Genomic DNA, 72,089 nt, shown 5'->3' with positions numbered 1-72,089 from the left:
TGAACATTTATATCCATACTTGTCTTTTAGAATTTCCATCTCACATTAGGAAATCAACAGAGATAAACCCAAAACGAAATAAAAATCAAAAACGACAAAAAGTAAGAAATAGGTTATCTTGCACATATAGTGCGCCGCACTTCAACAGTTTACGACTCTCGGATTGACAATTAATATAGCAATTTAGGACACTCTAAATTGACCAAACACTATTGATCCAGGATTGGATTGTGGTAAATCCTGAGAGACAAGGAGACAAAAAAATCCTCAAGGATAGTTATGGATTCCAGATGACATACCAAGTTTGGTTCGGTTATGATTGGAGCACCAATTTTGGTGTGATCACGGTTTGGTGACAGTGGAGGTGGTTTAACCTCTGGATTCCCTTGGTGTCCTTGGATTGGCAGTTCGATGAGATCCCACATTCATGCTTGGAATATGGCACGGGGGTGACTCGCTAAAAGAGGGATTTGGTTCAGCCATGTCTATGGTCGGGTGGTACGTGGAAGTCCCGAACTGATCGGATTTTCCTATGACTAATAAAAGATAATTTCTCTTCCTTTTGGACTTGTTTGTACGTGGAATTAATGGCTATCACGTCTCTGATATTTATATGGTTTAATGCTAGTTATAAGCATGGTTATGTACTGGCTCATGTCATATTTATTTCATGTATTTACTTGTAATTGTTAAATGGATGGATGAAGGACCTAATTGATGATATAATAGTCCAATGGAGAAGGAGGTGATCCTTCTAGTTATGTTTTATAAGTTATTTTAGTCATTTATGCTCTGTATTGTATCATAGACCTGAAGGTTGCATTGATGCCAAGTGTTTGACAGAATGTTAGACCCGATTAGGGATGCTCAGGCCTAGTCTTGAGGTTAATTTTTTATTTATTAGCATTTGTATCACGTCTTTTATGGATTCTGAAGGTTATAGAAAAATCTAGGCAAAGACCAGGATTCTGGGCTAGAAAAGTGGCTCAAATCTTGGGGTCGCTGGCATAGGTCTGTTGAAAAAAGTCCACAGTCGATAGTACAGAGGCCTATGACAGGTACTTTAGGTTGTTGGTCACTCCCTTGCCCATAGCATGAGAGTGACTATGGCCTAAGAGATCCAGAACACCAATAGGACTGAGGGACAGGATGTTTGAGTGGCTGACTTATATCCTTAGGGTTTTGTTGATGATGTTGGATGAATATGTGTGATGTTCTGTCGATTCCATTTCCTTAAGGTCACCAAGGAGATTTAATCTCTTATAGTAACCTCTCTCATCACATGCTTTCCCAGTTGGTTGGCTTCTTGAGTGGACCTGGGAGGAGGGGGTGTTATAGATTGGTATTAGAGCATGGTTCACCCGTTGGACTAGATGAAGGGTGTGTGTTGGTCATTCATGCATGTCAGTTTCATGTGTGTCTCGTACGCTTGTGTTCCATGTACTTGTTGCATTGCATCATGTTGATCATGGTTGTAATAAGGTTATCATGAGGAACTTGATGTGATTTTGTGGAATGTAACGTCAGAAGTATATGACTGGTTTCTTGATTATACGCAGCTTGATTACATACTTCTATGTTGGGTTGCACTCTTGAATGTTTTGATTACATGTATCAGTCTTGTAGGTTTATTACAAAAGTTGACCACTTATGCCCAACTACATGTGTTCATACGTATGTGTAGTTGATTATGCACTGCTTACGCATATTGATAGTTTCATGTGGCAATGTCTGCAATGGAGTAATGGTTGTTGTTAGGCATGAGGTCACAACATGCATTGTTGACATGGCCTTGCATTGATGACTGGACCCTAGTTAGAATGGTGTTTATGCGTTGATACACTTATTTGATATATGTCTATATGCTGTTATGATTATGTTATATATGTAACACGTTGATTTGATGATCTTGCAGACAAGATATCCTCCCCAAATTATGCTAAGGTACATTGGTTTATTGTGATTTGATTTAGCTGACATAGTATGCCTTTTAGGAAAAATATCATATGGCTAGCAAGGTGGTAGACTACATAGAATATCCCCATGCATTAGATGGGTAGCATGGTGTGGGGTGCTCTTCTGACCTGGCAGACACATTGAGAATCCTGAACAAAAAAATAAGGAGTTGCAAAGTAGACAATGAAAAAATCATGGGGGCACAAGAGAAACAAACAGAGGTGAATGCGATACTACTTCATAGTTTGTCAGATTTGCAACGATAGGGACCACTTCGGATCAACCATGGAAATGAGGAAAGAACTAATGGTGCATATGGAAGTATGTCTCCTATTAGACATCGGTCGGATAGATCTGATATGATCAGAGATGGTAGGTTTTTGGACACTTGAGATAGGAGAGGTGATAGACACATGTGACACATGTATTATTCCAGTTCTAGTTCTTACAGGCATCATGATCATCATTATTTTCACCCTTATAGTACGAGTGATAGAGGATACTTTCCAGATGAGTTCAAAAAAGAAAAGACACCTAACTTTGATGGAGAGATGAAGAAATCACAAGATGTAGAGGCATGGTTGCTTGCTATGAAGAGATTCTTTTGATTGCATGATTATTCAAAAAACATGAAAGCAAAGATAACCAATTTTAGTCTTAAAGGTAGAGCAGATATTTGGTGGGAATATGTGAAGAATTTCAAAGGTATACATGATGAGGAATTGACTCAGAATTCATTTAAAAGGCTCTTCAATAAGAAGTACTTGTCAGAGAGGTACTATGATGACAAAGCTAAGGAGTTTTATGAGTTTTGGATGGGTTCTATGACAAATGATGAGTATACTAGTAGATTTTTAGAGTTGTTGAGATATGTGCCTTACCTCAGGGAGGAGAAGGCCAAGGTTCAGAGATTCATCAATGGATTTCCAGTTGCATACAGAGACCAGATTGAGTTCGATGAGCCTAGATTGTTGGAGGAGGCAATCCGAAATTTGAAGCATTGTTATCAGTAGTCGAAATGAAAAGTTGAGCCCAAGCATGCCTTGAAAAGAAATGGGAAAGCTAAAGGAAAATGACCACCAAAGAGAGGAAGAACTCAAGATGCAAGTGAGAAAGAAAATGCAGTTCCTTACAAGAGATTCAATACAACTGAGAAGGGACATGGAGAGCAGCAAGCTAGAGGTGGTGGTAGGGAACCATTGCAGTGTTGGATATGTGGTGAGGATCATCGTAAGAGGGATGTCCATAGTATAAGAGTGGTGGTAGACCCCAGATATACAGTGCTTAGAAGGTGCATACAGTTGGTGATGTTGGTCATAACATTCCTCGGATCTATGCATTTGTGGACAATTGGCAGGCAGATCACCAAGCATCCATTATTGATCTGGATGATAAGATTTGTGATCGAGTTGTTTCTATTTTGATTGATCTTGGATATAACTATAGTTGTATAAATCCCAATCTGGTGGATAAGTGTGGTTTGAGAAAAGAAGTTCATGCAAAATCTTGGTTGATACTATTATCCTCCACAATGTCCCAAGGCTGAGAAAGGAGATCGACGAATGTAACCTCAAACCACTTAGGGTTTAGCAGCTAGCCCTGCCAGACCAGAGAGGGATCTCTCTATAACGCTCACAGCCAAATATGACTAGAGTGTGAAAAATTTATTAGGCTAGGTATGTTCAGCTTTAGGGTTTAAATATTTTAGGGTTTTGCTGGATCAGGAGTCAAAGTCAAGGGACTAGGTCAGATCTCAAGGGTTCAATTGCAAGAGATATAAAGGAGCGGGGTAGGTATGCCTTTGTGATAATTTTAGGCTTTGTCGAGGTAGTGTAAGGTGGAAAAGAAAATATCCAAAATGAGCATGGAAAGAATGAATTCATTTATCGGAAGATAGATAACATAAGCATGAAATTCCTAACAAAACATAACTTAAATTTAAGAATTTTGTTTAAAACCTCTTAGGAAAATCATTGAAGAGCATATATATGGAAAGGAGATGAAATTATCATTCATATAAGCTACTAACAAAAGAAGAAAATTTATCACAAACTCATACCACAATAATTCCTAAATAATAGTTGTGTTAGAAAATCAGCGGACAAAAAGATAGAAAAGATAGATCAACGCCTTGGAATTCAGCCTCTTCGAGGGGGCAACCTCCTTTACATTACACAAGTGAACAATTCTTGGATGATATAAATGACTAAACATCCCTTCTATATATAGGAGTCTAAAGGGTCACAATATAATCAAGTCGACCTAACAGTAATAACATAAGGGCACAACAATAACAATATGGGGACAATAGGGGCACAATACTAATAATAAGGGATACAAACATTTCTTTACTATCTCAGCTTTCCTATCAGATTGAGGATGATAAGATGAGCTATGAGCTAACTGAGTACCAAGACAAGAAAATAATTATGTCCAAAAATTTCTAGTGAAAATGGGATCTATGTCGCTTACAATAATCTTTGGTTTCCATGTATCTTTTGAATTGTTTCCATAAATGTAGTGGAAACGGTACTGGCTTTAAATGGATGCGATAATGCACAAAAGTGTGCATACTTGGTAAGTCTGTCAACTACCACCATGATGACACTCTTTCCTTCAGACTTGGGTAAACCTGTGATAAAATCCATTGAAACCTCCTCCCAATGTTGGCTTGGAATGGATAAAGGTTGTAATAGACCTGGGGTCTTAATTGTTTCAACTTTATTTTGTTGGCAAACCAAACATTTCACCACAAAATTTTGAATATCCGATTTAAGGCCATCCCAAAAAAATTCCTTCTTAACCCTGTGGTAAGTTTTTAAAAATCCTGAGTGCCCTCCTAAGGGAGAAGTGTGCAATTCCATAAGAATATTTTGTTTGAGTTGGGAATTCTTACATAGGTATAAGCGATCTTTGTACCATAACGAATCATTTTTCCAACTAAATGTATCAGATGTACTCGGATCTTATTATAAATTTTGAATGAGTGCCCACACTTCTTCGTCATTCTTCCATTCATCCCTTGCTTCGTTTATCCAATCTGGTTGGATAATAGAAATGGCACACAACAATGCTTCCAAATCCTCATCCTTTCTTGAGAGTGCATCTGCCAGAACATTTTTCTTCCCTTTTTTGTAGATGATTTCAAAGTCATAACCCAACATCTTTGTGACCCATTTTTGTTTCTCTCAAGAGGATAATATTTGTTCTAAAAAGTATTTAAGACTATCATGATCCGTTTTTACCTTGAAGTGTCTTGCCATTAGGTAGGGTCGCCATTTCTTAAGTTCATGTAGTATTGCCAACATTTCATTCTCATAAATAGCTTTGCGTAAATACTTTCCTTTGATTGGATGACTTTCGAAAGCAATGGGTCTTTCATCTTGCATTAAAACAGTACCAATTCCATTTCCTGAAACATCACATTCCACAATAAATATTTTTGTGAAGTCTGGCATAGCTAAGACTGGTGTTTGGCACATTGCCTCTTTAAGATGTTCAAAGGCCTTTGTTGCTTCTGGAGTCCATGAATATGCATCTTTTTTCAATAATGTTGTTAGAGGTGCTGCTATTCTCCCATAATTCTTAACAAACTTGCGATAATACCCTGTCAACTCGATAAATTCTCGTAGATGCTTTATGGATGTGGGGATTTTCCATTCCTTAATGGCTTTAATTTTGCTAGTGTCTACCTTAACACCTTCATGAGAGACAATATGATCCAAATATTCCACCTCTTGTACTCCAAAGAAACATTTGGAGCTTTTTTCATATAATTGTTTCTCCTTCAATAGTTTGAGCACCCTGTCAACATGTTCAACATGATCCTTCCAAGACTTGTTGTAGATTAGTATATCATCAAAAAATACTAACACAATTTTTCTAAGGAAGGGTTTGAAAATGGAATTCATCAAACCTTGAAACGTAGAAGGTGCATTGGTAAATCCAAAAGGAATGACCAAAAATTCATAATTACCCTCATGAGTTCTAAATGCTATTTTCAGAATGTCTTCAGTCTTCATTATGATTTGATGATATCCTGAATGAAGATCCAATTTGGTGAAGTAAATTGATCCATGCAATTCATCCAATAATTCATCAATGACAGGAATTGGAAATTTATCTTTAATAGTGAGCTTGTTGAGCTCCCTATAATCCAGACACATGTGCTATGATCCATCCTTCTTGTGCACCAATACTATTGAAGAAGAGAAAGAAATTTGACTAGGTTGAATTATAGCAGCCTCTAGCATTTCTACAACCATACGTTCAATTTCACTCTTTTCGGCATAGGGATATCTGTACGGCCTAATGTTTTGAGGAACACTTCTTGGAATCAAATGAATAGCATGATCATGATCACGAATAGGTGGGATGCCTTAGGGAGTATCAAATACCTTGGAATGATTGTCCATGACTTTTTGGAGATTTGGAGAGAGATTATTTTGATGTGGGAACCTCTAGTGAACATAATTGTGAAATTACGCATCGTTGTTCCTTCTTTAGAAGCTTTGTCATGCCGCTAGAGCTAATTATCTTTCTTGGTTTCCCTGCAATACCCCTTAATTCAACTTTCTTTCCTTCCACACAAAATTTCATGAAACGTTCTTGAAAATTAAAAGCTATTGTACCCAAGGATTGTAGCCATTGGACTCCTAGTACAACATCAGCACCACCCATTGGAATGGAAAGCATTGGGCTATTTAATACATATTCTCCCATGGATAATTTGATATTATGGCACTTTCCAGAGCAATTTATGGTTCCTCCAATTGCAACCATCACTTGACACTCTGGTGTTGGATATAGGAAGTCATTTAATTCCTTGGCTATCTTACAATGAATGAAATTATGGGTACTTCCCAAATCAATCAACACGATTACCTTTTTCTTATTGATATGTCCTTCTATCTTGATAGTTTGAGGAGTGATAATTCTAGCCAATGCATTACAAGATATGGTCAGATTCATTTCTTATTTATCTAGGGTATGTTCCTGGAGTATATCCTCTTCTTTTGACATTTCTTGTTCATTTTCTTCCTCCTCTTCACAATCTATGTAGAATAATTTCTTCTCAGCACACCTATGACTTTAGTGTATTTTCTATCACAACTGTAGCAAATCCCTTTTGCTCTTTTTTCTTCCAATTGTTGTGGTGTCAACCTTGTAGGTTGTGGAAGGCTAGGGGCAACAACACCTCCATCTTTATAGTTGTGAGTGGTAGGCTTCCTGGTTGCGATAATTTTGCTTTCCATTTTTCTTGCTAACCTGAATGCCTTCTCCAATGAATCAGGTTCCCAAAGGCGAACCTCATGTTGGATATTATCCTTTAAAGTCCCTATGAACACATAAATCCTATGTTCCTCTGGAATATCTTTTACCCTTATGTTCAATTTTTGGAAGTCCTCAATGTGCTCCATCATTGAACCCTTTTGTTTGAGATTTATTAATTGGATAAAAAAGGTGTTGCTTTTTGTATCCTCATAATGTGCTTTCATTTCTTCTATAAAAATTTCCCAAGTGACAATTTGTTTACGAGAGCAAAGCCATTGATACCATACAAACTGATTTGGTTCCAAATATAAAGTTGCAATGCGTACCTTTTGTCTGCTTTGCACATTATGGAGATCGAAAAATTGCTCCATTTGTAGTATCCATGTTCTGGGATCCTTGCCATCAAACTTCCTCATATCGATTTTTGGAACATGGTGGGTCTTCAATCCAACATTAGAGTCTATGAAATCATGATTAACATTTCTTTTGTTCTCATCATGAGTTTCCTTTACTACCCTTTCATCATTAGTAACCATTTCTTATAGCAACTTATTCAAATTTTTCTTCACTTCTTCCATATTAGCATCCATGCCATTCATCTTAGCATCCATTCCATCCATATTAACTTGCATGCAATTCATATTAGCTTCCACAACATTCATCTTGGCTTTAGTTACCTTTTATGGGAGTGAAATTTATTGTACCTGGTAATATAATTTTGATATATCATGTTGCATTTCTTCCTCTTCTTCGCGAGTCATGTTAGAGCTTTCAGGTTTCTTACTAGGTGTTTCCATTTTTCTTTCTTTGGGCCATCAATTAATGCTAATAATTCTTCACTATTCCCTTTGAATTCCTTCAAACTAATTTTTCAAACCAATCTTATGCAAAATTAAAAAAAAAAAACTACACACCTTTTTTTCACTTTGTAAGAGCTCGATATTGAATCTGTTGTATCTCGTAACTACGGATCTCGAATATCTGAAATTGCGTCCTATAGCAGCACTTTGAGTCTAATTTCTAACCCCTCAAGTCTGATCAAGATTGGATTCTCCAAGGAAGAGATATGCCAAATCTCCCACAGTGACCTGATTATAGACCAGTTCAGTAGAGTGAACTTGTATGAAGTGCCATGTGTCATTGTTTCGACCTTAGTATCTGAAATAGATATACGGAAAACTACAGGTCGTCCACTTTTTGAAACTTCTTATGAAATTGATGCTCAAAACAGAAGTTATGATAAATTTCCCCAAGTCACTTGTTTGGAATGTAATTTGGGAGTCTACAAAAACCCTAAATTCCTCTGATAATATCTCTGAAAATATAGTGATACAAGCTCTGAAATTACGACCCGAAGTTCAGAATGATTTTGGCTCAAATGGGTTTTGTTTTTAGCTTCTGAAACATCGCAGAAAAAATGCTATAGCGAAAATTCCACGATGACCTGTTTGGAGCAGCGAAACCCTAGAATCCAAAGCTCTAATACGAAATGTTAGGAAACCAGCTCACAAAAGGATAGAAAATATAGATCAACACCTTATAATTCAGCCTCTTCGAGGGCGAAACCTCCTTTACATTACACAAATGAACAATTCTTGGATGATACAAATGACTAAAAATTTGTTCTATATATAAGAGTCGAAGGGGTCACAATATAATCAAGCTTACCTAACAGTAATAACATAAGGGCACAACAATAAAAATAGTGGGCTTCTATGGGGCACACTAATAACAATACGGGGATAATAGGGGCACAATAATAACAATAAGGGATACAATGACAATAGTAATGGGGGAATCACTAGTATTATAGGGACCTAACAAGCTGCAATTGCCCTTTGATTTCTTGTAAAATGATGATGAATACAAGCTCCAAGCCTTTCACTCACTGATGTCCAACCTCACAATACTTCGAAATCTGAAGTATTTATACAATTATTTATAGAAAAATATCTTGAAATAAAATTCAATATTTGTTACAAAAATTAATAAAAATAGATCAAAAATAATAAAAATATCATTTAGCTGAGCTTTGGTGTTGTTCTCGACATTGTGGTGTAACTAAGGCCTCGAATAGACATTTTTGTTTTGATGACTATAGCTGCTGAAAACGTGATGTTGTTCTTTGTTCTTTCGCTGCTGCTTTTTTTTATATTAAAAGCAAACCAGGGGGATCAATTCTTCCTCTACCGTTGATCTGAGTTATCTGATTCAGGCTGATCAAATCTGGGTCGTTGATCCAAGTCATTGTATATTGCAATTGAAACAAAGAGAGTGGCCTTTTACAATGTTTCATAGTTTTTTTCCGACGGACTAGACCCGATAGCCCATTAAGTCACAATATATAAAATATCACATTTGGTGGGACTGTTATCGCAATTGGGCACTAGGAGCCGGGACTTATTGCAGTCGGGAGCTAGGGGATGATACTTATCAGTTGCGGGACTGTTATCGCAACCAAGGGTCGAGAGTTATCGTAGTCAGGAGCCGGGGACCGAGACTTATTGACAGAGGAAAGAATGTTGCGATATCAGTGATATCGCAATCTCAAAAGAAAGAGGGAGACAGACGGTAGTTTTATGTTTCATATGATATGTGTCAATAGCGATAATATGATGCGAGTCTCTGCGTATTGCATCAACACGTGGCTGGTGGGTCACGGTCGATTCTATCAAAACAAAGCGATGCGATATAATAAAAAGGGACTTTAACATGATTTATGAATGTTTTGAAATATTTTAAAGGAAAATGGAACAACGGCTAGAGTTTGGACTATTATTAAAGAATGGACTTTGGCTAGAGTTTCAATGTATAAACAAATGAAAATGCGGCTAAAGGGATATACAAAGGGACTTTGGGATAAGGCTAGAGTTTTGGGAATTTGAATATAGAGTATGAGTTTTTCCAAGGAAAAATGGGTTTTGACTTAAGATTTAAGGATTTTCTCAAGGAAAAATGGGTTTAAGATGGAATGAGGGGATTTATGAGGGAAGGTTGAGGGAGTTATATGAAATATGAATGAAGATGTTGAAACAAGCTGAAATCTCCTTGAGCATCATTTTTCCCTATTACTACTCCCATGATGATGACATAAGGTGATGACATGACCCCTATATGACTCATTGATGATATGACCAAGACACTCTTTATTGACAAGGAGTGATGACAAGACCAAGATGGCATTGATTGACCTTGAGAATGGAGAGAGTAGTAATGACCTAGAACTGACCAATAATCAAATTTTATTTGAAAATATAACAATTTGACCTAATAACCCTATCAACAACTTTGAAAGAGTACATTTGATCACTGGTGACTAGTAGGACTGACAGACACTACCAGGTACAGTTGGATATAGGTACGAAGACGAGAGTTCACCATTGGGTGAGAGCTTGTGTATTTGAGTTAAATGGTATGCCTACAGTAGCACATTTGAATGTATTACTATTGGGTTCGTATAGTATGCTTTTGGGTATGGATTGGCAATACCTTCATAGAACGAATGTGGATTTCTTCAACAAGGCCATTGAGTGTGTGGATGATAGTGAGGAAAAGAGGACTTTGCAAGGGAAGAAGAGGCCCACATCAGTGAGGATGGTTACCGCTATGTAGGCTAAACGTAGTTGTAGAAAAGGTTGTGTGATGTTTGCAGTACACATTTCTAGTGACAATGGTAAGGAGGTTGACGATGTAGATGTGTTAAGAAGATACCCAGTTTTAGAGCAGTTTCAAGATGTATTTCCTGAGGAAATTATAGAGTTTCCACCTCACGGGGAGGTATACTTTTCTATTGAGTTGGTGCTAGGGGCAGCTCCAACATCAAAAATCACCTTATAGGATGATCACACCTGAGTTGGCTAAGTTGAATTTGTCACTGAAGGAAATGTTGGAAAAGAGGTACATTAGGCCGAGTGTATCGCCTTGGGGTGCACCAGTGTTGTTTGTGAAGAAGAAAGATGGTACTATTGGATTTTGAATTGACTACAGGTAGCTAAATAAAGTAACAATCAAGAACAAGTACCCTTTGCCAAGGATTGATGATTTGTTTGATTAGTTGAAGGGAGCAACAATGTTATCTAAGATCGACTTGAGATCAGAATACCATCAACTACGTATCAAGGAAGAGGATATCTTCAAGATTGCATTCAGGACCAAGTATGTGCATTATGATTTTGTTGTTGTTCCATTTAGTTTGGCTAATGCTCCAACTACATTTATGTGTTTGATGAATAGTGTGTTGCGTCCTTATCTAGACAAGTATTTTATTGTATTCATTGATGACATACTAGTATAATCTAATAATGAGGAAGAACATGCCAAGAATTTCGCAGTGGTGTTGAAATTTCTAAGAGAGCATCAGTAGTATGCTAATCTTAAAAAGTGCAGCTTCTTTCAGACAAAGGTGCATTATTTGGGGCATGTTGTCTCCATAGATGGCATAGCAGTGGATCCAAAAAGATAAGGGCTATCATGGAGTGGGAAACTCCTAAGAATGTGGATGAGGTGAGATCATTTATGGGATTGGTAGGTTACTATAGGAGGTTTGTCAGGAACCTTTTATGCATTGGATATCCTATCACATCATTACAGCGGAAAGGTAAGAATTTCGAATGGACAGAGGAATGTGAGGCTAGTTTTGAGCAGCGTAAACAATTGTTGACACATGCACTAGTGCTGAAGATTGAAAATTCATACAAGGAGTTTGTAGTGTGTATAGATGCTTGCAAGAGAGGACTTGATGGATTTCTCATGCAAGAAGAGAAGGTAGTGTGCTATGAGTTACGAAATTTGAATGAACATGACCAGAACTATCCAACGCATGATCTTGAGCTAACAACGATTATACATGCATTAAAGATGTGGAGGCACTATCTTCTTGGTGGGAGGCTTACATTGATGAGAGATCACAGTCGGTTGAGATATTTGTTTGATCAGTCGAATCTAAATGCCAGACAAGCTAGATGGTTGGATACCCTTAGTGAGTTCAACTTCGAGATGAGATACATCAAAGGGCAGGAGAACGGGGTTGTGGATGCTCTTAGCAGGAAGGTATAGGTAAATCATATAGAAGCTATGAGGTCTTATGGGACAGAGTTATAGGATAGGATCTTTCAGGAAAGACAACGGGATGAAAAATACATGGAGATTATGCATAGGTTACAGCAGAGCACAGGTACAGGTACAAGTACAGATGTAGGTACAAGTACAGGTGATCGAGATGCAGACTATCATCTCATGACAGATGGTTTGGTGAGATTCAGAGACATGATCTATGTGCCGAATTGCAGTGAGCTCGAGAAGCTTATCTTGAGGGAGTTTCATGCTAAGCCATACTCAGGTCATCTTGGATATCAGAAGACGTTGAATGTAGTAAAGAAGTTCTACTATTGGCCGAATCTAAAGAAGGAAGTGGCAGATTTTGTGGCTAGAAGTTTAGATTATTAGTAGGTAAAGACGAAATCAAGCATCCAAGTGGTTTACTACAACCTATTTTGATTTTGGAATGGAAATGGGAGGTAATTTCCATGGATTTCATTACAAGTCTTTCAAGGACATTGAAGCAACATGATTCTATTATGGTCATGGTTGACAGGTTGAGAAAGGTAGCTCACTCCATTCCAGTGAAGACTACATATTCAACGAGTGAGGTAGCATGGGTTTTCACCAAAGAGATAGTGAGAATGCATGGTGTTCCAAAGAAGATTGTGTTAGACAGGGATGCAAAGTTCAATTCCAAGTTTTGGAAGGAGCTATTTGTAGGCTTGGGTACAAATTTGGCCTTCATTACAACTTATCATCCGCAGATAGATGGAAAAACAGAGAGGATCAATAGGATTTGGAGGATATGTTGAGGATATGTTGAGGGTGTACATGATGCACCATTAGAAGAAATGGGAGGAGTACCTTCCATTGGTTGAGTTTGCATACAACAATGGTTATCAGGAGTCATTCAGAATGAGTCCTTTTGAGGCATTGTATGGGTAGAGTTGTAACACTGCCATCAGTTGAAGTGATCCAATGAACATGGTACTTATTGGACCAGACATGTTGGAAGACATGGAGCAAGAAATGTAGGTTATAAAGAAGAATCTAAAGGTAGCACATGATAGATAGAAGAGTTATGCATATCAGCATAGGGTGTTCAAGGAGTTTTAGGTTGGGGAGGATGTGTATTTGTGCATCAATCCCAAGAAAATCTCTTTGAATATTGGTTCATGTGCCAAGTTAGCACCATAGTATTGCGGGCCTTTTGAGATCCTTGAGAGGATTTGACCATTGGCATCTCAACTTGAACTACCTCCAATAGTGAAATTCCATGATGTTTTCCATGTTTCATTGCTTAAGAAGTATATAAAGGGTGTTGATCATGTTATTGATTGGTATGTATTGTAGGTGGAGAAATAAGGAGAGTTCTAGCCCAAAACTCACTGCATATTGCAGTGAAAGCATCTCATGCTCAGGAAGAGAGCCCTAGATTAAGTTAAAGTGAAATGGAAGTGCTTTGGGCCTGAAGAAGCTACATGGGAGATGGTGGATCAGATGCAAGCCCTATATCCTTCATCGTTTTCTACTTGAGGCAAAGAAGTTTTGGTTTGATGTTGGTATATGTTTGGCATATGTTTTGCTAATGTTTTGTTATATGTATGTAAATACCACCATGAGCTAAGTTATGAAGCTCCAATAAGCGGTATGGCTGTCATATTATTATGGTTGTTATATTGTCATGTTGTCATGATGTTTTTCTTTTGAGCATGTATTCCATTGTAAAAACTGCAACGAGCTAAGTTATCAAGCTCCATGGGAAGTATGTTTTCTTTTCAGCAGTTTTGTTGAGGTCATGGTCTGGTTTAAAATTGAGGATAGTGTTCCCCAAGGGGGAGGTTTCTGTAACAACCCTGGTGAAAATTTCATGTAATAAAAGTTAATAAAGGAAAAATAAGACCATGGTTAAGGGACACTTATTCCAAGATGAATGTTGGGCAAAGATATCCTAGTGGGCATCACAAGATGTGTGTTTTGGCTAAGGAAATTTGGCAAAGGCTAAGGCAAAGGCATTAAAAGGAAAAAAAGCATTTTTGACACATTTATTAATGAAAATAAAGGAAAGTAGGAGAAAAGGAAGGTAAAAGGTCACAGGTTGCATGTGGGGAGGAAATTGAAGGAAAATAATGGAAAATGAAGAAATTAGAGTCCTCATTCATAAAAAGGCTTCTAAGGACTAGTTCATGGCTTTCGTCAATTCAACCTTTTGTGAGTTCAAGTTTGGAGCTCTCCCATTATTCTCTCTCTCTCTCACTCTTGATCACATAGATTTTTCTTGGAGAACTCTAGCTTTGGAACAAGGAAGGAAAAGAAAGCAAAGGGAAAGGAAGGAAAACAAGGATCAAGAAAGAAAAGCAGGATCAAGCATATTTAGCAGGAATACTTGTAGGTAACCTTTTGCATGTGTGATTTCCTAGATGGTTTGGACATGCATGGCTTTCCATGTTGGTGTATGGTACCCTTGCTATCAGTGGCATGGTTTTTTCAGGTTATGACAGTGGTTTTCATCCTAGCCTTGCCTTATTTTGGATGCCATGTTGTTGGGATGTTTATTTCGGTTTTGAGCTTTGGTTTACTGGATGCATTTTGGAATTTGGGAAGGAGGTGGTCTCAAGTTTCATTCCCAAAGGCCTAGGAATCCCTTGACCGGTTTTGGCAAGATACAGAGTAAAGCCCAAGGGAGAAGTCTCGGTTTAGGGCCTAGTGATATGGGTTTGGATTGTGGTAAAGCTTGAGAGACTGGTCTCGGTTTAGGGCCTAGTGATCCTAGATTGGATTGTGGTAAATCCAAAGAGACAAGGAGATGGAAAATTCCTCAAGGACATTGATGGATTCGAGATGCCATTTGAAGTTCAGTTCGGTTGTGATCAGAGCATCGGTTTTGGTGTGATCACGATTTGGTGAGGGTAGAGTTGGTTTAACATATGGATTCCCTTGGTTGTTCTTGTATTGGTTGTTCTATGAGATCCCACATTCATGCTTGGAATATGGAACAGGGTGACTGGCTGAAAGAGAGATTTGGTTCAGCCATGTCTATGGTCGGGTGGTACGTGGAAGTCCCGAACCTAGTCGGATTTTCCTATGATTAATAAAAGCTAAGTTCTCTTAATTTTTTACTTGTTTATAGGTGGATTTAATGGCTTCCATCTCTCTGATATTTATATGGTTTAATGCTGGTTATAAGTTTTGTGACTAGTTCATGTCATGGTTATTTCATGTATTTACTTGTAATTGTTAAATGGATGGATGCAAGACCTAATTGATGATATAACAGTCCAATGGAGAAGGAGGTGATCCTTCTAGTTATGTTTCATATGTTCTTTCATTCATTTATGCGTTGTCTTGAAAACCTAGACCTATGGTTGCATTGATGCCAAGTGTTTGACAGAATGTCAATCCCGGTTGGGGATGCTCAGGCCTAGTCTCGAGTTTGATTTTTGATTTATTAGCATTGTTATCATGTATTTGATGGATTTTGAAGGTTGTAACAAGTTCTGGGCAGAGGCCGAATTCTAGGCTAGAAAAGTGGCTCAAATCTCGAGGTCGTTGGCATAGGTCTGCTAAGGAAAGTCCACATTCGTTTGCATAGAGGCCTATGAGAGTGACTTTAGGTTGCTAGTTGTTCGCTTGCCCATAACATGAGAGTGACTATGGCCTAAGAGATCTAGAACAATATTGGGACCCAGGGACAAGTTGTCTGAGTGGCTGACTTGTCTCCTCAGGGTTCTGTTGATGATGTTGGATGAATGTGTGTGATTTTCCATCGATTTCATTTCCTTAAGGTCACCAAGGAGATTGTATCCATTATAGTAACCTCTCTCATCACATGTTCTCCCAGCTAGTTGGCTTCTTAGGTGGACTTGGGAGGAGGGGGTGTTACAGTTGGATTGGTTCCTGAGGATTCTGAAGCTAATGTTGGGTGTTTGTGTGTTACGTTTCCTTCTACTCCACTTCTTTAAGATCACATAGGAGGTCGAATATAATCATAGTAGCCTCTCATCGCATGTTTACCCTAGTTAGCATTGTTGCTTGGGTAGATGTGGGAGGGGGTTTTTACAAAGTGGTATCAGAGCATGGTTCACCCCTCAGACTAGATGGGTGGTGCGTGTTGGTCATGCATGCATGTCAATTGTATGTGTATCTCTTACAATTGCATTCCATGTGCTTGTTTCATTTCACAATGTTGATCATGGTTGTAGTAAGGTTGTCGTGAGGAACTTGATGTTGATTTTGGTGGAATGCATCGTCATGAGTATATGACTAGTTACATATTGTTATATGATGCTTACATGTTGTTATATGTCACTTGATTACATCCTTGTATGTTAGGTTGCATTCTTGTATGTTTAATTACATGTATCAGTGTTTTAGGTAGGTTAAAAAAATTGATCGCTTATGCTCGACTACATGCATTCATGTTTATTTATAGTTGATTAGGGATTTCTTATGCATGTTGATGGTTGCATGTGGAAATATGTACAATGGAGTAATGGTTGTTTTCATGCATGAGGTCATGGTTTGTGTAGTTGATATGTTCATGAATTGATTACTGAACTCTAGCTAGAATGAAGTGTATATGGTTTGGTACTCGTGTCTTATATGTCTATATGCAGTTGTCATGCAATGTATGGTATTGGTTATAGTTATGCATGAATAGTAGGTCAAACATGCCTTGTGAATTCATGGTATGCAATTTAGGTCATCAAGGTGATATTGGTATGTTAGGATGCTAATGTGTTGGTTGAGATAGAGCAGGAGATGCAGATCATCATAATGAGGTTGCAGTATTGGACTTTGAGGCAAGAGCAAATCGTCATACAGGTATTGTATGTTTGGCATGCATGTATGTAAGTTAAGGATTGTTATATACATTAGGTTTATATACATTAGTACATGTCTTTTGATGTTATGGTTACATTCATGATGGATGTTATTTGATTAGTGTAGTTATATGCACATGTGTTGGATAGTCAAGAATGATAGTAACCTGTAGTTGTATGCATTTCTATTGTTGTTTTATATTAGAAAACCTGATGATCATGTTATATGTTATTGATGAAGTATCCTTTAGGCTAACTTGTTGTTGTTAAATGATAGTTAGCTTGATTATTAGGGTTATAGTATTTATACCTTGATGTTATATGTATCACATCAAGTTTGATTGGCCTATGCAGATGGTTAGGGTTACAACATTCCGGTATGAGCCAACTTATTGTGTTGTACTAATCTAGACCGATCGTACATATGTGATTTCTATGCATAAATTATAATTGTGTATGAGTTATGATGTAAGCATGTTAGCTAGTCACACTATTATCAATATCATGATTTTATTTATGTTTGAGTTGATATGTTGTGAAGTTATATCTTGCTAACTAGATAGATTGTGCAGACAAGATTGCCTCCCCTGAGATACATTAAGGTATGAACTTGTTTATGTCATCTACCTTGTGCTTGACTGTTTGATTATGACATCTATTTGGTGTTTGAGTGTTTGGTGTCTAGTTGTTTTATTTAACATGGTATGTTTGAAAGTTGGTTGAATGTTTGATGAATTTCAGAGTACGTACGAAATAAAGACAAAGGTAGAAGCTAAGGATTGATTAAAGGATAAGTATCAATATTTTATTCCAGTTTTATTATGCATGTGATTTATGATTATGGTCTATGATGATTACATGTGACCTATGATTCTGGTTTATGATGGTTACTTGTGATTTATGATGTTGATATATGACAGTTGCGTTTTAAGCTAACATGATGTGATATGTTTATACATGATGATTTGTTCAAAGATTCTAGTTTGACTTGTTGTGACAGGAAGTAAAAAGAACTACAAGTATACCTTATTGATGCGCCACCAATGAGATATGATTTGAAGTTATTTCAATTTATTTTGAAAGTAATGGAAATTATTTGCTTGGAACAAGAATGCATGAACATGCCCAGTTGCATGGTCAAAATCGAATGCAAGAATTAGTAGCAACAATGAAATAAATTGGAACATCTAGCAGTATGATGGTAGATCACTTCAAGAGCAAGGTCATTGTGGGACACTGGTACCCAATAGTGTTCATTGATTTCCATGAGCATGCCATGACCAGTATGATGGTTTTAAGGAAGGGATATGCCTTGGTTGTTTGATCTTCTGATGTGAGGAAGCATTTCCTAGGGATGGATCGCCCAAGATAGGGGATGTCGGGGAACTTGGAAGGTGAGTGACTACATGGAAGAGGGTGACCATATTTCCCAAGGGACTATGTAGCAGAGAAGGGAAGGTCGCGGATATATTGGTTTTGATCATTAGCATTTCTAGACGGAATCAGATGCACATTGGGAGTGCGCCTTGGAACAATAAGTTGGTAACTGTTCAGTGAGGGGACAAGGGGCACATGATTATAGCACTGGATATTGGATGTAGCTTTGATTGTGGTAGTGGATTTTGGACTTCTTGGGAAGGGGGTGAATCCTAGATTTACTTTGAGGGTGGATGTGTGAGCCTCTATATTCCCTTGTTGATTGACACATACATCGTATCCTTTATTTTGGTTTAAAAAATGTGCATATGTGTATATGTGGTTACTGTAAATACCGTAATGAGATATGCTATAAAGCTCCAATGCGCAGTATGGTTGTTATGTTGTCATGTTGGGTTTATTTTCAGTAGAGTGATCATTGTAAATACTGCATTGAGCTGTGTTATAAAGATCCATGAGCAATATGTTTTATTGTTAGTAGTTTGGTGAGGTATATGTGTGATTGAACACCAAGGATGGTGCCCACCAAGGGGGAGGGTTATGTAACAACCCTGGTGAAAATTCCATGTAATAGAAATAAATAAAGGAAAAAATAATAACCACAATTGATGGGACACTTATTCCAAGCTGAATTTTGGGAAAGACATCCCAGGGGGTGTTCATTTGGTTTATTATGGCTAAGGAAATTGGAAAAGGCAATGGCTAAGGCTTTGGAAAGGAAAAATGGCATTTTTGGCACATTTATTTATGAAAATAAAGGAAATTACGAGAAAAAGAAGGTGAAAGGTCACAGGTTGCATGCGAGGAGGAAAATGAAGGAAAATAATGGAAATGAAGAAAATAGAAGCCCCATTAATAAAAAGGCTTTTGGGGATCAATTGGTGATCCCTTGGCTCAGGCTTGGTCAGTGTAACCTTTTGTCAGTTTAGTTTTGGAGCTCTCTCATTATTCTCTCTCTCTCTCTCTCTTTCACTCACTCTTAGACACTTATAGTTTTCTTGGAGCAATCTGTGGCATTGGATCAAGAAAGGAAAAATAAGGCAAGATGAAGCATAGATCAAGTAGGGAAAGGTAGGATCATGCAGCTACAACAATATTCATTGTAGGTATTGATTTTCATGTGTATTTTCCTTGCTATATTTGGCATGCATAGTATTGCATGTGGTTATTTTGTTGTTGTGGCATGGGTTTCTCGAGGTTTAACAATGTTTTCAGCCTAGCCTTGTCATTTCTAGATAACCATGTTGTGATGGTGTTCCCATGTTTTATTTGAGCTGGATTTCCGTATGGATTCAAGTGAGGTGGATCTCCAAAATAATAGAACACATGTCCTAGTAACCCCTGAACCGTACTGTGGGTTGCGATAAAGCCAATTTTTTTGTTCCCTCGGATGGCCTAGGAATCCTTGCTGGTGAATGGAAGGATATATGGTAAATCCAAGAGGTGTTTTTCTCTCCATCAGGCCAAATAATCCCAGGTTTGGGATATGCGGTAAATCTTGGAGGGTGGGTCTTGGTTTATGGCCTATTGATCCAGGTTTGGATTGCGATAAATCCTGAGAGACCAGGAGGCAGGAAAATTCCTCACGGTGTAGGTGGAGAAATATAGTGGCACTCATGCTTGTTTGGCCTGGTGATCAAGTGAAGATGATGGTAAATCCTATTATGATGTTTTCATTGTGTTGGCCTAGTGATCCGGGATGGATTACGATAAAGCCTAGTTTCTATTGATCAGGGTGAGGTGGTTTAGCCTTGATATGCCCTGGTTGGTTCTTTTGGATTGAGTCCCATATTCATGCTTGGAATATGGCACGGGGGTCAATGGTTGAAGAGAGATTTGGCTCAACCATTATATGGTTGAGTGGAATGTGGAAGTCCCATCCCAAGCTTGGTTTTTGCATCATTAATGAAAGGTTATTTATCCTTGTATTTCTATGATCATTTTTATGGATTATATGTGGTCTATATGGTTATACTTTCATGAGTATTTATTTTGTTATTATGTTGGTTATATGTGTGTTTTATGAAAACATCTATGTATGGCTCTCAGTGTGTTTTTACTTGTAAATGATTGGATAATGTATCTATGGTCTAATAGATGGTAATGAAGCAAACAACATGAGGGAACACTGGTTCTTAGCGATTCTTAGATAAGTACAATATCCCTATGTTTAATTATGTTGGTTACACTTGTAGATTACATGTTTGCAACATATTTGACGAAATGTCTATCATGGCTAATAGGGGTATGTTTAAGGTCTTGTTTAACTTATTGCTTTTGCATCATTGTTTCCTTATTCTTCTATTTCTCCTAAGTTATCATTCCATTCTGGGCAGTGACCTGGGATCTGGGCCTGAAAAATTGGCTCAAATCCTGGGGATGATGACACAGAAATGGAAAAATGAGTCTTTGGACACTAGCAGGAAAGCCTGTGAGAGTGACTCTAGGTTTTTGGATGCTATCATGCTTATAGCATGAGAGCGACTAAGTCTTAAGTCGGTCAAAACTTCAGTAGGACCTAAGGGAACGCTATATGAAGTATTGGATTGGTTCCTGAGGGTCCTAAAGCTGATGTTGAATGTTTGTGTGTTATGTTTCCATCGATTCCACTTCCTTAAGGTCACATAGGAGTTCGGATACAATCATCATAGCCTATTATCACATGTTTACCCTTGTTTGCATGGTTACTTGGGTAGATGTGGTAGGAGGGTGTTACATACATTTCTCCTCAGCCATTTTTTACCTATTGAATGACACATATTTATTTTTTTTAAATATGTCGAAACACCTCTCTTTTCTTAATGTTGGGGGTGGGGATTGGGAACCTAAAACTTGGAGGCATGTGCATAACTAAAGAAAGTTCTTTCATACCATTTGTTTTTCCTTAACAATTAAATTTTAAACACAAATAAGAAATATAGAGAATATAATTTCAATAACCAAATACAAGACAAAATGGGATGGAAGATGTAAAAGATAACCATGCATTGATATAATATGAAGGAAATAATGCTTACTTTCCTCTTAAGGAAGGGAAAGGTTTCATGTAGTAGAGTTCCAAAACTACAACAAAGCACAAATATTCCATTGCCTCCTATCTCTTTAAATAACTTTTCAATAGAAAAAACCATAACTACTTGTGGTCACATCATTAATGGGTACCAACTACCTAGTGGGCCTTGTAAAGTGGGCCCTTTTACATTAAATAATTATCCACTATTATCTAATTTATCTCATTCAAGGATCAACTACACTAAGAGTTGCCAATTAAAGGCGATAAGGAAACCATGAACAGAGCTTCAGAAACCCTAGCGGCCGTCGGTGCAGAGGATTTTTCAGGGTTGCACATACACGATACCAAGAATGCGGCCCATGTGAAGAGCCTGCCCTGGTCTGACAAATTCAACACACGGATTTACAAACCCTGCGTTCGAGCCACCGCCTCGACGGATTCCTCCATCTTCGCGAGCTTCGAAAATGGGCAGAGGACAGTTAACACAACCCTGGTTGCCGACAAGGAAAAAACACTCGAGGTTTCTCGAGAGGTCGGCCGACAAAACGGCGTACATGGTGGCGCCTTCGGATTCAGCGGTTACATTCATCTGTTCGATGCAAGGGCCGACAAGACTGTGTGGGATTGGACTGAGCCGAATGCTAACGCGGATCCGAGGATGATAGAACGAGACAGCTTCGCAGATGTGCTGGTGAGTGAGGATCTTGGCAGTCTCGTCAAGGTGAACGATATAAGGGGCAATCTTGCAATGGCCGACCTCAGGCGATTGTCAGACTCGAGGAACCCGCGGATTCCTCTTACAGAGACGAACCCTGCCTTGGCTGTTCAAGGGGGTACGCCTGTTGCCAAGATCTTGAGCAGGGGAGAGGATCTGGAGGTCTGGTCATCTCAAGCCCTGCAAAGCCCTTGCCCCCTCTCGTCTCAGATCTGCAAAGGAAGGAGAAACCCTGAACTTCCTGCCTTGTTTCAGATCCAAATCAAGATCATCTCTGGCAAAACTCTGCTACAATGGGTGAGCTCTTCAGATCTAGTGCAGGACCTCAAGCATGCTCTGGAACTCAAGCTGGGGATACCCTCTGCAGCTCAACGACTTCTCAACGAAGGTAAACAACTTGAGGATCTCTACCCTCTTTCTTTTTACAGCATTAAGAGAAATGCCTCTATTATTTTAGCCCTTCGTTTGAGAGGGGGAGCTGTAGGACAAACTTCCTCAAACAAGGCATTTTCATACAAAGATGTTGTCCATGCACAGAAGCAGGAGAAGACAGCTCCACCAGTACAGGCTCCCAAACCTTTTCTGGTGGACAAACTAGAGGAAACCCCCTCCATTGAAATAGAGCACCCATCGCTGGATGAGCAAACCCAAAAGTTTGCGGAGCATGGAATTATTTGCAGATTCAATGGACTATGGCCACGCACAGCAGACCTCTACCAGTGGATTCACTCTAACTGGACCAACAATTGTAAGGTTTTGTTATGCTCAAAGGGCTTTTTCATTACAGTGTTTGCTTTTGAGGAGGACTACCAAAGAGCCTTAAAAGCAGGGCCATGGTTTTGGGGGTCAGCAGGTCTCTTCCTCACCCCCTGGTTCCCAGACTTCGATCCTTCAACAGCAATCATCACCAAGCTCCCAATCTGGGTCAGACTTCCTAATCTCCCGGCGCATCTATGGCACTTTGCTGTATTCCAAGGGATCGGCAATACTCTAGGCCGCCTTCTAGACACAGACACTTCTAGAGGGGAAAAGGGCCTCTACACCTTTGCCAGAATTTGTGCAGAAATAGACATGAGCAAAGGTCTCCCTGACAAGATCAATCTCAAAATTGGAGACTTCCATTGGACTCAGAACTTGGATTACGAGAACACAGCCTTCCGCTGCCGCAACTGCCATCACACAGGGCACCTTCAGAGCTCTTGTCCCTCGATGCCAGCCCAAAAGAAGAGAGCCAATCCTAAGCAGAAATCCAAAAGCTGGAAGCCTCACGACCCTCCCCCCATGGACGATTTCAGTTCGGATGAAGAGGAGGAGAGTGAGGAAGACGTGGAAGCAAAGATGGCACAGGATCCACCCTTGGCTGAGCCTGAGGATCTGTCTGTCCAGCCAAACTCTCAGAAAAGGAATCATGAATCCTCCACCTCGGATTCAGATAAGGAAACCTCACAGCCAGCCCAGCTCAGTTTGCAACTCATGCCAGCTCAGCAGGGCCCACCTGAATGGGTCAAAGTTAGTAAAAAGAAAGGGAAAAAATGCCGAATAGTTGATTCCTCCCATGTTGGGTAGAATCCTATGCGGTTTTTGCTCCCCGGTTCTTCTAGTCACTTCCTGCACTCTTTTGTTCTCTTCTCATTTCTTCTAGGAGTCGAGGTGGATAGCCTATCCTTTCCGGCTGCCTATGTTCTTGCTTCTCATGGTTGTAACTTCACTCTGTACTATATGTTCTCTTAATAGATTTAGTTTTTACCGAAAAAAAAAAAAATTATCTCATTCAAGGAGGATAACAAAAATTGGCTAATTCCATGTAGCCTAAAATAGGAGGGACATTAGCTAATATAAATCCAACTTCATGAGGGTGGTAGGTGGGCAAGGGGGGGGGGGTTGGCCCTAAATGACAAATAGAGCTAAAATGCCCATGGAGCGTAGGCATAGCCCCCAACCAGGCTGAAATATATACCCTCTTCCAAGACATCATCTTGGCTCAATATCTACCAATTAGATCTCTAATTATAATATATGAATCTAATAACTCCATCCATCATCTTTCATTAGGAATATTTCCTTTAGAATCCATGCTTCATCATATTTACATAAGAATTTTGAAATTACTCACTCAGATTCCTTGAATTCAAGTCAGATATGTTTTAAGAGACGTAGACAGGGAAACAAAAAAGTTAGCAAATTAATCCTCATCATTCCCTCCTAGAACTTTGAGGGTCAACGAAACCCATTTTTCCTAGTTAAGTAACGATCTTAATTGGGTAGCTATTGAAGAGAATTTGATCATTATAGATGACTAAGATTAATTCCTTGTTATATTTTGATGCCAACTAAAAGTTACTATATTAATGGCTTTTTTTATGGATTGTATTTGTATAGCTTCTCCTAAAAAATAGTATTAGGATTAAGGCACAACAAGTATGGCCATACTAGTGTGGACCTAAAGCCCTTTGTAATATTTTCTCTTAGGAACTTATGGATGTATATCATATGTCCTTCAGTGCATTCTTTGCTAATATAATCTACCATGTTATTGTTTTATTTAAAAATAAAAGAAAAAAAGTTCCAATTTCATGAATTTAATATGATAAATATGTTTTTTTTTATAATATACTCTAACTTCAATTGAAAATTAAAAATTCATGGATTTTAGGTTTAATGAGGGTCATGGTTTGTGATCCAAAAGAAATAATATCCTTTAATATAACACAAATTTTCAAACTATACACACACACACGCACGCACACACACACCCATCATATATATCAAATTTTATGAGAATATTATATACTAGTGTAGCCATATAAGTTAATCCCTATGTAAGTTAAACAGTTGATTAATGTAGATATTCCCAATATCACCGAAGTTAAATTTTATCTTCTTATAATCAAGTGAACTTTATTTAATCCTACTTTTTTATAACAATGATTCCTTCCCACTTTAATCCTACTTTTTTATCTTGAATTCATCCTTATTTTTTTATAGCAATGGTTATGAATCAAGTATGTGTTTTGTTGAAATAAATTAATAAAGGAAAATTTGATTAACTACTAAGATTAAGTTTTGAGTTTTATGTGCCTTTATATGTGAAGACGATGAAGAATATACTCTCTTTATTAAATCTCACCCATCCACGTAATTTTTTTATTATTCAAAACACTAAAATTTTGGAATCCCTATTTTGAGATAGATGCACCTATCCACATAATAGTACTTAATTATATCTTACAATTTTATTTAATTATCAAAAAATTATATCCTTCAAGGAGGATGCATAGGAGCAGGAGTTACCCCCTGCATTGATATGATGTTGCCTTATGCAAAATGGAGTTGTGGCTCCCACTATACTTGGTGCATTGCATGCACTCTAGTCACTTCAATGATCATGGCACAAAGTCGGCACAAGGCTAAATGTCACTTGAATGTTGTAGGTGACATAGGTAGGTATAGGATGAGTTGGTTGGAATTAATGGTGGCTTCTTACCAAGCTTGACCCATAATTAACATGGAAGTGTCTCTGGATTTGTGTAATCATTTTGCACTCAAGATGTCAACCAAGATAATTGTCACTACATTATTATATGGAATTCAGAATTTCAGCAAAATCCAATCCATTTGGAATAATTAGCTCCATTTTATATCTTGGTGTCTTTCCTACAAACATAGTTACTTCTCTTGGTCTCCAAATCCTCATCCTAGCAATACTCAAATCCTTGGCCTCAACAATACTTTGTAATCCAAAGCATATGCTGCGCCCAAGGTTGATCATGGCAAGAATTATTGAAATTGGGATTTTATAAACCAATTGTTCCTCACTAGTCTCCATCAGATCTTTTGGTCTCAAACTATTTATGGATGTCGCACTACAACTAGTAGAAACTCTCTTAGTTTAACTCTATTATCTATCTATCTATTTTCACTCAGGTTTTCTCCATTATGGATTTATTTGTTTCTGGGCTCAAATTTCCTTCTTGAGAATTTTAGTAAAGATCCATCTTTAGCGCCCCACCTTTCCCTTTTCCAGGTCATCCTCTCACCTTGTGTTCCATGTTCTCATCTTAGTTTAATTTTTCTCTCCCACGCCACCTCAAATCACCTTTCCATTTCGGATATCTCTTCTCCCATTTTCACTATGCCATCTCACTCCCTTATTAATTTCTTGTCCACCTTTATCATATTGTCCATGTAGGTCCTCTACCCCTCTCTCTTGGCCATCCCTCTATGTCAACCCTGATTCTTGTGCTCCTATGTACTATCCCCATGCATTCTCTTGGTATTTTTTTCAATTATGCCGTGTGGTAGACTTGTCACTAGATGCAGATGTAGTAAGGTGGGTGCTCCTATATTTCTACCCAAATGGACTGCCATACTGCATCTACTTCCTAGCTCCTTGCTCAAACCCAAGCTTATGATTCCATCACTCGATATCTAGGAATCATTCTCGAACTGGTTTGAAAATTCATTCCTGACCCCCATATTGCTGTTGCTACTTGTGATACCCTGATATATGAACTTCCACTCCATCATTTTTTCCCTAGTACATGCAAGAAAGTGATGTTTATTGGCACACTAAAATTATCATGGGATGAGTCCTCACCAACAATGAAAACCCTCAGCAAGAGAATTATATTAGATTGGTAGAGATGGAGGATAAAATTGATAGTATAGATCGCAAGTTGATCATTCTACCCAGGAAATCGGCCAATATCTCCTTCTCCAATATCAATAGTCTTTTTTGTCTATTTATGTCAATGTATGTCCAAGTCTGGCCCAACCAACATGTTTATACAAGCTTTTATTTACGAGATGTAATAGTTAAATAAGGTCTTATCAACCTCAAAACTATGAACTTATGTTATTGATATGGTTTCCTTTGGACAAACTAATAGCAAAAAAATAATTTATGTAATCATCATTTAACAACATACATAATGCCTAACTTCAATTTTCTTTTAATAAAAATATATATATTTAAACATGTCATTAAAAATTCTTAAAAATAATTATATATCTGAAATATCATTTATATACAACCTAATTAAAAATATATATAACTAAAACATTTATAAAAAATAATTAAGAGTAAATAGAAAAATATCTTGTTAGGTCCCTATACTACTAGTGTAACCCCTTATTGTTATTATTACAACCCCCTTATTATATTGTTGTGCTCATGTAGTCCCCATATTGTTATTATTGTGCCCTTACATTATTATTGTTATGTCGACTCTGATTATGTTATGACCTCTTAGACTCCTGTATATAGAAAGGAGGCCTTGTCATTTGTATCATCCAAGAATTGTTCATTTGTGTAATGTAAAGGAGGTTTCCCCCTCGAAGAGGCTTATTTCTAAGGCGTTGATCTATCTTTTCTATCTTTTTGTGAGCTAGTTTCATAACATTTGGTATCAGAGCTTTGGATTCTAGGGTTTCACTACTCCAAACAAGTCATCGTGGAATTTTCGCTATAAATTTTTCGCTACGAAGTTTCAGAAGCTAAACAAAAAACCCATTTGAGAAGGAATCAGTCTGAACCTCTGGTCCAAATTTCAGTTCTTGTCTCGCTATATTTTCGGAGATATGATCTGAGGACGTTAGGGTTTTTGCAAGATCTAGAATTTCATCTCAAATAGGTCATCATGGAATTTTCGCCATAATATTTTTTCTACGAAGGTTCAAATTCTAAAATTAAAGCTCATTTGAGCTGAAATCATGGTGAAGCTCAGGTCCAAATCTCAGATCTTGTATCGCTATATGTTCGGCTTTATAATCTAAGGAAGTTAGGGTTTGCAGACTCTCGAATTACATTCTAAACAGGTGACCTTGGGAAACTCGTCATAACTTTATATCTGAGCAACAAATTGAAATTTCGTAAAAAGTTACAGAAAGAGGACTGTCACATGGAAAGAGTCGTTAGTGCGGACACAACCGACCTCCCTAGAAGGCTAAGACTTTCTAGTGACAAACAAGACAAATAAGAGCAATCCTTCTCTAAATATGCTTTTATAATATGAGAAATCAAGTGTTTAGATCCTACCTGTAACCCAACGTTGTAGTAGTAGTCCAGCTTCGTTGATCTGAATGAGCTCCTCCTTCCCTTCGAAACCTGCATTCACTAACAATCAAACGATTAAATAGCACCTGAATATCACATAAAATAAAACATATTTAACATATAGACCAAGGAGTATATGAAACAACTCATAAATAACAAATTGTTGAGAAGAATGGACTAATTTGTATTAAAAGGTAACAAAAGGAACCATTACAACCTGAGCCTTGGCGTTGTGCAAGTCCCTCCCAGGGTCCACAAGAGTTCTCCTTTACTTTGATCAGCTCACCCACTTCCAAATAGAACAAGCAAAGATGGTAATCTCTCCTCACAAGCTTCTACAAGGAAGTCCTAATTCCAGCAGCATCTACCCTTAGGAATGTTCAGCTTTCAACCTCCCCTCCCTTTGGCCCAATGCCTGTATTTATAGTGCTCTAGAGGAAGTTATTCAGGTCCACCATCAATGGGATAACCCCCTCTTTGGATGGGATAGCTCCCCTCTTGATGGGATAAGTTCCTCTTTGGTAGGGATACATGAACCATCTGGAGGCGCTCCATACACGTCAAACAAGCTTCTAGAAGACTCTAGAAATGACCACAAGTAACTTTTTTAAGATGAAACTCGCGCCTTTTGACCTTTACAGGGGTACACACCCACCCCTTTACATACAGAGCGTACAAATACGCAGGTATTGTGAACTTGGGTTGCGTACACGCAGGTAAGGCTAAGAGAAACTGCGTACCAGAGATAATTGACTTTAAATGACTTTTCTCTCTTTCTTGAAGTTTGACATGAAGAGCAGAGGCATGAGACTTGCCAAGGAGGATAGTATGACAGTGGATGGAGCCATACTAACTGCAAATAGTCATGGTGACATTTTTTAGTGTAACAGATTGCCCCCTAAAGTGCGAAGCCTGTAGTAGATTAGGGTTTTATATGATCTAGGAAGGGTGAAGTACTTTATCATTTCAAGGAGTATCTTGCGGAGAGCCCGGTCAGAACCTGCAAATATTCAACACAAAATACATATATAAGATGATATCATCGCTTTGGTAGGCATTCCGATACTCAGATTGAAAACTTTAACTAACAATCTAACTACTGCTCTGATACAAGAATGATTTTGCAGTACATCACAATCGTAGACTTTTGTAGACACAGTATGGACGCAGCCATCTGTTTATGGTTAGTCTACTATATAATGAATACAAAACTCCTCGCAGCCTGGATGGTGGAAACTAGATCCAGGGTCTTCATTTCTACTTCCTGAATTGGTACGATTCTATCCATGTGAATAAATGAGTTGATGTCGAACATGGTAGAAACAACTTGATTACCAGTCGATGATGTAAACTGTTAACAAGTGTGAGAGATACCACCAATGATGTCAATGGTTCTGAAAGTACCCAGTACAATCCATGAAATGTGAATGAATGGGTTGATGTCGAACACGTCACGGAATCCTTTGATCGAAAGTCAATGATGTAAACTATCGTCAAAGGCGAGAAACCTGCCATTGATGCATGCAGACTTCAAGGTACTGACGATTTCTAAGTCATCTTTCTAGATAATGTGCTGATGTCGATAGAAAGCGACCCGTTGCAGGCAAGCCCACAACACGAAATCATTGTTCAAGTTGAAGAAATGTTGCTGTAAGGACTGACTCAGGGATGGTCAAATGGATGACAAGTATTTTGCATATGAATGGTTTATTTGCAGAGACCTCTTGAACACATAACGACACGACAGATGGCTTGGTGACGATTGACCCAAAGTTAATACCTAGAAACGATTGAAGACTTTCAAAGTGGTTTTATCAGCTTTAAGGCAAAGGATTTTCCAACCCAGGTGAATGAAAAGTGTCGTGTTCAAGAGCGGTGATAAGGTTCTTCTGTAATAAAGGATAACAAATAGGTTCATTCTTCTCTCTTTTCCCCCACCATTTCTGGCAAGTACCTTTTTTTTTTTTACAAGCTTGAGGAGGATAACATATGCTTGATTATAAGCTCATCCTTCGGATGAGTCCAACTTAGTTTAGATTCGGACCCTAAGAAGGAGTGGTCCGTTCCTGTTTGTAATCGAACAGGTCCTTTACTGTGAAATTTTAACGAGTCCAGTATAGGAGAAACTCGGCGTTTTTCAATTTTAGAGAGTCTGAAAAAAATAAAGAAGACTCCAAGGTGAACTTTTTCGTAAATTTGTGTCTCCCAAGCCCGAAAAAGTATAAAATAATACCTGAGAGAACCGCTTGATCTTGCGACCAAGGAGTACTTTCATGATTAATGCCTTTGACCTGAAAAGTAAAAAGCGATCAGAGGCATGTCGTTTTATTTCCAGTATCGAATTTGAAACAACAAAAATCCGGCAATCTTTTCGTGTTTTTACGGTCAGAAAAGGGCTGTAAGAGGACCGTCTTTTAATTCCGTTTTGACGAGTGTAAAAGAAACGCTCGGCAATCTTTTCATGTTTTAGGAGTCAGAAAAGGGCTTAAAAGATGACTCTGATGTCTTGGTTCGTGAAAAATGATGATTTTACCCTAAAGTCCTTTTGTCCTGCACAAAAACAACACATTACTCATACCTGTTTAAGATGGGAAAAAATACATTGAAAAACATCCTTTCATGGTGAAAAATAAACAAACTTAGCATTCATTTATCCAAAAAACCTATAAAAAGACTTTTTACCATGTCACTTTTACCATTTTACTGTTGAGGGTGAGAAAAGGGTTTTTGGCAAGAAACTTCCCGTGGACTTTGCGGAGAATCTGACCGTCGGAATCGAGCACCGTCTCTTTCAGGTATTTCACAACATCCTCCTCTTCAATTTCATCCGTTTAGAATTCCATTTTAAGTACTAGTTTGATTTTTTGGAGGGTTTGGGGTTTTAGGGTCCGCTTTTCGGGGGACGCAGGTGCCCCATGGGTGACCTGCGTACCCCGACATTTTCGTATATGGGAAAATGGTCGGAGTACGCAGCCCACCTTCAGAACAGCTGCGTCCCCACGCTCTGTTTTCTGAACGTGGGGTGCATACTCCGCGCAAAACGGATTTTCAAAACCCAAACTCAAAACCTAACCATCAAAATTTTATTTAATGAATTCTAATCAATGTTTTTTGGTGCGTAGATTGCCCACCATGCTAGATTGGCGTGAAAGAGAACACGAAGATGTCGATTTGGCCGCAATAGGTCATCAACCTTCCATTGATGCTTTAAAGGCATGCGGTCTCGACAAGTACTGGGCCATACCTAGCATGAGGGCCCAGGTGCCATTCTTAGAGTGGCTAGTTGAAAGGTGGAACATTCAGGATCAATGTTTCTACATCGGAGAACACCAGCTCGAGATAGAGTCCTCCAACATATATTTTCTCACTGGCTTGCCTAACAGGGGCGAGCAACTCTCTCTATTCGGGACTAGGCCGGGTGGCCAATCCCTTGCTAGTCTCCGGCTAGAGTGGTGCAACAATCAAAACCAGGAGAAGGGTATAGAAATCAAATACATATCCCGACCTGAACTTATGGTAATTGCCTTTACAGTTACCAGACTTTGCGGTGCTGCCTCTTTGCACATAGCCACTAGTTCCCAAATGCGGATGGCTATAGATTGCTTCCGAGGCACCATTTTCAACTGGTGCGATGCTGTGCTGGCCAATATGAAAGGCCAACTGACTAGGGCAAATAACGGACAATTGAAGACCTTTGGATATGGGCCTTTAGTTGTGAGCTTTTCCCTAGAGAGAGTTCCAATGCTGATCCCCCAGCATCTTACTGTTCCAGTTGGGCCTCCTCGGGAGCCTAAGTTGACGCGATGGGTTTCGGTAATGGCCCGGCATCCTGATGAGGGAGCGGGAGTTGTCCGATTTCCTGCGGGTTACTTTCACTGGTTGGAGAGCCAGGTCTTTGCGATTCAGGATTTTCCTTATGCCGGAGTAGATTTTCGCAATGATCCGGACATGGTTCTTCCACAGGGAGAACAATGGGACGACAAAGGTACTTCATTTTTCACAAGTTTTTAAATTATCTATTTTTTTTTGTTTTTTATATATCTTCTCAAAACTGACAGCAAAAATTTTCAAAATGCAGATGTAGGCCCACGGCGTCCGGCCAATCTCCGGGCTTTTGAGAGAAGAGTACCAGCTGTACCAGCACCAGCCCCACAGGATGCGGCCGCAGAGACCTTAGCTGAGCTGGAACAGGACTTAGAGCGTCTCACGGCAGGTATACCAGAGACGACTATAGACGATATTCCTATCCGACTTCAGCGCTATATGGTCGCAGTCCCAGGACCTTTCAGGAGGTTCCTGTGTAGGGTAGCGCGGGCAGTGGTCTCATATAGAGAGCACCACCAGTGATTGGCTAGTCACTTTTGTAGACACATGTGACATTTTTGGTTTTTTGTACTTATCATTTTTGTCGATCATAAGGTGTTTTTCAACATATGATCGAAGACGATGTATATTTTTTGACATACTCCTATCTATATATATATCATTATTACCGGCTTATTTTGTTAAACATGTGTGATGAAATGTTTATAAATTTACATTTATTATTGTTACAAATGTCTATTTAACATTCGAGACGCCATTGCATCTGCTAATGTATTTAAAGACCTTGGAATATGTCGATATTCAATGTAATCAAATTCTCGTTCCAAGAGACGCACCCTCAAAAACAATCTTAATAACACTAGATTTCTAATGGCATAGACTCTATTAATCTGTAATACAACGAGTTCAGAATCTAACCTCACTATCAAACTCCGAATCCCAAATGAAATCGATTCAGATAATAGTTCAATCACTGCACTGTATTCTGCAATGTTGTTTGTTGTTTGACCGAGGCTCACCCCATGCATAGAAACTAACTCGTCAGAGGGTGAATAGATAACCCAAGCTGCGGAAGAGATATTCCGTGTACTACGACAAGCACCATCAGCAAATCCAATGTACGTTTGGAGAGACGTCGACATCTGCAATATCAAGAGTAAAACCAAGATAAGCCAGAATAACGACGAAAAACACACTCTCTAAGCTAAGCACACTGTCTAAATTAACAAAACACACCAGCTAGAAAGAAAAATTAACCTAACTAAACTAACTGAATCTCCATACCCACCATTTAAGCATAATACCTCTTTAGGTAAAGTCCGTTTCTGGGCTTACCCAAAGAGTCCCCATCAAAATCTACCAGCTCATAGGCCCCTTTTGGTAGCTTTCGCTTGACAATGTAGGACCCATGCCACATGGGAACGAATTTTCCAGCACCTAATTTATCGTTAGCTTGATCATATAATAGCACTAGGTCTCCTTCCGAAAAATTACGAGGGGTCACGTTACGATCATACTGAGCTTTCATTCTTTTCGCGTGAGTCTCGATTGCCAAAGCAGCATCACGTCGAGTCTCATATAATTTAGCTAAGTATAACAGACGCTTCTCCTCTTCGGAAGTAGCTGGGAGTAATTCGATAGCCATTTGAAGTGATGGGATTTCGCATTCAATGGGCAACACTGCTTCCAAACCATAAACTAGTTGGAAAGGAGTGAACCCTGTTGATGTTTTCACTGAGGTTCGGTACGCCCAAAGCGCTGAAAATAACATGTTATGCCAATTCGACCGATGAATACAAATGATTCGTCGGATCATGATAACTAGAAATTTGTTGATGGATTCAACCAAACCGTTTGCTTGGGGATAATAAGGAGTAGAACTATCATGGCGTAAACCAAGCTGACTTGTAAGTTCTGTCATCATAATGTTTTGAAAATGGCGCCCATGGTCAGTGATTATCGCTTGTGGGACACCAAACCTAGCAATAATATGATTGAATACGAAAATCGCAGCTGTCTTGCCATCTACCTCGAATGTAGGCATCGCCTCGGCCCACTTAGTAAAATAACCAACCGCAAGGATGATATACGCATGCCCCCCGGCCGAGTGAGGGTTACATGTAATAAAATCGATACCCCATTTAGCAAAAGGACCAACGGCAATTATAGGGTGGAGAGGAGCAGGTGGTGCGCGCATCTTACGATCAAACACTTGACAGTTGTGGCATTTTCGGACCGCAATGATACAATCTTTAAACATGGACGGCCAGAAATAGCCAGCACGCAACACCTTCTGAGTTGTGGCATACCCAGACATATGACCGCCACATGCTCCAGAATGGCTGTCATTCAGAACCCTTTCTGCCTCTTCATGAGTTAAGCAACGACGAAAAACCAAGTCCGCCCCACGACGATAAAGAGTATCTCCAATAATTTTGTACTGTTGGGACTGGAATCGAATTTTCCGACGTTCTGACTTTGAAGCTTCGGGCCGAAAGGATTGGGTTTGGAGATAGACGATTATATCTCCATACCACGGATCTAAAGTGCTGATAAGAAACAAGGATTCGTCCGCAATGGGCTCCTCTGCCACAGTTTCCATGTCAGCACGCGGGAAGTCACACATCAATTCCGCAAAAACTAAGGATTTCTTAGACTTAGATTTTTCGAACTCCAAATCGAACTCCTGCAGGATAACAATCCATTTGGAGTACTTGCCGCCTAGCAATTGTTTAGTCAAAATATAGATCATAGGGTTGCAATCCGAAATCACTGTAGTTTTACGGAGAAGAATGTAATGACGAAAACGCTGGACAGCCTGAACAGCTGCCAGGGCCAATTTCTCCACATGCGGATATTTTAGCTCAGTGGGATTTAACGTCCTACTAAGATAATATATCACATGTTCCATTCCGAATTCGTCTTCCTGAACTAAGACCATTCCAATGGTGGAGTGGGAGGCGGCGAGATACAAAAAGTAGTCCTGGTTGTAGTTGGGAGGATGCAGCAACGGTGCATGGGTCAACGCGTGCTTAAGTGCATCAAAAGATTTCTGAGCTATCTCATCCCAAGAGAATTGAGCGTTTTGCTTCAACAACCGGGTGAAACCCTTTGTAACCTCGGCGTAGTTAGGAATGAATCGACGTAAAAAGTTTGCTTTCCCCTGCAAACTTTGGAGTTGGCGCAAACTCGAAGGAGGAGGCAATTTGATGATAGCTTCGACCTTCGAGGGATCGACGCGGATACCGGCTTTTGAAACGACAAATCCTAGCAATCGTCCCACTTCTATGCAGAAGACACATTTGTGTGGGTTCAACCGAATTCGATAATGACGGCACCTCATAAAAATAGCGCGTAAGTGGACAAGGTGATCAGCTCGATGTAAAGAATGAGCAGGCAAATCATCGAGATACGGTTGCACAATGTGCTTGATGTCGTGAAACGCGTAAGACATTGCCCGTTGGAAAGTGGCTCCGGCGTTCTTAAGTCCAAAAGGTAATTTGCAGTAAGCAAATGTCCCCCAGGGACAAATGAAAGCCATTTTTGGTTGATCGGCAGGTCGAATATTGATTTGGTTGTAACCGGAAAAACCGTCCATAAAGGAAAATATTTCACTGCCGGCACAATGATCAATTATTTGATCGATATAGGGCGTAGAATAGTTGTCTTTTGGACAAGCACGATTTATATCCCTATAGTCGATGCATATTCTTATTGTTCCTTGTTTCTTGTTAACCAGAACAATATTCGATACCCAATCCGTTAACGGGATCGGATAAATGAAACCTGCTTTCAACAGCTTCTCAACTTCTGCTTTAATCGCAGCCGCTTTCCTAGGGTGTATCTGACGCAGACGTTGCCGAACGGGTTTAGCGTCCAGGTAAGTCTTGATTTCATGAACAACAATGGAGGGATCAATTCCTGGCATTTCCTCATATGACCAGGCAAACACGTCGCGGAATTCTTGAAATAGGACCTTGTATGTTTGAATTTCGTCATCTGTACACGAGGCACCTATATGAATGTTCTCAATAATTCTGGTTTTGACTGAAATGTCAATGGCAATAGTTTGGGAAATGTTTCCCAAATTCAACTCTGAATCAGGATGTTTCATGGGATTCTGAGCATCCTTGACATATTCAGCTGTAAAAATTGATGAAAAATCATTTTCAAAGTCATCATCCTCAGGTAAAAACGAAGATCTATGATGAAGATCTTCCCATGGTAGATCATCTACACTTAGGATTTCACGAAGTTTTTCGTCAGATGATACAACTTCAGGAAACGTTATCCGTTCTGAGGTCGATGTGAAAAGTGATTCCTCACGGACCACATTCATTTGGTCGGATTGGGTTGAACTTGAGCCGGAAAAAGACTCCACGGCCTCATAAGCAATTTCATATGGACTCAAAGGCATTGCATTACCGAATGAGTCTATCTCAGATTCAGATGGGACAATCCAAGGATCATCATAGATAATAGTGTCTGAAGTAATCATATGAATGGTTGCGAATGAAGGGTCTGCGTTGATTGGAGGGAAAGGAAAAGTTCCCAGTAAACCAGAATCTTTAACTAATCCTACACCAACATCCTTGTAAGGGATAGTCGTTTTACCGACATGCTGGATACTCTCTGAAGAGGCTGGGTCGGATGAAAAGTAAGCCAGCTGGTCTATTGTCACGATCTTACCATTATGTGGAAACTTTATAACTCTAAAGACCGATGACACGACCGCTGTCATAGCGTAAGACCAACTGCGACCCAAAAGAAGGTTGTAGTCTAGAGGGGCATCAACCACCTCCACATCCAGACTAACGGTTTTTCCTTCAACCCCTATAGGCAAATCCTGTAGAATGCCAAACGGATGGAACCCACGGCCATCAAAGGCCTTAAGAATCGTCGGGGATTGGTTCAGTGAAGGAGAACCAAGCGATCTCCAACACTGAATCGACATAATACACGTAGAAGCTCCTTCATCAATTACAGTCCGATGAATTGGCCCGTTTTTTACTATCACTGGAATCTGGAAAGCCATCTGATGAGGGAGATGCGGTGTACTATTTTCTAGATCAAAGATTATCAGATTCAGGTCCTGAACATCAACAGCTCCTATAGCCGACAAAAGTAATTTTCTCTGTGCTGGTCATGATTGCAGCACTTCTAAAGCCGACATTGCTGAGGGTGAAACAGCTAAATCCTCAACAATGTTGTAATTCTGGGCCGCTCTCGCATGTGGATTGAAAGCAGACCTTCGAAGTACACCCTTGGCGGGCGGTTTTATTACGAAGTCAGGGTTAGGTTTCTCGATCTGTAGTGGATCGGAACCGGGAGCTGAGGTTGATGGATTTGAACGAGAAGATTCTGCTTCTTTCGATCCATCAACAGGACTTTTACTACCATAATCTTGTGATCGAGTCGCAATCCGTACATGAGACATCATCAATATGGGTTCTTCACTGGCATTCGAGGAAGAACCTATCATCTTACTCTCCTGCTTTGGAAATGGATCTTTCAAAATAGCAGGAGTTGGGGAACCTTTAACGATTTTCACAACCTCCGCCCGATGAGGGCAATCTCTTGTGAAATGATCTTCTTCACAAATTAAACAAGGATAGCGAGGTTTGCGCTTTTCGTCGTTAGATTCCGACTTCTCTTTTTTCTCCTTTGGAGCCTTGTCTGCTTTATCCTTCTTCTTACCTTTCTTCTTACCACCGTTTTTTGATTTAGCCGTAGATGACTCTACACCGTGAATGTCGGTGGTAATTTCAGGAGAAGATTCTCCTGTCGGGGAGTCAGGTAAGGTTATTATTGGAGAAGAATTCTTTGAGGATTTCTTCTTACTTTTAGTATTCACCGTACCAATCATGCCATCAGCAACATGAGACCCCGAAGGAGCAGCAGCAATTTGATTCGACTTAGGAAGATCTGGGATCTTCTCGTGCAACGTACCCGACTGAGTGTAAACTAAGTCAAGGTACTGGGCTTGAGCAATGACTTGCTCCTCAGTGACTACTCCGGCCTTAGCTACATCTTCAGTAATATTCGGTAATAATGATTTTACAAACCATTCAGCTAAGATTTGGTCCGGGATAAAAACTTTCACTAAATGTCTTGGACGTCTCCATTCATGGATATGATCGGAAATATAAGTGGAGGTCGACTGTTTTAATGAAGTTAATAGCTCCGTGCCGTTATCGTATCTGATCGGCAACTGAAAATGAGTTAGGAACGAGGTAGCTAACTGGCTGAAATTGTAAAAAGAGGCCCGTGGTAACTCAATGTACCACTTGGCCGCGAGACCAATGAGCGTACGCTGGAAAAGACGTAAGCGGATCGAATCATCCGAGATGGAATTTGGAGCACACCAGAGGTGGCAAGTCATCACGTGATTGGACGGATCCTCTCCAGACTTACCTTCGAACTTGGGTATATCACTGGGCAACTTATTTGGCATTGGCGGCCAGAACGGAATATATTGTATTGGATCGTTCGTTAGGCGCGTCAAGTCTGGTAAATCCAAAGTTGCGATAAACGGTAATTGTCGATTAGGATCCCTAAAACTTTGAGTCACAAGACCAGTCCCAGGAGGAGGATATCCAGGATAACTTGGAACAGGAATCGCATTCGGGATATTATATCCTCCTGGAAAACCAGGATTAACCGGACCGTACTGGGGTTGTTGAGGTTGTTGATAAGTGTACCCAGGATACGGTTGATACTGGTAAACCGGTTGTTGGACAGCAGGACCGAATTGGTACTGTCCCTGGTACTGTCGATAGGTAAATTGAGGTTGACTTGTTACAACAGTACTTAAACCAGCTGTCCTACAGGCATCTGGACCGTGGTTTGAATCGTAGATCCGGACAACGGTAAAGATGACTGAGGAGTGGTTGCAGAGACAGTAGAAACCGGAGCTGTCGATACTCCAGAAGTAAGTGCGGTAGATGTTGCGGTAGTTGCAGCAGTCGTTTGAGATGGAGTACTAGGTGCAATTGGCGGCTGAGTAACTACCGAAGTTACAGAAGTTTGAATATTTGACTGGACAGGTTGCGGTTGCTGGGGTGAACCAGAAACTACGGGTTGTCCAGTTTGAGGTACCAACTGTATACTTGGCTGCAACACCTGTTGACCTTGTGATGGATCCCACACTATCATTCCGGGGTATTGACCCGTAATAGGTTGAGGATACTGAGATCCGTAACCGGATTGAGGATAGGATTGATAACTGAAATGCACAGTTCCCATACCTTGAACATATGACTGACCTTGAGGTGGTTGATAACCTTGACTCGAGTATTTACCTTGAGGTTGATAACCTTGGGGTAAATACTGATACTGGGGTTGACCTTGACCTTGAGGTTGATACCCTTGAGGTAAATATTGATACTGAGGTTGACCTTGGGGTACATATTGAGGCTGGGGTTGACCTTGAGGCATGTATTGTACTATGGGTACATACTGTCCTTGAGGTTGCCCCCCAGACGCAATTTGTGTACCTTGAGGTTGCCCCCCAAGTGTTAATTGAGGTTGCCCCCCAGGCGGTAATTGGCCACCTTGAGGTTGAGAAACGGGAACTGAACCTGACATCATATAAATGTCCCCTACACCCAACGGTTTATTACCATTGTTTCCAGCTGATAACCCATGATCAATGGGTTGAGGAGATGCCCCCGCAAAGGTACCAGAAAGTGGCTGATACCCGGCGGGAACAGAAGGACCGCCGTGCAAGAAAGATTCAGGAGATTGAGTGAACACGGACGACTGACCAGACATATTTACAGGAGTATAAATACCTCCAGGTGGAAAAGGAATACGAGGTGGAGAAAAACTTATCCCTGAGTTGTCTAAATAATTGGTTAACGAAAGGTACCAAGTAGTACTTCTAGGAGGACTGTAAAAGATAGATTCACGCTCCCTTAGATCAATAGTAGGTTGATCTTCAAGGATAGATACGCCTAATTCTTCCTCTGGAGCAAGTTCTTCAATAGCTATCAAACCAGTAGGAAGATTTTCGGTGATGACTCTTTCTACCCTAGGTGAATCTGGTGCACTAGAAGTTGGAGTAACAGGTTCAGATACTTCAGGTTCTTCGCCTATATCACTAGTAGATGAAAAACTACCAGCAAGCTCGGAAACTGCAACTGCTTCAGGATTATAACCTGTTTCTAGACCTTGGTAATCTGGATGGACTACCAATGACGACTCTCCTTCTTCAGGTGAACCTACTTTACTGCCACTAGGAGTTACAAGGACCTTTAAACCTCCGTAATGACTTGGGACGTCTTGAGGAGGCTCACCCCGAAGTCTACGGGATTTCCTCAACAATTCGGCCACAGAAACAACCTCAGGAGACTTGCCCCGAAGTTGACGGGACTGTCGCCTTCCGGACAAAAAACGCTAGTTGGAGATGAAACCCAACATCACCGGATTCAGTACAGAAGTGGCGGGTGGAACAGTTACCCCGACAACCTGCTTAATGAATAGACCGGCACAAGTTCCTCCACTTTAACCGTCTCGAGTGAAGTGAACCCCCCGGAAAATCCAAGTGAGTCTAGCCGACGTCTACTCTAGGTACAGTGTGATCTTCCCTCCACCGTCACCTCGGTAGAATCCTAAAGATAATGGTCACTAAGGTTACCAACAGCAACAAATGCACCTGGGGGAACAGTCTACACTCCGACAGCACGCAAGGGCAGAGTATCAAGCTCAATCCCCTTGCCGTCTCCTTGACAATAATCCAAGGTTTACCGACAAGTGACCCCTGGCTCCTCGACAATGGTTAATCCGAGGTTTACCATTTGTAATACGTGCATGTCTGGCGTCGTTCCCAACGAGGGAGGATTGATCCCCTCACTGGTTCGGACACGAGCTCGTGCTTCTCCTTTAAGAGGATCTTTCCCAGAGTACAAATGAAACAATTGGATTTATTCTATCACAAGATAAGCTACTTGTTTGGTTTTGTTGTCTTGGAGAGTTAATTACTCTCCTACTCCAAGACACTAGCCTGATCTAAATTGGTGTTTCAGAGCCCTAGTAAATAAAAGTTACTAAGTTAATTTTACTTTAAGCGTTAATTTTATGGTTTTTCTTAAAGACAAAAAGGTAGTGGAGATGAAACTGGTGGTGTGTAGACTCGACTCGCAACCACTACAAAAATGCACCTAAGATGATTTACACTACTTTTCTTTTTCAATGAATCTCCTAACTAAGAGAGTTAAAAAATGCAAATTTTATAGAAAACAACTTTCTTAGTAAAGACAATCAAAGAAACAATCTCTTTATCTTTTCAAAACACACAACTCATGACCACTAATTACTCTACGAAATTTCATTTTTCTCCCAAAAGACTACAAATGCTACCAAAGCAAACTTTTTCCAAAAGAATTTTTTGTGTTTTTATATATTAACAAAGCATGGAAAAACTATTTATCAAATGAAATTTAACAAATCTAAAACAATCAAATCAGATTCACTCAAAAGCAAATTAAAAGGAAATTTACCTAAAAGCAAAAAATAATGAGGACAAAAGCCTACAAGGATAATTCCCGGGTGTTTTACTCAGTCAAAATGCAACTAAGGATCAGTTCATGCAGAATCATAAACTAATCAAAAAACAAAATCGAAATCTTTTTGTTCTTTTTTCTCAAGAATGAAATTCAAGGTTTTAACAAACAAACTTTTCGAGATTTGCAAAGAGAAGACACAAAGATAGGTCTCTCACAAGGGTGACTTCTATGACAGGCCCGACTCCTAAGAGGACTGATCAAAACCAGGGAGATCCAAAGTTTGACAACCTCTAACGCCAAAGTCACTACAGGACCAGTTAAAAATCAAACCCTAAGGCAAAATCCCTATGAATTCCACCAAAACCCTCGACACTAACGGGACAAGTTCAGGTGAAGATCTCTGACAGTAAACCAATGGATCTGGGCAGTAAAAACAAACTAAAAACAAAATCTAAAGAGCAAAAAGAGGAAAAATGAAATTTTCTCAAATTTGACAGGGGTACGCAGGTGATCTGTTGACACAGTCGCGGGGACGCCCTGTGCACAAAGACGCAGTGCGTACAAGTACGCACTATGCCTAACTCAGAGACTGCGTACTACTGGCAAAGCTAAGAAAAATGAAAATCTAATTTGACTCTAAGCTAACCCACCCAAATACACGGTTAGACAGCCAAAAATCAGAAAACAAGCGATTTTTCTCAGACCAAAATATCAAATCAAAAAGAAATCAAACACATTCATGGAGTCCCCAGCGGAGTCGCCATTTTGTCACACGGAAAGAGTCGTTAGTGCGGACACAACTGACCTCCCTAGAAGCCTAAGACTTTCTAGTGACAAACAAGACAAATAAGAGCAATCCTTCTCTAAATATGCTTTTATAATATGAGAAATCAAGTGTTTAGATCCTACCTGTAACCCAACGTTGTTGTAGTAGTCCAGCTTCGTTGATCCGGATGAGCTCCTCCTTCCCTTCGAAACCTGCATTCACTAACAATCAAACGATTAAATAGCACCTGAATATCACATAAAATAAAACATATTTAACATATAGACCAAGGAGTATATGAAACAACTCATAAATAACAAATTGTTGAGAAGAATGGACTAATTTGTATTAAAAGGTAACAAAAGGAACCATTACAACCTGAGCCTTGGTGTTGTGCAAGTCCCTCCCAGGGTCCACAAGAGTTCTCGTTTACTCTGATCAACTCACCCACTTCCAAATAGAACAAGCAAAGATGGTAATCTCTCCTCACAAGCTTCTACAAGGAAGTCCTAATTCCAGCAGCATCTACCCTTAGGAATGTTCAGCTTTCAACCTCCCCTCCCTTTGGCCCAATGCCTGTATTTATAGTGCTCTAGAGGAAGTTATTCAGGTCCACCATCAATGGGATAAGCCCCTCTTTGGATGGGATAGCTCCCCTCTTGATGGGATAAGTTCCTCTTTGGTAGGGATACATGAACCATCTGGAGGCGCTCCATACACATCAAACAAGCATCTAGAAGACTCTAGAAATGACCACAAGTAACTTTTTTAAGATGAAACTCGCGCCTTTTAACCTTTACAGGGGTACGCACCCACCCCTTTACATACAGAGCGTACAAATACGCAGATATTGTGATACACGCAGGTAAGGCTAAGAGAAACTGCGTACCAGAGATAATTGACTTTAAATGACTTTTCTCTCTTTCTTGAAGTTTGACATGAAGAGCAGAGGCATGAGACTTGCCAAGGAGGATAGTATGATAGTGGATGGAGCCATACTAACTGCAAATAGTCATGGTGACATTTTTTACTGTAACAAGGACGAACTTTACTTTTCTGTGTATATTTTTTAGGCCCAAGGTCGAAACAGCGACATGTGGCACGTCGTACAAGTTTGCTCTACTGAAACATTATATAATCATGTCATCTTAGAAGATTGGGCATAACTCTTTCTTGGAGAATCAAATTCTAATCAAACTTGTGGGGTTAGAAAGAGGACTCAGAGGGATACTGCAGAAGACAATTTGAGAACTTGGAGATCTGAAAGTACAGCGTTACAATCGTTTCAAGATCGAGCTCCTAAAATCAAGAAAATATGATGTGAGGAAGTTTGATGGAAAGGACCCAGTAAATTGGATACTACAGATGGAGCAATATTTTGATATGCATGAAGTGAAACTATTACAAAAGGTACGTATTGCATCTTCATATTTAGAACCAAATCAATTTTTATGGTATAAAGGGCTTTGTTCTCATAAACCACTTGTTACGTGATCAATTTTAATAGAGGAAATGATAGCACATTATGAGGATACAAAGAGAAACACCTTCTTTAGCCAATTGATAAATCTCAAACAAAAGTGTTCAATGGTAGAGCACATTGAGGACTTTCAAAAATTAAATATAAGGGAAAATGATATTCCAGAGAAGCAGAGGATTGATGTCTCCATAGGGACTTTAAAGGATAACATTCAACATGAGGTTCGTCATTGGGAACCTGATTCATTGGAGAATGCATTCAAGTTGGAAAGAAAAGTGGAAAGCAAAATTATGGCAACAAAGAAGTCTACCCCTCATAACTATAAAGATGGAAGTGTTGTTTCTTCTAGCCTTCCAGAACCTACAAGGTTGACACCATAACAATTGGAAGAAAAAAGAGAAAAATGACTTTGTTACAATTGTGATAACAAATATATTAAAGGTCATAAGTATGCTGAGAAAAAAATATTTTACATTGATTGTGAAGAGGAGGAAGAAAAGGATCAAGAAACATCAAAATAAGAGGATGTACACCAGGAACCAATCCCAAAGAAAGAAGAAATGAATCCAACCATATCTTGTAAAGCATTGGCAAGAATTACCACTCCTCAAACTCTCAAGATAGAAGGACATATCAAGAAGAAAAAGGTTCAAGATGTGAAATATCACATCGAGAAAGAAGAAATGAATCCGACCATATCTTGTAATGCATTGAGCAGAATTACCACTCCTCAAACTATTAAGATAAAAGGACATATCAAAAAGAAAAATGTTCAAGAAGTGAAAGATCACATCAAGCATCAAGAAATGAATCCGACCATATCTTGTAATGCATTGGAAGAAATTACCACTCCTCAAACTCTCAAGATAGAAGGACATATCAAGAAGTAAAAGATTCAAGCATTGAAAGATCACATCGAGCATCAACAACAAGTTCTCCAACTTTTAAACGATAATGCCACTTTGGTGCAGAATCGAATGAAACAACAGACATATTAACATCACAGTGAAAGAATTTTCGAAGTAGGTGATCGGGTATTTTTACGGCTACATCTCAAGAACGCTATTTATGAGAAGGAAATGTTGGCAATACTACATGCACTTAAGAAATTGCGACCTTCCCTAATGGGAAGACACTTCAAAGTAAAAATGGATCATGATATTCTTAAATATTTTTTAGAACAAAGATTATCTTTAGAAGAACAGAAAAAATGGGTCACAAAAATGTTGGGTTATGACTTTGAAATCATATACAAAAAAGGGAAGCAAAATGTTGTTGCAGATGCACTCTTAAGAAAGGATGAGGATGTGGAAGCATTGTTTTGTGCTATTTCTATTATCCAACCATATTGGATATACGAATCAAGGGATGAATGGAAGAAGGACAAAGAAGTGTGGTCACTCATTCAAAAGTTGCAGAAGATCCCAGTTCAAACAATATTGCCAAAACTTCACGAGGAAGAAAAAATCATATTGGAACTTGGAGAAGTCACAGAAACAAGAACCCGACACCTACGAGATCAATCAATTTCAGATTACCTCATCAAGTGGAAGAACTTAACTGCTGAAGATTCCACATGGGAGGACGAGAATTTTATACAGAAGCATCAAGAACTACTCAAGCGTTGAGGACAACATTTTTTGAAAGAGAGGGGCATGTTAGATCCCTATACTACTAGTGTAACCCCTTACTGTTATTGTTACAACCCCCTTATTATATTTTTGTGCTCATGTAGTCCACATATTGTTATTATTGTGCCCCATAGAAGCCCACTAATGTTATTATTGTGCCCTTACATCATTATTGTTATGTCAGCTCTGATTATATTATGACCCCTTAGACTCCTATATATAAAAAGGAGGCCTTGTCATTTGTATCATACAAGAATTGTTTATTTGTGTAATTTAAAGGAGGTTTCCCCCTCTAAGAGGCTTATTTCTAAGGCGTTGATCTATCTTTTTTATCTTTTTGTGAGCTGGTTTCATAACATACCTAACTTAATTATGCTTCCAAAGCCTAATATCTAAACCTTTAATAGGTTTATATAGATTGTGATTAAAAAATTATTTATGTTGAGAGAGTGAATATGTGGTTTATATAGATTGTGATTTAAATATTCTTTATATTGGTAGAGTGAATATATTAAACTATATATGATTTTTGAATTTATGTAGGGTTTTTTATTTTTTAGGTTATTAATATTAAAAATGTTATTTTTAAAATCCTTCATACTTCATTGTTTCCACAAAATAACAATTACTTTGCCAAATGCCCCACGTCTCAACTTTAATTTCCAAGTAGCAAATTTGTTAAGGAATATTAACATTACTTTTAATATAATGAGAAATAATTTTTTTCATCATCCGTTTTCACAAACAAAGTGTTTAAGAAAATCATAATCCTCTGCCCCTTTTTTGCGGTTGTTTTAACTTATCATAGTTCATGAGCGGTGAGAATGGTTATTATTTATTATTCATAAATATAAATTATATTATTATTTTATTTTAGTGATGATTTATGACCTAGTAAATATTTGTGTTTTAATAATTTCAGTGTTTTAAATTATTAATTAATTAATTTATATATATAATATAATTTTTCAATCAAATTTTATTTCTTAACATAAAATACAATTAAGTAAAGTTTTTTAGTAGAAATTACATAAGAGAAATTTTTGGCCAATGCATTTCGAATCAACAAGTGTGGTTCATCATCAGGACTAGATGAAGAGGCAGATCGTGGCATAGCCTTACATAGAGAGCAATGTAGAGACATAATTTCAAGTAACAACTATATTTGAAATATAGTCGTTACTTGAAATTATGTCTCTACATTGCTCTCTATTTAAACCTTTGCCACAGTCTGCCTCTTCATCTGGTCTTGATGATGAATCACACTTGTTGATTCGAAACGTGTTGGCCAAAAATTTCTCTTATGTGATTTCTACCGAAAGACTTTGCTTAATTCATTATGGACCACAGAAGCTTGAATACAGAAATTAAAAAACAATTACAATCTAAATAATATTTAGAAATAAACCAATAAATTTCATATTATTTCATTAATTATATATTTTCAAACATAATATTACTTTACATTTACCAAATTACATTTTAACATTTTATTTAAAAGAATCATCATTTCATATTCTCCTTATTGCTTTAATTTTTGATTTCAATTTAAATTATTAGTTGAAAAGAAAATTTAAATTATTATCTAAAAGAACATATGATATTATGCCATGATTGGTAAACAACTTTTACGAAAATTACATAACTTCATTTTCTCTATATATAGCATAGAAATAAAATAAATTAATTTATTATTAATATACAATAATTATATCGAAGGTGTTCTCTTTATGGAGTTGGCTATGAAAACATTGTTTATCCTAACCTATCTCGACACCCCATTTTCGTCCTCCTCCATCCAGTGAAAAATTGACACATGGAAAGAGTTCATGAGCCATTTTTCCATTTTTCCCTGTAGCTAGCCCCTTCTTCACCTTGTACATGGTTCGAGTCTTGTTTACTTTGTCAGAAGAAGAGACAATGACGAACGTGAGCTCCAGCAATGGTCGGTTATGAAGCAAAGGTATGTTTGGTCATGAAACAAGGGTCCAACAATGGATGGCCATGAAACAAAGGTATGCTTGTGCTAGCGATCATACATTCTTGAAATGAGCTACCTATGTACAGGCAAAAGTGACCATTATTTTTTTACGAGACCTATTCCTACCAGTCAACCAACGAACCCACAAAATTAAATAAAGAAGAGCTACTTCTAATAGACTATTCGAGTTCAAAGGACAGGTTGCCTATAAAAAGAGTCTTTCCCAAACAAAGCTAGTACAAGATCATGATTTAGTCTAAAATATGTTTCCATTTCAAAGTCCACTTCTTTAATCGAAACCTCCCAACCCCTCAAGGAGAGTCAAGGAACTTCTTTCCCACTTAGTTACCGAAAAATGGAATCTTGAACTCAATTTCCCATTACTACTTTAGCAAGTGCAGCTTCCGTATCTTGAAAGACTATTCTGCCCCATTATGTCTTTATGAGTGATTTGCACATTCCAATAAATCTTTGGTTGATTTTGATGTCATCCACTTACGCAACCCAAACAACTGCATCTTTGGTAGAGGATGTTCAATTAATTCATTGATGTTATATGTGCATCTCAACATTTCGTAAAATAATGTGTAATAATCCAGAGATAATTCACAACTATTAGGATTAATAATAGAAGGATTAGATCCAATAAATTCACAAAGATTGGTTCAAATAACTTCCTTATAAGGGCTCACCTTTAGCTTCTATAAAACGAATGTTGCATCCAAGTTTCGAAGCTCATATATTGGCTTATTCATAAGCCTTACCTGTATATAAATATCATTTTCATAATCCAAATGCATACACATAAACATCTTGTTATAAACGGTTTAGATACCCAACCCAAAAGGAAGAATTCTAGAGAAGCAAAGGAAAAGAAACCCTGGTAATCACAACTCCTAATATGATTGAAGGCAACTTTGACCGTTGATATCAGTATCCTTTAGTCTAATATATAGTGTAACCTAGTATGATTCTATAAATCTCACCCATCTCATCTTCAACTAGATTTAACTAATTAATAAAAAGGAAAAGTCCCATTTAGGTATGTTACATGCAAGTTGATTTTCTTTGAACATTGTTTCATGTCTGAATTTTCTGAATTCCTAGTAAATGAAGGTACATTATTCATAAGTAATGACTATTTTTTTATACCTTTGGTATGAGACTCAACAAATTTAACTATTACTTGATGAGTTTAATATTGACTCTAAAATTCTACTCATCTTAGCCTTGAAACAAACTGACTCTGCTTGGAAATGATATAATCAGAAAATTCTGTCAAACTTGCTCGACTCGAGAATTTCATTGCTAATATTTAGATGCATCATGATTTACACATAAACCCAATAGCGCAAGCTACTTTTCCAATCCACCACACCTTCAGGAAACCAAAGTGCTATTTCCTTCTTTACACTCTCAACTACATAATTGTTGTTATCTCTCCTAGAGATAACCCTCGGGTTGAGGAGAAGGGTCAATGCCTAGGACATCTTAGTGTATATTTAAGATAGATCATTGATTCTCAAGAGATACATGTAAAATGAGTTAAGTTTGATTTAATTACCCTACTCAGAGGCAGGTTCAATATACATATAAACAACATATCATTGCCAAGAGTAAATGTTCAGGTTAAGTGGCCTACACACAGAGAATGCAACTTGATTGGTCATTGCAGTAAAGGTGGAAAGAAGAAATATAAGGAAGAAACCTAGTGCATAGTGTTGGATAGACACAAAATCCTATGCACTAAATTCTAGTAGAATCATGAAAAGATAAAGGAAATGAGGTGCAAAAATTAGGGAGCGCATTTTAAGGTTTTCAATTCAATATCTCATAGGTACTCTCTGCTATATCATAACATAGGTAAATATTCAATCTCAAAGGTACCATCTTCTATCACATAAAATAGGTAAATCTATAATCTAAAAGGTACTATCTGCTATCACATAACATAGATAAATATGCAATCTCACAAGTACCGTCTGCTATGACATAACATAAGTAAATATGTGACCTAATATTGAATCCAACAACTACAATTACACAATTTCTAAAGAAGAAAAACACACATGAAGTGACACACAAAGAAAGAACACATACTACATATCCTAATGCTTGAAATCACCAGAAACTTCTTCATTAATATTCAAGAATGAAATACATCTCACATGCCAAAACTTACAAAATTTGCAGAACAATTACAGCCTTTGGAACTAGGAAAATCGAACCTCTACTAATGAGTCTTTTTCCCTTTCATAGTGAGAGCCAAAACAAGAACAATAAAAAAAATATCTGGAAGTGTTACAACTGTATGAGCGTGCGCCCAACCTAGTTGTCATAATTATTACATAATAGACTTGATTTTATTCTTGAAAATGAAATATTAACAAAATTGCAGAAATGAAACGAGTATGTCATGATTGACACAACAAAATATCTGCATTGTTGATTCCTCTTGTCTCCTAAGGTGGACCTAGGCTCCATTATCTAGGTTTGTGGTGGGTTGATGATCTAGCCACGCTTTTTCCATTGTATTCCTTCCATGGTTACCTGCCAATTCACATGTTGTTGTCTCCCTCTAACGACTTGAATTTCCCCTTTTTGGAGCTAGTCCCTCTTGTATGGTGCTTCCTTTCACCCACCAGGATCAAAATCCCTCGTGGGAAAACTTGATTTGGCATGGTGGCATTGGAGGTGCTTTGTATTGGCTAATGTCTGAATGAATTCGAGCACAAGAGAAGTGATAGAGGGACATCGTTGGCAAAAAATAAATTTGAAATTTCAATGGCTAGCATTTGACAAATGTATAGGCTGGGAACAGGGTGGAGTGACACATGGATGGGAAGACAATGTGGAGAAGTTTGGGAAGGACATGTGGAGACACAATGTTAGATGGGAAGTGGCGGGGGCGGGGGGAGGCCATTAGTCTTACAAAAATTGTGCTCACTTGCTGAAGTTATTGTTGTGTTGGTGCATTAGTGGTAGGTGTGGTCCCCCTATTCCGACGGGGTGAATGAACATGGTTGGGAGCAGGGCTCGATCTGCATGAGTCAATCTTGGTTGTTTATTGGCCATACCTGATAGTTCATGTTGACCATTTTGGGGGCTAGCGTTGGCTTATCTATGACGCTAGTTACCCCGCTAAAATGCTTTCTAGGACCAAGCAACCTTATAATTTACAGTGATCCGCCATCTATTTTCTCGTTAGTTAGTCATTTCCATTCAATGCAAAGGTGAAGTCCCTTCATTCTACATTTTTATTAAGTCCTCTACATTATCCCTCCTGGATACACTGCTGGGTGGACCCCGCCTACTCAATTTCATCTCAACACTTCACTTTTTTTCCCTATATGTTTCCTCCGGGGTGTTACCACCGGGTCGACGCCACCTGCTCCTTTGTATCCTGATGCTCAAATTTATTTCCATTTTCACATTCCACTGAGGTAACTCTGCTGAGGCAAGCCCACTGGGTTGGTTCCACCAGTGGCCAATAAAATTGCTTTCCGCTGGTAACGTGTTGGCCACGTCTACCCAGAGCTTCACGTAGAGGTTTCGTCAGCGTCTTCGCCAAATTTGGAACTTAAGCCAACTTTGGCTACGCACCAAAGGCTTACCCAAATGCCTTTTAGCTCTGAAATCCTTTTTAATCTCATTTTGTTTTTCTGGAATTTCAATCCCTCCCTATATACAAGAAGAAATCGCCCCTACTATATGAAAGAATAAAAGGGAGGATGATGAGGATAAAGCATCGACTCCAACTGGGGACAGTGCCTTGCTGGCAAGGTGCTAAGAACTTGCAGACTAGTAGCCTTCACTATTGGGCATGGAGTAAAAAATAAATGGAATCTGTAAAACTAGAAAATATCCCTGGAAATTTACTTGCTAGGAGTCCTCTCCTCATAAAATCTGAAATGTATAACTACAACTTCTAAAAACTAGATATTAAATACTCACATAGTGAGCTTATTTATGTACATCTCCTACTTATGTACAAGGCTCAATTCACCCAAGTGAAATCAACCTTCCAATGATACCAACCCAACATCTGAGTAGTAGACCTTATGCCACTATGTTCTTGAAAGTCAACAATTAAAAGAAGAATGCAACACATGGAAACCTCAGAATATTTTTTGGCACATACCTCGGAACTGATGTATGTTTTTGTCCACAAAAATATTCCATGTATTCAACTATTGAGTCAAAAAATGGATGGGATAAAAAATTAGCTGCTTCATTTTCTTAGACAATTTTCGAACATGAATGTTTTTGCATAGGGTAGCCACAGTTACTATTGGACTCTTCAACTACGGGCTCTTCTTAAGAAAGTTGTTGCTGGTAATCTTCTTCCCACTTGCTTGTAAGCAAATCCTTTTGAAAATATTCAACAATATCATCCTCCTTTGAATCATAAGAATCATGAATCGAAGAATATTCATTAACTTTATTACCAACTTCTTGAACTTCAAAAACAGAGATAGGTATAAACTTGGGAAAATAAAACTAATCGGAAACTACTGATATATACCCAGAAGAAGAAATTGTATTTATTTGTTGGGAATCATTTCCTTCTTGTGGTTGTCTTTGGCATATGCTCATACCTTGCTCTCCATCTGAAGGATGTATGTCATAAACTGGAGTCTTTGATGTAGCAGGCTAGGGGCTTGCCATAATGAAACACACACAAGACATACACATAAATATATTTCACAATTCAATAATAAATCATTAATAGATAAAATATTTACAAGAAAACTATTGGCCTAATCATTTCCCTCTCATTCCTCACTCTCATTCACACACTTTCCTCATGGGCTCTCCTAGATTTATACAAGTGGATCTAAACCCAAAGTAGGTTCTAGATCCTAAACAAACTCCCAAAATATCTCTCATGATCCAAAAAATCTCTCACCTAATCCCTTATCTCTATATAGTATCTAACTAACCCTCAAATCTCTCAACTCTTCCAAATTGCTCTCAAATCTTATCCTATTTACAATAATTCTCATTATCTCTTAAAACTATAGGAAAATACAATAAATAATTAAATCCTAACTTAAGGAACTAACTCCTTTAGTAAACGTGATACCCTAGATTAGATGCTCCTGCATTAGTCTCTCTTGTAACCCCATTGTCAAGTTACTCCTTTTGTATAACTTTCCATGGTCGGGAATGTTGTTGTTCTGCAACACAAAACTCCCCATCTAAGACATACAAATCATATAAAGGATAGCCCTCAAATTAAACAAAATAATATCTCTGAGGGTTTGTGTAAAGCTTAACAATGTCTCCTTCCTTTTATTGATTGCATGACAGCGCTTCTTGATGCATGTTTATGCTTTCTTGGATCTCGTCTCCCCAAATATCTCCAACAACATCATCATTCTTAGAAATATTTTCAATATTAATGTTCACAACAATCTTCAAACAAAGAATATGGTGGATACAAATGTTTGCAAAAATAACTAAATCTTATGTGAAAGCTCTTCAAAGAAGATATGTTGCCATGAGGTAGGGTTTTGTACCAAGCCCTAGTGTCCTTTTCCAAAGAATACATGAACAAATTCATTTTCACATCTTCATGAACAATACACTGCTACTCGAAGCATTCATGAAAGTCCTTAAGGTACTGGGTTGGGCTTTCATCTTTGCTCCCATTGAAACTAGGCGAATATGTATACCATTCTTGAGATGGAGGTGCATGATGAGGATAGCCAACAACATAAGAAAAATCTAGAGAGGGGAATTTTTTGGCCAAGAATGCAGGAAGAGGGATTTTGAAACCCCTTTTGGTGAGAGATATCAACCCACACTTCCTTTTCTCACTAGACAAAGGAATGCGCAAATTTCTACCCACAGAAATATATTCTATTTCATTCCCTGAAAACGGTGCGAGAATATGTTGTCGCTCCTAGAGACAACCCTCAAGTTAAGGAGAAGGGTCAGTGCCTAGGACATCTTAGTGTCTCTTAAAGATAGATCAATGTTGCTCAAGAGATAAATGTAAAATGAGTTAATTCTGGTTCAATTACCTTACTCAGAGGAAGATTCAATATACATATAAACATTATATCATTCCCAAGAGTAAATGTTCAGGTCTAGTGGCCTACACACAGATAATGTTGCTTGATTGGTTGTTGCAGTAAAGGTGGAAAGAATAAATATAAGGAAGAAACCCAGTGCATAGGGCTGGAAAAAACACAAAATCCTATGCACTAAATCCCAGTAGAATCATGAAGAGATAAAGGAAATGAGGTGCAGAATTTATGGAGTGAATTTTTAGGCTTTCAACTCAATATTTTGTAGGTACTTTCTGCTATATCATAACATAGGTAAATCTGCAATCCCATAGGTACCATCTGCTATCACATAACATAGATAAATTTGCAATCTCATGGGTACCATCTGCTATCACGTAACATAGATAAATCTATAATATTATAGGTACCATCTACTACGACATAACATAAGTAAATCTACAACCTAAGATTGAATCCAGTAGCTACAATTACATAATTTTTGAAGAAGAAAAACACCTAGAGAAAGAACACATACTACATATCCCAATTCTTGGAATCACCAGAAATTTCTTCATTAATCTTCAAGAATTAAATACATCACATTGGACCAAAATTACGAAATTTGTAGAACAATTACAACCTCTGGAACCAGGAAAATTGAACCTCTACTAATGAGTATTTCTTCCCTTTTATAGGGAGAGCCAAAACAAGAACAGTTACAAAACCATTTAGAAGTTTTACAGCTTGATGAACTACATATCTGTATGAGCGTGCTCCCAACCTAGTTATCCTAATCATTACATAACAAACTTGATTCTATTCTTGAAAATAAAATATTAACAAAATTGCATAAATGATACGAGTATGCCATGATTGCCACAACAAAATATCTCCATTTTTTATTCCTATTATCTCTTAAGGTGGACCCACGCTCCATTATCTGGGTTCATTGTGGGTTGATGATTTTTCCATGCCTCTGCCATTGTATTCCTTCCACATTTACATGCCAATCCGCTTATTGTTTTCTCCCTCTAACTGCTTAAAGTTCCCCTTTTTGGAGTTGGCCCCACTTGTATGGCGCTTCCTTTCACCCATCAGGATCAAAATCCTTGGTGGGAAGGTACGATTGGGCATGGTGGCATTGGAGGTGCTTTGTAATGGTTGATGGATGAATGGAGTTGAGCATAGGAAGAGTGATAGAGGGACACCGTTGGTGAAAAACAAATTTGAAATTTCAACGGCTAGCGTGTGATAGATGTATAAGCTGGGAACACGGTGGAGTGATGCCTAGATGGGGAGACGGTGTGGAGAAGTTTAGGAAGGACATGTGGATCCATGGGGTTGGATGGGAAATGCAGGGGGAGGCCCTCAGCCCTACAAAAATCATGCTCACTTGGTGACGTTGCTACTTTGTTGGTGGGTTGGTGGCAGGTTTGGTCCCCCTATGCCGATGGGGTGAATGAACAAGGTTTGGAGTAGGGCTCGACCCCCCGAAGTCAATCTTGGTTGTTGATCAGCCATACCTGAAAGTTAATGTTGATCATTCTATGGGATAGCGTTAGCTTATCCGCTACGCTAGTTACCCCACTGAAATGATTTTCAGGACCAAGTGACCTTAGAATTGGTGGTGATATACCCACAATTTGATCATCTGTTAGCTGTCTCCATTCAATGAGAAGGTGGGTTCCCTTCCTTCTATCTTTTTCCTAGGTCCTTTGCGTTATCCCTCCGGGATACACAACCAGGGTGTTACTTCCGAGTGGACCCCACCCACTCAATTTCATCCCGAAGGTTCACTTTTTATCCTTGTATGTTTCCTCTTGGATGCTACCGCCGTGTGGACCTTGTCTTCTTCTTTATATCCCAATGCTCAAATTTATTTCAATATTCACATTTCACTAGGGTAACTTTGTTGGGGTAAGCTCGTATGGTGGGTTCCACCAGTGGCTAATAGAATTTCTTTCATTACTAACATGTCGGCCATGTCTACCCGAAGCTTCGCATAGAGGTTATGCCGGCCTTGCTGCCGAATTTGGCACTTAATCCAACTTTGGCTATGTGCCAAAGGCTCACCCAAATTCCTTTTAACTCTACAATCCTTTTTATTTCATTTTGTTTTTTTGGAATTTTCAATCCCTCCTTAAATACAAAAAAAATATCCCCTACTATATGAAAGAATAAAAGGGAGGATGAGGAGGGTACAACAACTACCAGGGATAACGTTCCTTCCAACCTCTACAACAAAGTTGCCTCTAATATTTTGGGTTCAGATGCTACAAGATTTGTAGCTTCGATGATTTTCCTACCAATTGCAACAACATCTTTCCCCTCACAGACCATAGCTACAACAGGGCCAAAAATTATGTACTATACTAATCTAGGAAAAATGGGCCCTGAAAAAAATCCTTGTGGTGCTTCTCCGCAAATGATCTCTCTACAACCACCATCTTCAGACCTTTCAAAATAAATCCCTTATTCTCAAACCTAGATGTAATTTATCCTACCAATCCACGTTGCATGTCGTCGGGCTTGAACATGATGAAGGCTTTCTTCATAATGAATTTGTCTAGAGTTCAAACAATAAGAAAATACTATGTTTCTCAACACAAACAAGGATACAGTTCACACTGACGTGCAGTTAGAATGCTACAAGAATCGTAGCTAGGAACACTCACTGGAATAATTTGATTAATTGATCCACAACTCTGACAAATGTTGTGGGAACTTAGAATGCAATGACGCCTAGAGAAGGGGATTTGTCACATGGTGTCTGTTCCTTGCGTGTCTAAGGTAGGTAGTCTATCAAAACAATAATAAATGTGTCACTTTGTAGTACAATGTGGAAAATGCGTAATATGTCAAGGTTACATTATGGTGGGTTTTGGAATGTATAAACTAAAAATGAAGCACATGCTAACTTACCTTTTGACTGATAGCTACTTTGATAGGGAGTAATTTCACCATTCATAACAAAACTTCTCTCGTTTCCCTTATATTTTTGGCAGTTGATGTTGACCATCACTGATAACTACTTTGAAAGGGAGTCATTTCACCATTGATAGTGGAAATTATCTCACTTCCGTTATGTTTTTGGAAGTTGGTGTGACCACATATTTTTAAATTATGTGGTCTACTTCACACATATATCATGGAATAGTCTTTGTCACAATCCAATAAATTAACTAAACAAAGTTTGATTCAAAACTAGCCCCCAAACAACCCTCCATATGGAACATGAACTTAAAGAGATGGAGTATTAAGGATCTACCCTAATGGATCGAATTATTACCATTTAGGTAACACCTTAACATTTATTCAAAATGGAGGTAACACGATATTTAGAATACCTCTTTGGTTGGAATGGATTGTTGGTTGTACAACATCTTCATTATTTATTCTCCTATCTAAAGGAAGAATGTGGAAATATAATCTTGCTTTCATTTGAACTAAATGGCTTCACTTAACAACAAATCCCCATCACCTGGCGCCATCCCTTTCTTTTCCAGTTTCCTTGTCAATGATTTACTACTTTTTCCTACCCCTTAGACCCTTCTACTATTAAGTAAATTAAGAGTGAGTTGCTACTTCTTCGTTGGGTGTGCACCATTGCTTTATTCGTTTCTCTTTGCGTAACTTTCTTAGATGCTATTTGTAAAATCCTAGTCAAATAATTAAGGATAGCTATTTGTTCCAACTCAAGTCTTTGTTTATTGTTTTTTCATTGATCTCCTCTATTTCAATATGAAACACATGATCTAAGAAATTTATCATATATGTATATTACATCCTTGGGTTGAGAAATTTATTTTATATTCATTACACCTTTAGGTTTCAAGGGTTTTTTCATAACCTTGTTATCCTCATTAGATTTGAAGAGTTTAAATGATCATTATTTGAGCTAGAATATTTAATAACCTTGAACATGACTGATGGGAATGAGGCAACCGGAAGGTAGACTTGGGTTCCACACCATGCATAAATACACTGCTGGAGGCGTTATGAAATATTTTTGCAGTGCGCTCGGAAATATTTTCGTAGCACCCATAGAAACTTTGTTTTCATCTATGGGAAGGAAGAATCACTCATTCTCTCTATACACTTCGATCTCCACCTATGAACACGACCTCCACGCTTAGGAAGGGGCCTTTCTCATCTCCTTTACCAATGGTTACGCTCAGTCTGCCAACAGAGCTGTGATAGTGTCTACAACAAAAAAGGCTCCACCCAACGCTTCAATTATTCATACTCTTCACGTTGTCTTCTATAGAAAATGGTCTCCTCCTGCATGTTCTGCATCAACCCTCCCCTCATCGAATTATTGAGCACACTTAGAACAACATAACCATATAACTGTCACCAAAAAAAATACACTGCAAAACAATGGTTTGGGTTACAATAACAAGTGCGCATAGCTGACCATCGCTCAGAAATCGAACATCCACCTGCACATAACGCTACAGGTCAGGTGTCACATTAATTCTATAATGAAATCACATGTATAAACAATTAAACACAGAGATAACAACACATAGAAGTAATATAGGGCTATGGAAGGAATATCCTACACATTTATTTTATTTCTTTCATGGGTACAAGTTCAAGCCAGCAGAAGAAGCTCCCCTCCTCTTAATCGATGCTCTTTTTATGCACATCCTTGGCAATTGTTTCACTTCCTCTTCACGCTAATTGAGGAAAGTTGAAAAGGCAATGAAAATGGCTCTTCTTTTCCTAGACTCTATAACTTATTCAAATTTTGTATTTACATTATTTAAAATCTCACTAAAGGAGACAAAATTGGCTTTTTCATCCCAACATGTGGCCAATCCACCACATTGTCAATCCCCCTCCAGTTTCCACCATGAACTTGGTCTAATTATCCTACATTAGACTCCCCAAGAAGGAAAAACTCATGAAATCCTATTGATAAGTTCCTCTACAGAGAAACCTTCCTTCTGTAGAGTTGCATTATTCATCCATGTAAAATCCTCCATCGGATGGTCCTTCCACTTCACCAAAAAGTCCAAATACTCTTTTCCCCTTATGTGGTTTGTAACTCTGGTGTCTGAGACTCTCTCAACCTTTGGATCCTCTTCCATAGGAATCTTCTTTATCCAAAGTTGTTCACTAACCTTCCTACTACTCCCACTTATTGCAGTGGCACCTTCATCATCATCTTTCTAGGGATATAAATCAGCCACATTGGAGATTGGTGAAATACCTAGGCCCCTAGGTAGCTCCAATTCATGTGAATTTGTAGAAAAAATTTTGAGTATCTGACAAGGTCTTATTTTCTTCATTTTGAGCTTGTTATACTCCCCTCTTGGGAACCTCTCTTTTCTCAAATGTGCTAAGACCATGTCCCCTACTTCAAAATTTACCTCTCTCCTTCTCAAATCTTCTCTTTGTTTGTACTTGTAATTGTTGTCCTGTAGCTTTTGTTTTAATTCTTCATATTCACTTATTGTTGTTGCAAAATCCTCCCCATCAACACTCCTCTGCTCAATTTTTCCTAAACCTCTCAGCTCACAAACTCCTCTGGGGTGCATTCCATACAAGATCTGAAACAAACTCTTCCTGGTGCTCCTATTTGGAAAATCATTGCATGTAAACTCAGTTTGAGCTAATAAATTATCCGACTGCTTGGGATGATCTCCCGAAAGGCTCCTAAATATGTTTCTGAGACTCTTGTTCACAAATTCAATTTACTCATTAGATTGTGGATGATAGGCTGAAATGAGGTTCAATTTTGTTCCAAGTTTCTTCCACAAAGTCCTCCAAAAATGTCCTGTGAACTTGGTGTCCCTGTCAGAGATTATACTCTTTGGAAAGCCATGCAATCAAAAAATCTCATTAAAAAACAAATGAGCCACATGTGTAGCATCACTAGTCTTGCAACACGGGATAAAGTGAGTCATCTTCGTAAACCTATCCACAACTACAAGTATAAAATCCTTACCTTGATTCATCCTCAACAAACCCAAGACAAAATCCATACCCACTATGTCCCATGGTCTACTTAGAATGGGTAGAGTAGTATACAACCCAACATTTTGACTCCTCCCTTTCACATATTGACATACTCTGCATCTACCCACATATTTTTGTATATCAACTCTCATATTTGTCTAGGAGTATAAGTGTTCCAACTTCCCAAGTGTCTTTTCCACACCAAAATTCCCTGCAAATCCTCCATTTTTCTTTTCCTGCATCAGATTCTCCCTGATTGAATAATGGGGAGTACATAACTGACCATTTTTTAACAAAAAACCATCCTGAAACATAAACTCTCTCCATGGGTTTCTATCTCTGCTCATGGGGTTCCTGCATGTTTCAAAGGCCTCTCAGAAGTCAACATCATCCTCATACAAGTCCTTCAGATAGTCAAAGACCAAAATCTACACATGGCACTCCTACATGATCAAGCTCCTCCTGCTCAAAGCATTGATTACCTTGTTCTCTTGTCCACTCACATATTTTAGAACAAAGGTGAAACTTTGTAGGAATTCCACCCACTTGACATGCTTATGGTTCAACTTATACTATTGCATTATATATTGTAATGGAGAATTGTCAAAAAACAAAACAAACTCCTTGGGCATCAAATAATGCCTTCAATTCTTCAATGCTTGAACCACCACATAGAATTCCTTGTCATAAGAGGAGTATTTCTACTTTGAATAGTTCAACTTCTCACTAAAATACGCAACAGGTCTTCCTTATTGACTCAACACTTCTCCAATGGTTGTACCACTAGCATCACATCTGACTTGAAAAGGATGGTTGAAGTCAGGTAGCTTTAACATTGATTTCTCAATGATCTTTTTCTTCAAGACCTAAAATCTTTTCTTTGTTGTTGTTGTCCAAAAAAATGGTTATCTATCCTTCTTGATTGTCTCAACAATGGGTGCACAAATACCACAGAAATTCTAGATGAACTGTCGGTAGAAGCTAGCTGACCCATGAAAACTCCTAACTTTGAAAATTCTCTTGAGTGAAGGCCAACTCACAATTGCCTTTATTTTCTCGGGATCCATTTTCAGCCCATCCTTTGAAATGACAAAGCTTAAGTATACCAACTTAGACTTCATGAAAGTACACTTTTTCAAGTTAATCAACAATTTCTCTTGCTACAATCTTTCTAGAACATACCTTACATGCCTAAGGTGTTCTTCCTTTATTTGGATGAAAATCAAAATATCATTTAAATAAATAATAACAAACTTACCAACAAACTCCTTGAAGACCTCGTTCATCAATCGCATGAAGGTACTTGGTGCATTTTTCAATCCTAATGACATGACCAAATATTCATATAGTCCACTATTGATCTTGAAAGTTGTCTTCCATTCGTCCCCTTCTCTTATCCAGACCTGATGGTAACCACTCTTCAAATCAACCTTTGAAAAGTAGTGGGGCCCATCATGTCATCCATCAGTGGCAATGGAAATTCGTACCTAATTGTAATCTTATTAATTGCCCTAAAATTTGTGCACACCCTTCATTCTCCATCTTTCTTTGGACTAAGCACTGCAAGGACAGTGAACAGACTAAATCTTTCCCTTATCAATCCCTTGTCTAATAGTTCTTGAACTTGCTTCCTTATCTCTTCATTCTCCTTGGGTGTCATTCGGTAAGAAACTTTGTTTGGAAGGCTTGCACCTGATATCAAGTTTATGTGATGGATGATACTTCTCTTAGGTGGCATCTCACTTGGCAAGTCATCTACCACGGCATCACTAAAATCATGCAACATCTCTTGAATCTTAACAGGTAAATCTGTAATTTAGTGTGCAAAAGTATTACCTTTGGCTTTTAGACTACTACATAGCTCACCTCTTCTTCCTCCATTTGTTGCAAAAATTCCTTGCCTCCCAAAAAAAATGCTTTTGAGCTGCTTGTCCCAGCTATAAATTCTTCCTCCAATGGTATAAGGGTGTTTTTTTTATTCCATCCTTTTCAAACTAATAGGTGTTTATGTTCTCATCATGCACCACTCTCCTATCAAACTTCCAAGGCTGTCCCAAAAGAAGGTGGCAGACATCCATTGGCATGATGTCACAAACTACCTTATCCAGATATCAACCTATATGGAACTCCACTTCGATCTACTCACTCACCAATAATTAATGGCCTTTCTGCAACCATGATACCTTGTATGGTGTTGGATGTTTCAACCTTTTCAATCCAATTTTTTCGACCACTTCTTTGGAAACTAGATTGTCAATGATCCCACTATCAATCACCACTTTAAAGCATTTTCCTCTGGCCTTACAAATAGTGCTAAACAAGGCTTTCCTCTGGGTTGGTTCAACAATCTCCTTGGATGGTTTGACAAGACCTTATTCATCATTAAGGCTTCTCCCATTTCTGGTGCATTTTCCGTCACAAGTGCCTATGCTTCTGTGTCTTCCGGCTGAGCTACATATGCATCTCTCTGTCCTCCTTTCTCATTCTCGAGATATTCAAAAGATCTGTGACCCGACACATTTATAGCACTCGTAGATAGTCTCTCTTCCTCGTCCTCTACCTCTACCTCTCTAGTAAGGTCTTCCTCCTCTAGATTCACCTTCTTTCTCTTGTTGTCCTTATTGTTTTGAGTTACCTGCATCATTCTTTTGGGATGGAGCCTTCCCTCTTCCAGCTATTTGTCCCTTTCCTCTATCAAAACCACGACCTCTTCTTGAATTATGCTTCCTCATTATCTTCTCTTCCACCTTTAAGGCAAACTGGTATGCTTCTTCCATCGTTTGGGGAGAAAGCATGTTGATTTCATCTTGAATCTCCAACTTCAAGCCATTGATATACCTTGTTGTCTTCTCTGGGGTGTCTTCTACATAACCTACCCTCAAATTCACCCTATAAAACTCCTCTATGTATTCTCTAATTGTTACTAACCTTTGCTTGAGGTTATGCACCTGTCTATAGAGCGATAGATGATAGTCTTTTGGTAGAAACTTTCCCTTCATTTTGGCTATCATCCTGTCCCAACTTTTAATCAATGGTTTCCCCTTTTTCCTTCTTTCATCCTGCACATTGTCCCACCACAATGCAACATGGCCTTTCAACCTAGTTACAACAAATTTTACCCACTTATCTTCTTCAATATCTTTGTATTCAAAATACTTGTCTAATTGGCTAATCCATTCCATCAAAGTCTCGGCTACCATACTATCATCATAAGTAGACAAATAAGGTTTTGGTTTGGAACTTTAGCTTACAAATGACTTCAATAGTTTAACCTTCGGAGCTTCATCCATAGGTGTTGCTCTTTCTACTCTAGCTTCTTCCTCCAACCCACTGTCATCTCCAGTTTCAGGGTCTCGCTACTTGTTGTTCTCCATGGCTTCTAAACGAGCCTTCAACCCTGTATCTCTTCTTGTAGTTATGCATTAGCTATGGGCCTTCCTCCATGACCTCGCGCCCTTCTTGGTCGTATTTCCATCTCTAGTTTCAATAGGCAACCCCACCAACATCAAATGTAACTCTGTCACAAACGTAGCTCTACTTCAAACCTACTCTAATACGAAATTTGATGGCAATGAGGTAGCCATAAGGGAAACTTGGGTTCCACACCATGGAGAAATACATCACTGGAGGTGCTACAAAATATTTTCATAGCGCATGGGAGATATTTTCATAGCGCCCTTATAAAACATGTTTTCGTCTCTAGGAAGGAAAAACGACTCATATTCTTTACAAACTTGGCTCTCCACCTTTTAACATGGTCCCCATGCTTAGGGAGGGGCCTCCCTCATCTCCTTTACCAATGGTTACATTCAGGATTCCAATAAAGCCGTAACAACGACCATATCTAAAAAGGATTTGCCCAACGCTCAAATTATTCAGAATCTTCACGTTTTCTTCTACAGAAAACAATGTCCTGCTACCTGGTCCGCATCCAACATCCCCTCATCGAATTATTGAGCACACTCAGAACAACATAACCATATCATTGTTTGCAAAATCTAGATGCTACAAACTAATGGTTTGGGTCACAATAACAAGTGCGCATCGCTGACCACAACTCATAAATCGAACATCCACCAGCTCATAACGCTATAGGCCTAGTTTCATATTAGTTCTAGACTGAAATCACATGTATAGACAATTTAAACACAAAGATAACAACATAAAGAAGTAAAATATGGCTATGGAATGAATATGCTACACAGTTCTTTTATTTATTTCATAGGCAGTGTTCAAAATTGAACCCTTCCTAGCCCTTCTTTGGGCTCCTGGCCCTTCCTAGAAGGGCTAAAAAAAATTACACTTCCAAAAAAATTTAAAAGATCAAAACCACTAGTCAATTACAAAGGTTAGATTAAATTTTTATATTTCAAAAGAAGGGGAATATTTTTAATAACCTGTCAATACTTTTTTAAGTTTACTATAATTTTGAGTTTGTACTAGCGCATAAATTGCTCTGACTAGTGATAGTTTCGTAAAAGAGACCAGTGAAAGTCCAAATGACCTCATACAATTTAATAGTTATGTCATGATTTGGGAACGTTTCCTGAGGCCCCTAACTTAGGCCAACATGATGCAACTTGCAACAATAATACATGCAACAGTCATGGTACTATTACACCTAGCACAGGGTGGCAGAGCACATTGAATAACCATTCAACAACTATGCACGTGCTCTTGCTCCTCTGTGATTATCCTTGACTGCTCTTTCCCTGCATCCACTTTTTCCATTTTCATTTGAATTGCAACCCATCATCCATAGAAGGAAAGTTATGGTTCCACACTAGACTATAACATAATTTTCATTATCCTCCTCATATCTTCATTAACATTTGGTTTTTCATTCTATGGATTCTTTAATGCAACACTCCTTGAAGTATTGGCAGCCTTCAATGTCACACAATGTCTCATGGGCACCACAGAATCCACCCCAAGAAATCAACATTGTGGTTAGATACCCTGAATACAACTGCTTGCCATCCTTCCATTCTAGGAATGGGTGGTGGACTTGTTTTCTACATTGTTAATGGTGCCATTTTTATTGTCATAATTATATGAATCTACCAACTATGAAAATAATATCTATCTTATATCGAGGGTATTGGACTCCACAACTATAACGCTTTCATTCAAACTCTTGCTTATTTTTCTTCGTTGCTTAAATCCATACAAATTTCTTGTCACAGTATGATTTTTCATGAAGTGTTTGTTCTCTATCATAAAGCTACAGGTTTCCTTGAATGTTACAAAACATAATTCAACAAATCAATGAATAACCTATCAAGAAATCTATAGTCAAATCCTATGGAATCTTGCTAAAGTTGAATTTTGTCTATCTCAATCTTGCTAAGGGATTTTTAATTTATGTATTTACTTATTCTATTGTTTTTATTTATTTAATAGGCGTAAATCTTGAAAATTTATCCTATTGGTTATCCTAAGAAGGATAGAATGCAATTATCAATTGTTGAATCATTTGGCCTTACACAACATTCTTATCAACCATGTAATATTCACAATGAAGTTAATTCTCATCTACATGAATATGGTGAATCAAATAGTGTAGAGCTTGTTGAAATAGAAAACCCATCGAAGAAACACAAAATAATATTAAAATCCAAATGTAATACAAGGTTTCCATGGGCTTATGTTTTAAAACATTTAATGGTAATGAAAGAATAAAATGTTCTTGACGTGTTAAATTTAAAAGTGAGACTTCATTTTCAAAAGAGTGAACTACCACTCTTCATGTTAGTGGTATAAGTGGCCATGCAAAATCAAAAGCTTAATTTTTTTTTCAACTTTTGGAGGGAACAAGCGATTGAAGCAATATTCCAATCACTAAACATGTAGAACTAATGGTAAATGTTGGGAAGGAGAAAATTATAACAATGATCGAAAACATGTATTTTGTTGCTATACATGATTTATCTTTAGAAATGTATAATTCAATATGTGACTTGAATAGGTATAAATGAACTCCACCACCAAGAAAAGATTGTCTTCAAGTTTCTAAAGAGGTGTATTGGAACAAACTAAAAGAGAAGATTTTACATAGGTCATTTTACTCAATTTTAGTTGATGAAAGCACTGATCAAATTATGAAACACCAATTGATTGATTATATTACATTTTTGACGAATGGAGGAAGAGTTCAATGTTTAACAAAGTTTATATGTTTACTTCAAATAAAGGATGGAATAGCTCAATGTAAGTATGATCTAGTGAGAACTCTTTTAGCATAAATGGATTTATATTTGATGAAGTTTGTTGGTTCAGATGGTGCTTCTTCTGTGAGGGGTATTCATGAGGGTTTATCTCCTAAGCTTTGTATGCTACTCATTTATTAGTTATCCATTGCATAGATCATGGGGAAGCATTAACAATCAATGAGGCTTCATCTCATTTTCGAGAGTTGCAATATATTAACAAATTTGAAACAAAGTTTATTCATGACTTGGAAAATCAACTAAAGGACAAGGAAAATTGAGAGAGCTAATGTATACATTTCAAATCACTAAGTTAGTGGTCTTACAAATTCATCAAATTAGGCGGCTCTCTAGAGGAAAGGTCATGGAAAGACTTGTTAAACTCATGCATTATTTATCACGATTGGGAATCAGGGGAGAAACAAATGTATGAGTTGGCAACAATATTTCAAGTGCATACTTGCATCCATATACTTGTAGACATGCTCGTTGAATTAAATAAGTTGAATCAAAAGTTTGAAGAGGATCATGTTGCTATTACATATATTGACACTACTTTACATGTTTCTATTAGCATTCTTCATAAATGATTTTTGGAAAGCATTTTTGGTGTAGATGTAGTGCATATGTCTTCTTTTTTAGTTAAAGCATAAAGAGGAACCCTTGAATTTGCAGATAGAACAAGTATGGTACATTTACATCCATTGAGGTTTCAAAAAAAATTCAAAGATGAAAATATCGGGGCTACTATATTATTGTCTTTTTTTGGGAAAATGTTTTATTGTAAAGGTGATTAAATCTTTAGGTAGGAGATTCATAGATTTACATGTATTTAATGTGGATAAGTTTTGCACTTTTCAACATTATTATGAAGAAGTGAATGATATAGACTGTCCAACAAAAATATAGTTGAAATGTTTATGTGAAAAATCTATTGTGGATAATTGTGGATACTGCTAGATGTTTGGGTGAAATGAATTAATTTATTTGTGTTATTTGTAAATCATACCTGAAAAGCATATGTATGGCATGACACCTATGTGGAGATGAACATGGATGGTTTTAAGACTTTCCATATTTGATGCAATTATGGAAAGCTATTCTTGTTATCCCAACAACCACATCAGTGTGTGAAAGACACGTCAGTGTGTGAAAGACACGTCAGTGTGTGAAAGAGGCTTCTGAAAATTAAACAGGATAAAAAATGATGATAGATAAAGACTTTCATTGGAGACACTAAATATGTTAATGTTTCTATCTCTAAGTGCACATCATGCTCTAAATGAGGTAGTTTGGAATGCTACTTATGATGTAAGGAAATAAATGAACACTAGAAATCCATTTCCATTGGGAAAATATATTTATATTTTCAATTATGTAAGTCCAAATACTTTTGAAAATCATCTAATGAAACATATGTTTACCTTTTTTTAATAGAATTTGAGATTTGTTTGTTTGTTTATTTACTAGTAATATTGAGATTTTATAGTGTTTTCATTGAAGCTACTCTTTAAATTTTTAAGATTTTAAAGATTTAGAATGACACTATTTTATTATGGATTTTTTTTGAAGGGTTTATTTAATATATACTTTTCAGTAGAAGTGAATTTTTTTTATAACCTTTCATCTTTGAAGGGTTAAATGAATATATACCCTTCCAAATTAAATTAAGAGTAGACCTTCAAATTTGATCACTGTTCATAGGTACAAGTTTGGGACAAGAGAAAAAACTCCCCTCCTCTCAATCAATGCTCTTTTTATGCATTGATTCTTCTTCTCTCTAATTGAGAGAAATCGAAAAAATACAAAGAAAATAAATATTATTTTTCTAGACTCTACAACTTATTCAAATTTTATGTTTACATTATTTAAAATCTCAATAAACAAAATAAAATTAACTTTTACAACCCATGTGACCAATCCACCACATCATCAAAATCCCTAGATTTTCCACTACAAACTTGATCTAATGCTCATGCATCAATGACGCAGAGCACTGGGCCCTTGATTTTCCACTACAAACTTGATCTAATGCTTCTGCATCAATGACGCAAAGCACTGGGCTCTATTCGTAGTAAGATAAAAGTCCCATATTTTATATTCCTTCAATGTACTTTGTAACTTTAAAAACAATTATTAATATTAAAATGATTTCTCTTTAATTTTCCCCTTTCCTTGTTTCTTCTTATTCGTTTTTCCATTCCAGGTTTACTCCTTTCCTCCCACGAGTTACATAAAAACCTGTGAGGTTCTTCATTTCAATTTAAATTATTTTTTAAAGATGATCGGTCAACTGTACGTTTAATACTTTAGGTTTCTCATGGCATTACCAAAATTATATGATATTTAAATTTAACTATATAATAAATTAAGGTCAAAGAACTATCATGTTCCCTCAGGAGTCGGTTCCTCTCCCTCCGCTTCCAATTTTACAGCGGAATCTTTCTTGAATCAAGAGGATCAGCTAGATGTACTACTGCTACACCTGGAACTGCTGGTGCTCAATTGAGAGTTAATGATTCTAAAGTGAAAAAAATCAGAGGAATGATTGATGAGGCTTATTGGGCCCCCAACATTTATTATCTTTACTGATGAGGCGTATTGTATGATATAAGCCCTTTTTCTATGGGCTCAACTTCATATTTATACGTATCTTTTTTAAATTAAAAATAAATATTATTTAAATAAAACAATTATATATATATATATATAATTTCAATTAAAAATATTTTAAAATATTAATAATATCATTTTTATGGTATTGATTTGTTTTATTGTTGATATTACAACTAAGTATGAAAGAAATATAACAAAAATATTTTATTCTCATTTTTTATTATCAATAAAATATTTCAAAGCTCATATTAAATAACATAATTTTATACCAATTTAAAGATAAAGTCATTTAAAAAAAAACAAAAAAAATCTTATATATTTATTTTCAAATGCTAAGAAAATATATAATTCATATATTTTGAAGAGGTAAATATATAATTTTTATATTAAAAAAAATCATTATAAAATTTAAATAAATTATACGAATAATCATGTTAACTAATATATGTTTATATCAACTTGAGAAAGAAAATGTATTTTAATATTCACCATAATAAAAAAATTCAATATTAAAGAGAAAAGGTAATTGAAATTAAAAAATTCATAGGGGGTCATAAATTAAATATTCAATATATAGAGTTACGTAATATTGATATGTATTTAAAACATATGAATAATATTAAACCCTAGGAAGCAAAGTGGATAGGAAGCTTTGCGACGAGGGTTTAAAGGTCTAGGGTTTCTGCATAGCTCTGAAACCTGCAATTATGCCATCTTTTTGTTGATACAACCATCGTTAGGCGGATCTCACCCCTTTGGTTATTGGTCGCATGTTGGGTCCCTTGGGGGTAGGGGGGTGAACCCCCTCCTTTAAGAACGTTCTTCAGGGATCTCACCACCCCTCTGATCCAGATTTATGCAGGAATGAAATGAAATACAGATTTAAACAGAAACATAGAGCTACAATGAAAACTAAAATTTCAATTCATTAATAATAAAATACTAAAAAATGTTTACATGCAGATTCGAAATAAACTAGCTCAGATGATGGTAACTTATCTCTGAAAATAGATGTGGTGGCTACATGCCTTCTGAGCTGTATTACAATGAGGCTCGAAGGCCTATTTATTATTGAGAAACAATGGAAAACTGTAAACATCCAAAAAACCTAACTCTAGGAGATAAAGCGCCAAAAGTTTGTGGGCCCCATTCGGGTAAATTGGTACATCAAATTACCAAGATCATAACTTTGGCATACGATTTCCGTTTTATAGGTACGATACCTCGTTAGAAAAATCTATCCAAGGACTACAACTTTCAATCGCAATCATTAACCAAAGACTCATGTGTTACCATTTTCCAAAAAAATATCGTTTAGGTCCTCAAAATGATTTTGGAAGTTCAAGGCCAAAAAAACTGCTAAAAATAGTAAATTATGTTGCAATTAAGGAAACTAAAAGAAACAGTGGTGGGGGTCCAAGTGGAATAGATGGGTGGCCACCAATATCCACCTAGATCAATTATCGCCCCTTAGGAAGCAATGGTCCCCATTGCATTGAGTGACCCCATGAGATGGGGAAACTTCTGCTAAACTTGGTCCCTAGTGAGCCACTTACCTTGGTGTAGGAGTTGGTCAACTTTGACAACCCAATACAGTTGGAATTTTTTTTGGTGTTTGTTTTTTATTTACGTGTCCACGATCCAATTAGTTGTGGTCTATTCCATGCAGTATGGGTTTAGCTATGTTAGTGTGAGTTGCTTTGTAATGTATGATGTCTCTTGTAATGGTGTAAAGTATGGCCAAAGATGGTCCACATTAAACATTGGGTGCAAGCCAAGGAATGGGGGAACATTGATCTCAAAAACATTATCTCTCATATCCTTGGTGATGGTGTAAGGTCCATATCGGAGTGGCATGAGCTTTCCAATGGGCTCCAGTAAGGCGTTATTTTTGCAAATGCAACCAAACTTTGTCGCTCACCTGAAACTTGTGTGGCACCCGATGTTGATCATGTCACTACTTATAATTAGAATTTGAATTCTCCAAGATGTTGTGAACCTACTGGAAGATGTGATGGATGTGTTCAATAAACCTAGTTGCTTTATCATCCTCATATTTTACATGTGTGGATTCGACTTGTGTAATTGCATGAGGCATGACAAAATCAATTAGACATAATGGTTTAAATCCTAGACCCATATCAAAGGTAATACGACCAGTCAAGCTATGGAGAGATCTACTATAGTTGTGCTACACATAGGGTAGGTTCTCATCCCAGTTTTGTGGAAGCTTGGAGTTGTACATGCAGAGTATGTGTGATCTTCATGTTGATGACCTTTCTCTCCCCATCAGTCTCGAGATGGAATGTAGTCAACTTGGTCAGCATAGTGTGCAATAGTGACCATAGGCTCCACTAGAATGTGCTCAGGAACCTGCTATCCTGATCTGATATAATGGTTTGAGGGATCCCAAAATGTACCCACACTCGTTTAAAGAAGAGTTTGCTAGTGTCCTTTATTGTGATACACTTCTTACATGCCATTAATATAACCATCTTAGAAAATATGTCCATGACCATAAAGACACAGTCATTACCATGCTTGGTCGAAGGGAGGCCAGACAGATATTCCATGCAGATGGATTCCTAGGGATGGTTGGGAGTAGGCAAAGGAGTGTACAGGCCTTGCTTCTTGATGGTTGCCTTAGCGATGGCACATGTAGTGCAAGATTTGATATATTTTCCAACATCCTATCAGAGTTTTAGCCAATAAAAGCGCTTATGGAGTACAGACACAATTTTCTCCACACCAAAGTGTCCTCCTACCCAACTGTAGTGCGCCTCCCATATCATCTTAGCATGCTCCCTTGACAGAACACAAAGGTGGCCTAGGTGGCATAATAAAGAGTCTTGGAGGTGGAAATAGGGAACTTGTTTTCCATCCACTAGTATCTAGTATGTGGTGGCGAACTCTGGATCATTTTTGTATAGTTGCGGCCATCCAGAGGTATCATGGCCACAAGAGTTGAGAACAGTAGTCAATCCTGCAACTAGGGGCCGACTGAGGAAATCAAAAACATTATTGGTGGTTCCCTTGTTATATTTCAAGTGAAATTGTTGCAGATATGTAGACCACTTCTGGTGGTGATTGTTTTGCAACTTACCTTGTGTCTGTATAAACTAAAGAGGTCAGTGATCGATGTGGATGACTGTCTCCTTCACCATAATGCAATGTTTCCATTGTCGACAAGCCTGCATAATAGAATACATCTCTTTATCATAGGTGGGGTACTTCCAAATTGTATCGGAGAGTATCTCACTATGATAGGCTACTGGATGCCTGTGCTAAGTGAGGATTGTACCAATAGCATATTCGAAGGCATCTGTCTCAATTTCAAATGGATGTTGTAGGTTTGGAAATGTGAGTATAGGTGCAGAGCGGAGGTGGTTCTTTAGTTCAACGAATGCCTTATATTAGGACTCGGACCAGGAAAACTTTTCTTTTTCTCCACCCTTGGTAATCTAACTCAAAGGTCAAGTGATATGGGAGAGTCCCAATACGAACCTCTAATAAAAAATTGAAAGGCCCAAAAAGCTTCGAAGCTCTGTTAGAGTGGTCAGTGCTGACCAATCCCGAATTACTTGGATCTCAGCTGGATCCACATGTACACCTTTCTCATCTATGATATAACCCAGATACTGGACCTAGCTCATGCCAAAGGTGCATTTCACCAATCTAACATACAGTTTGTGTTGTCGTAACGTTTGAAGGACCGGCCGAATGTGTTGCAAGTGCTCCTCCCAACTCTTGCTGAAGATGAGGATGTTGTCCAGATAAA

General features: G+C 38.1%; 1 protein-coding gene and 1 pseudogene across 1 annotated transcript; one reads left to right on the top strand and one right to left on the bottom strand.

Moving 5' to 3' along the window:
• The first annotated feature begins 21,817 nt into the window (after positions 1-21,817).
• On the top strand, positions 21,818-50,428 carry LOC149207220 (protein ENDOPLASMIC RETICULUM-ARRESTED PEN3-like). The gene is made up of 2 exons (XM_089397967.1): positions 21,818-22,555; positions 50,324-50,428. The coding sequence occupies exons 1-2, from the start codon at positions 21,818-21,820 to the stop codon at positions 50,426-50,428; spliced, it is 843 nt and encodes a 280-aa protein (XP_089254093.1).
• Positions 50,429-55,505: 5,077 nt separating this feature from the next.
• LOC149207219 (nucleoside diphosphate kinase 1 pseudogene) lies at positions 55,506-56,074 on the bottom strand (annotated as a pseudogene).
• Between the last annotated feature and the right edge of the window lie 16,015 nt (positions 56,075-72,089).

Source organism: Pinus tabuliformis, chromosome 1_2 (genome assembly GCF_031772625.1).
Source record: "Pinus tabuliformis cultivar Carrire ecotype Pingquan chromosome 1_2, CPIR1, whole genome shotgun sequence".
Lineage (NCBI taxonomy): Eukaryota > Viridiplantae > Streptophyta > Pinopsida > Pinales > Pinaceae > Pinus > Pinus tabuliformis.
This window is presented reverse-complemented; position numbering and strand designations above follow the sequence as displayed.

What these genes read in the sequence shown, in the direction of transcription:
- LOC149207220 (XM_089397967.1), top strand. Translation starts at nt 21,818, where the DNA reads ATGAACAGAGCTTCAGAAACCCTAGCGGCCGTCGGTGCAGAGGATTTT. An exon ending in GCAAAACTCTGCTACAATGG is followed by an intron (nt 22,556 to 50,323) that starts GTGAGCTCTTCA and finishes GGCTGGGAACAG; the next exon opens with GGTGGAGTGACACATGGATG.